General features: G+C 45.1%; 1 long non-coding RNA gene and 2 pseudogenes across 1 annotated transcript; all 3 read right to left on the reverse strand.

Annotated features, from left to right (window-relative positions):
• Nucleotides 1-24,964: 24,964 nt before the first annotated feature.
• LOC120703365 lies at nucleotides 24,965-28,450 on the reverse strand (annotated as a pseudogene).
• Nucleotides 28,451-46,058: 17,608 nt separating this feature from the next.
• Nucleotides 46,059-46,692, reverse strand: LOC120701986 (annotated as a pseudogene).
• A 2,462-nt stretch (nucleotides 46,693-49,154) lies between these two features.
• Nucleotides 49,155-50,776, reverse strand: LOC120705105. Its single transcript, XR_005687783.1, has 3 exons — nucleotides 50,628-50,776; nucleotides 49,289-49,443; nucleotides 49,155-49,207 (listed from the first exon to the last, which is right to left on the reverse strand). It is a non-coding gene; the product is annotated as an uncharacterized LOC120705105 (long non-coding RNA).
• Nucleotides 50,777-72,089: the final 21,313 nt, after the last annotated feature.

Consider the following 72,089-nt stretch of genomic DNA (forward strand, 5'->3'; position numbering starts at 1 on the left):
AATTTAAAATTTTATCATAGGTTTAAATTTTGGTGTTGCATTCATGCTGGTGCATTATTTTATTTATTTGAGTGTGGTTTGAATTCAAATTTGTATTTGAATTCAAACTTTGTTTGAATTAGAAATAGAGAGAGAGGAGTAGAAATAGAAAAGGAAATAAAGCCCAAACCTAGAAACCCAAACCAGCCCAAAGGAAAAACCCCAGCCCAACAGCCCCAAACCCGCGCGGCCCACTTCCTCACCCCGCTTCGGCCCAGCCCACTCCCTATCCTTCCCTCAGCCCGCGCTCTCTCTCTTTTCCCTGGACCCGCTTTCTCCGCGTTCGGCCCGTTCCGCTCGCGCGCGCGTGGCTCAGCCCACTTCACCGCCCTCTCAGCCCGCGCGCGCCGCAGCCCAGCTCGCCAGCTCTCCCCGCGCGCCGGCCTTCTCCCGCAAACTCACCCAGCACCGACGCCCGCTCCCACAGACCCCACACGTCAGCCTTAGCGCCCGCGCGCGATGCGCTCTCCCGCTGACCACCCGGGCCCGCCTGGCCAGGCCCGTCTTCCCCACCTCTCCCGGCCGCGCAACGGCCAGCCGTGATCCCCGCCCGAGAACCCCGCCGGTTTCCTTCTCGAGCGCACACGCCGAGATCCCGGCGCCCTCTTTAAACCACCCCGCGGACCTCCCTGCTCCCATCCACAGCGCCACGCCAAAACCCTAGCCGATCCGCCCTGCCTCTACTCGGAGCAGACTCCTCTGCGCCGCCGCGGGACAGCCCCGCCACAGCCTACCGGCCCTTGCCAACCAACCCAGGAGCCTCGCCTGAACACCAGGACCCACCTCGGATCCTCCACGCTCGGCCTAGGTCCGCTCCGCGGCGGAATCGCGCCGGACCTCAACACAGGTGAGGATGCCCCGCCGTCGAATTTCCTCGCTGCCGTTGAGCGCTGGCTTTTGCTTCTTACTCGACCAAGAAACTAGAGAACACAAAAGCAAGTGGCAACCCCCGGAGGTACTCTTGCGATCCACACGGCTTTCGGCAAAATCCGAATCCGAGTATCCCTAGAGATCTAAGCTAGCGCTTTGGGGTACCACAAGCCGATGCTTGGGGTGTGCTTGAGATACCGAAGGATCCTATTCATAGCTGAGAGGTGTTATTCCTTTGGGTTTGCTTGAAAGCGGGCACACAAGCACACACTAAACATTATATTGGGCCTAGATGCGGTAAGGTAATGCAAAGACCCTATCATAGAACGATAGAGAGATTGATCAACCAGTTTACCGTCCACATCCAAGTCGAGATGTCCATTGGTTGCCATGGGTGTCTTGATCGGCTTGCATTCATCCACCTTGAACTTCTTCAAGATATCTTTAGTGTATTTTTCTTGATGGATAAATGTCCCTTCCTTCAATTGTTTGACTTGAAAACCAAGGAAGAAGGTCAATTCGCCGATCATGGACATCTCGAATTCCCTAGACATCATGGTAGCAAACTCATGGCTTAGTGAATCATTAGTTGAGCCAAAGATAATATCGTCAACATAAATTTGACAAATAAAAAGATCCCCGTTGACGTCTTTTGTGAACAATGTGGTGTCCACCCTCCCGATCTTGAAGCCTTGCATGATTAGGAAGTCACGAAGCCTCTCATACCAAGCCCTTGGAGCTTGTTTGAGCCCATAGAGTGCCTTGTGCAACCTATAAACTTGGTTAGGATTCCTCGGATCTTCAAACCCGGGAGGTTGCTCAACATAAACAAGTTCGTTAATAACGCCATTTAAGAATGCACTTTTCACATCCATTTGATATAATTTGATATTATGATGTGAAGAGTAAGCAAGAAGGATGCGGATAGCTTCAAGTCTTGCGACCGGAGCAAAAGTTTTACCAAAATCCAAACCTTCGACTTGAGAGAAGCCTTTTGCCACAAGTCTTGCTTTATTGCGTACTACCACCCCATGTTCATCTTGCTTGTTTCGGAAGACCCACTTAGTGCCGATGATGTTCTTGTTTTTCGGAGGAGCTTCGAGGACCCAAACTTCATTGCGGGTGAAGTTGTTCAATTCTTCTTGCATGACCATCACCCAATCTGAGTCCTCAAGCGCTTCCTCTATGCTAGTGGGTTCAATACAAGAAACAAAGGAGTAATGTTCGCAAAATGAAGCATGCTTAGAGCGAGTTCTTACTCCCTTGGAAGGACTACCAATGATTTGACCAATTGGATGATCCTTGGAGATGCGACCATGCTTCACTAGCGGTTCATGCGTGGATGTTTGTTGAGGTGGATCATGGGTGACTTGTGCTTGTGGTGGAACATTTTGCTCTTCTTGTTCTTGGACTTGGGGTGTTGGCGTTGGCACATTTTCTTGAGATTGTGGATCATCTTTTTCTTGATCTTCATCCGCTTGGGGTGCCATGGAGGTGCTTGGTGTAGACGAGGAAGGTCCTCCCCCTTGATTATTGCCTTCATGCACCTCTTCCGGCTTGATATCCCCAATGGACATCTTCTTCAAAGCTTCTTCAATCTCCTCATCACCTACATTGTCATAGCCAACAACTTCCTTTTGGGAGCCATTAGATTCATCAAACTCCACATCACATGTTTCTTCAACTAACCCGGAGGTTTGATTGAATACTCTATATGCTTTGGAGTTTGATGCATAACCAAGAAAGATTCCTTCATCACATCTACTCTCAAACTTACCGAGCCTTTTCTTCTTATAAATGAAGCATTTGCAACCAAAGACTCGAAAGTAGGATATGTTTGGTTTCTTCCTGGTGATGAGTTCATATGGCGTTTTCTTGAGGAGTCGGTGGGGATACACTCGGTTGGATACATGGCAAGCCGTATTGATTGCTTCCGCCCAAAACTTCTCGGACGTGCCATAATCATCCAACATTGCTCTTGATAGAGTGATTAGTGTCTTGTTCTTTCTTTCCACCACTCCATTTTGTTGAGACTTGTAGGTGGCGGAGAACTCATGCTTGATGCCCTCTTCATCGCACCATTCTTCAATCTTCATATTTTTGAACTCGGTGCCGTTGTCACTCCGGATCTTCACAATTGGGGAGTTGTACTCCCTTTGAGCTCTTCTTGCAAATGTCTTGAAGACTTCCGGAGTTTCACTCTTATCGCCTAGAAACATGACCCAAGTATAACATGAAAAATCATCAATGATTACTAGGCAATAGAGGTTACCACCAATGCTCTTGTATTTAGTTGGAATAAAGAGATCCATGTGTAGTAGCTCAAGCGGCTTGGAGGTAGACAACATCGTCTTGATGGGATGATGTGTTGCAACTTGCTTTCCGGCTTGACATGCTTTACATAATTTGTTCTTGTCAAATGTGACGTCCTTCAAGCCGGTGATCATCCCTCTCTTGCGGGCTTTCTTGAGGTTGCTCATGCCAATATGAGCAATTCTTCTATGCCAAAGCCACCCAAGCGACAACTTGGTGAAGAGGCATGTCATGGAGCTTGTTTGCTTTGAAGAGAAATCCACTAAGTAAATATTGCCATGCCTAAACCCCTTGAATACCAATGACTTGTCTTCTTCAAGAGTTACTACAACACCATTCTTGTCAAAGGTACACGTTAGTCCAAGATCACATAATTGAGCAATAGAAATAAGATTAAAAATAGATAAATCTTTAGAAATTGCTATTCTACCCAAACCTAAGACTTTCCCCCTTGAGTTATCACCATAGGTGACATGTTCATGATCGCCGGGGTCTTCAAGAGAGGTGAACATGCTATCATTGCAGGTCATGTGTTGAGAGCAACTGCTATCAAGTACCCAATGTTTTCCACCGGCTTTGTAGTTCACCTACACACATGAGAATTTCACTTTTGAGTTTTTGGAACCCAAACAAGCTTAGGGCCTTGCACATGTGTGACAAGAGCTTTTGTAACCTAAAGTTGCTTGGGGAGCTTCTTCTTTGACTCCTTAGTGATTTTGCCAATGAATTTGGCCTTCACCTTGCCCTTCACTTTACTCAAAAGAAAATTGTTATTTTGAAACTGTAACACCCGGTTTATAAAAGGACATAAACCGAGCAATCATATACGTGCCAGGATCAAGTCACACGTATATACAACAGAATGAACAGTATATCACAGCACATATCACGTAAAAAGATATAATAAAGCGAGTACGAATGTTATTTATTACATTAATGACAAAAATGTCTGATACAGCGGAAGCGAAGTACAAATATGATAAAAACTCTCCGAAGCTGAGCAGGACGAACACCTAGAAGTCCTTGTAGTCCTGGTAGCGCTGAGCGAACTCACTCGTGTCGGCAGGAACTGAGCAGCACTAGAGTATCCCCAAGAGGAAAAAGAGTAGAGTAGGCAAGAGTGAGTACACAATTTGCACTCAACAAGTATAACACAAACTATGAGGCTCTAAGGTTGGCTGACTGACTGCATTAGCTTTTAAGTCTTGGCAAAATTTTATTAAAACTATTTACTACAAGTTGATGAATTACCATAAACCCAGTTACATAGTAATTAATCAAAATTAATTATGTTACTACTGAGAACCAAACCGAACCAAGCCACCCGGGGAAACCTGCCTCGTCAAAGGAAGATAACCCCACTAATCAAAAAGAGGATCTGGGCCGTTCATGGCCTTGAGCACGGCTAGTATACCAGTTTTACACTCTGCAGAGGTTGCACATCTTTACCCACAAGTCGTGAGCTACGCTAGTTGTTCATCACACTTCCTTAGGTGAGATGGCTAGCAAACTCACTACGAGGCCGTTACAAAGAATCTCGTTGGTAAGGCGTAACCGCAAAGAGTTAGATCGGCGACGATGGGGCCCACCTCCAGGGGTACAAGCACGTAGCACAGACCAAGCCGGAGGAGCAGGGACCATGGAAGCATACCACCCTTGCCCCGCAGGTAAGTTACTCCAAACCAAAAAGATCTAATTAGTAAGCCAAGACCGTCCCATTCCAGTCTTGTGGTAGCACTGTTGTCCCAGGTTGTCGCTCTATGAACCGATCCTTATGGAGAGTGGCCAACCCAGCAGTAAGCAGCGTGCTGGCCCCCTAAACCATGTTTCTAACAAAAACCAATTTTTACGAGACGTGAGCCACTCAAGCCACACAGAGGGCCACTCTCAGAATTAAGTTGCATATACCGTTAATCAAATTAATTAAAAAGGACAAAGTGTGTTATAGCGTGGCACCTAGCACAACTAACCAAAATGCAACCCCAAGGATACATATAAAGGATATAAAGTGGCTAGAAAATCCTTATAGGCATACAGTATTAAAATGCAGTATGAAATTGTATTTAAAAGGTGATAGGTTGTTCATGTTATACTTGCCTTCCTCAAACCGTTCCTGCTGCTCAAACTGCTCAGAAGACGGCTGCTCCGGGTACTGGTGCTGGGGCTCCTCAGATGGATCGATGTCTACTCACGAACACATGGCCAAAAACGATGCACAACAATAAGCATACAAGCAAAAACTAACAAAAGCTCAGAAACAGTACATCAATACATAAAAACAGCACACTAAACTAGTCTAAAGCTATTCTACGCATTACAACGATCGCGTGGACATAAAGAACGCCTAAAACGGAGCTAAAACGCAAAAGCTAGGCCAAAAACAAGTTCCAGGGACCTATTTGTAAGAAAACTGAAGTTCCAGGGGGGTTTCTGGGCTAAAACGAGGACTAAAACATAATTAAACCTTAGTTCTAGGGTCTAACTCGCAAAAAGTCAAGGACTGGACGGCGGGTTCAAAATCTAAAGAGCTCAGGGGGCTGGGTGTTAATTTCTGGACCAAACTGCAAATTCTTTTGAACACACCAGGACTGCGGGTTATTTTTAAGGAAGATCAGGGGGCTTCCGGCAAAACAGCCAGCGCTGACCGTTTTCTGACTTGTTTGACTTTGGGCCGACCGGATCTGTGCCGCAGGATCTTGATCCGACGGTGGAGAGGAGGGGGCGTGAGGAGCCGTGGCGGAGCGGGTCGCCGGCGAAGCTTCCCGCGGTGGCGCTCCTCGTTTCCTCGCCGGACTTCATCGAACTTGACGCTCCGATGGTCAAAACGGCTGGTATTTGGGTTAGGGAGGATCTACGCGGAGCGCGTGATCCACCTGTGCGCTCAAAACGGGGAACCGGAGTTCGGGATAGCGTGCGCGACGGCGGGGGGCGGACCTGCGCGGCAAAGTTCATCGGCGTGCACGTGTTAGGCTGCTACGGGGTTCGGGTCCGGGCGCAAGTGTGCCGGTGCGTGTGCGCGGCTCTAACTCAAGTGGAAACGAGGCCCGTGCGGGGCTGAGTCGTGCTGCAGCGGACGTGGCCGCGGCGGAGTGGGGGCGGCGGAACGCCGGGGTGGTGCTCTGGCCACCAGAGTGGCATACTCGCCACTACAGCACGCGCAAAAGGAAGAGGGGCATCTTGAAGTGCTCACCGAGGGCGCGGGGCGGCGTGATTCGGCGCGCAGGGTGGTCGTCGAGGAGGAATCGCGGCGGCGCAAGGGTGGGTTGGCGGCGCTCCTCCACGAAGAATTCCGTGCGCAGCGGGGCCTAGGGCGGGGGTGAAGGGCTCGGTGATGTTTCTGGTCCCACGGCGATGCTCCTGCGTGGCTTGTCCGGGCCTCCGGTGTGGTGGAGCGGTGTGGCCACGGTGGGGTGCTCTGCTCCGAGCCGCGGGTCGTGGCAAAGGCGGCGCTAGGGTTCTGGGCGGCTGCGGGGTGGGGATTAGGGTTCCAGGGGTGCGTCACGGGCCGGTTTAAGGGGCGCGTGGCGAGGATTGCGGCGTGGAGGAGCGGGAAGGGGATCCCGGCGATCTCGCCGGTCATCTCGGGCGCGGCCGTTGCGCGGAGGGGGAAAGGAAGGGGAGGATAGATCTGACCGGTGGGCCTGGCGTGTTAGCGGGACGCGGTTGCGGGATGAAAGGGCGCCGACATGTGGGGGCCACATGACAGCGGGGCTAACGCGTGCGCGAGTGTGTGCGTTGCGCAGGCGCGGGAGCAGGCCGGTGCGGGCAGACCGAGCGCGGGAGGCAATGGGCCGTTGCAGGACTGGTGGCACGCGGGTGGAGCGGCCCAGGAGAGAGGAAGCGCGGGAGCAGGCCCGGCTGGCCCGCGTGCTGGGGAGGGAAGTTGGGCCCGGGAAAAAGGTTTGGGCTGGGTTTCTTGGGCCGGGCTTTGGGTATTGGTGGGCTGACAGGGTTGGGCTGCCAACAGGGTTTGGGCTGCCAACAGGGTTTGGGTTTCTTTCTATTTCTCATTTTCTATTTCTAATTCAAACTAACACACAACTAGGTGAATTCAAATTCAAATTTGAATTCACAACTAGCACTCAAACAAATAAAATAATGCACTAGCATGAATGCAACACCAACAATTAAACCTATGATAAAATTTTAATTACTTGAGGAACAAATTTGGATTATATGCCATACTAAACACAATAAACCTTAGAAATTTAAATAAAGCCAATTAAATTTATTATTAAAGCTGAAAATTAAATTAGGGTGTTACAAATCCTACCCCCTTACAGGAATCTCGTCCCTAGATTCTGGGCTGGCTAGCAAGGGGATCAGGATAGGTCTTCATCAACTCCTCTTCCTTCTTCTGACAAGTCCTCCAGAAAGACATCCGGGAATCCAGCCACCACGCGGATACCATCCGTGGGTCTAGCCTCCATCTGATGAAGAAAACCAGAAGGCTCTGTAGCACTGACTGTCACCTCTTGGCCATCAGATGCTGACAAGTGAACTGTCTGCTGAGCAAAATCAATACGGACTCCCCATCTGGTAAGGGTCTCCATGCTCAAAATCACATCTATCCCCGAGGAATCAATGACAACCAAACCAGTGCGGAATTCTGCCCCCTTTATGACAATACTAACTCTGGAGCATATAGAGCATGTGTGTATCTGGCCCCCAGGTGAGGTAACTACCATAGCTGTCTTCATACAAGAAACTGGTATACGGTGCTGCTCGGCAAATGACTTGGAAATGAAGGAATGAGTAGCACCGGTATCGAAAAGCACCGTAGCTGGATAAGAGTTGACCATGAATGTACCAATAACCACGTTAGGAGCTTCGGCCGCTGACTCGGCCGTCAAGTGGTTCACCTTCCCCTGTCATGGCGCCCTGGGTTGGGCTGGGCGCCCCTACTGTCCTGCCTGCCGTGGAGCTTGAGGTGCTGGACAACTTTTGGCATAATGACCTTTTTGCCCGCATTTGTAGCACATGCGGTGGTGGTGAATGGCGCTACTTGGTTGACCTCCATGTGAACTTAGCATCACATCTTGCATCATTTCTACTGCTTGCTCTTTGGACTCCTTGCGACCGCGTGGCTAAATCACATTCATAGTGATAGTCAACCCATCAACATAATCATGGAGAGCTTGATTCTCGACCTGTGTATCTCCAGAGCACTTAGGATCCTTTCTCTTCTGGATGGTCTGTAGCTCATCGACCGATGGACTGTCAAGGAAAAGGGAATCCTCTGCTAGCTGCTCTTGATGAGACCTCTTCCTCTTTGTACTGGAGAACAACCTCTGGTTCCTCCTAGTTGTGGCTTCATCTTCAGTCGCACGAACTTGACGACAAGGAATGCCATAGAATTGGCAACACAGGCAAGCTTTCTCACCATCACCTATTGCACTATCTCCAAGGTCTTTTTGTTCTGCCGACATCTGAGCTGGGGCAAAGAGGAAACACAGATTGGTAAGGTCAAGGAAGAGAGAAAAACTCCAGATAGGTGTTACATAAATCCGGGAACAAGGGACTAGAGCATAACTCTTTCTGTTTCGTCTGAGAGATTCTCAACTTCTCTTGTACTATCTGTAGGCCGGGGTGTCACATCCCTACCCCCTTACAGAAACTGACGTCCTCGTCGGTGAATCTCTGGATATCACCTTCTCTTCGCGCTATACTTCTTCTCGACGAGCAAGACAGAAGAAACCCAAAGCATGATAAGGTAGAGAGGATAGAGTGGATGGTTTTACCCCCAACGATCTAACTCATTTTATTAATTAATTAACTTTAACTTAACACTGATTTTCATTAAACCAAATTTAACTACTAAGCTATGTAATCAACCAAAGATCCAAATCAAACATTTGCATAATCACAAGCATTTAAATTTCACAACTTAGCTGAGTTTAACACACGACTCGACTAGCACAACGTGTCGCAGAACGTGCTATCGTATTATTATAAAGGGATCATCTAGCTTATACTCATGGTGGTCAGATGACTGATTCAGGCCAAAATCTACGAAAACTATTCTTTAGAGAGAGAAATCAAGGCAAGACGGGTAAAAGTCATAGAATTCAAGGGGTATAATAGCAAAATAGTTTCAGCAGACAAGGATTGGAGAGAAGAAGTCCTAAAACTCGACCAGTTCTATCTAGGCTTCGTCCTACAGTCGATACGGCTCTGATACCACTCTGTAACACCCGGTTTATAAAAGGACATAAACCGAGCAATCATATACGTGCCAGGATCAAGTCACACGTATATACAACAGAATGAACAGTATATCACAGCACATATCACATAAAAAGATATAATAAAGCGAGTACGAATGTTATTTATTACATTAATGACAAAAATGTCTGATACAGCGGAAGCGAAGTACAAATACGATAAAAACTCTCCGAAGCTGAGCAGGGCGCCATAGGGACGTCGACTGGGAGACAAACGCCTAGAAGTCCTCGTAGTCCTGGTAGCGCTGAGCGAACTCCCTCGTGTCGGCAGGAACTGAGCAGCAGTAGAGTATCCCCAAGAGGAAAAAGAGTAGAGTAGGCAAAAGTGAGTACACAACTTGCACTCAACAAATATAACACAAACTATGAGGCTCTAAGGTTGGCTGACTGACTGCATTAGCTTTTAAGTCTTGGCAAAATTTTATTAAAACTATTTACTACAAGTTGATGAATTACCATAAACCCAGTTATATAGTAATTAATCAAAATTAATCATGTTACTACTGAGAACCAAACCGAACCAAGCCACCCGGGGAAACCTGCCTCGTCAAAGGAAGATAACCCCACTAATCAAGAGGAGGATCTGGGCCGCTCATGACCGTGAGCACGGCTAGTATACCTATTTTACACTCTGCAGAGGTTGCACATCTTTACCCATAAGTCGTGAGCTACGCTAGTTGTTCATCACAATTCCTTAGGTGAGATGGCTAGCAAACTCACTACGAGGCCGTTATAAAGAATCTCGTTGGTAAGGCGTAACCGCAAAGAGTTAGATCGGCGACGATGGGGCCCACCTCCAGGGGTACAAGCACGTAGCACAGACCAAGCCGGAGGAGCAGGGACCATTGAAGCTTACCACCCTTGCCCCGCAGGTAAGTTACTTCAAACCAAAAAGACCTAATTAGTAAGCCAAGACCGTCCCATTCCAGTCTTGTGGTAGCGCTGTTGTCCCAGGTTGTCGCTCTATGAACCGGTCCTTATGGAGAGTGGCCAACCCAGCAGTAAGCAGCGTGCTGGCCCCCTAAACCATGTTTCTAACAAAAACCAATTTTTACGAGACGTGAGCCACTCAAGCCACACAGAGGGCCACTCTCAGAATTAAGTTGCATATACCGTTAATCAAATTAATTAAAAAGGACAAAGTGTGTTATAGCGTGGCACCTAGCACAACTAACCAAAATGCAACCCCAAGGATACATATAAAGGATATAAAGTGGCTAGGAAATCCTTATAGGCATACAGTATTAAAATGCAGTATGAAATTGTATTTAAAAGGTGATAGGTTGTTCATGTTATACTTGCCTTCCTCAAACCGTTCCTGCTGCTCAAACTGCTCAGAAGACGGTTGCTCCGGGTACTGGTGCTGGGGCTCCTCAGATGGATCGACGTCTACTCACGAACACATGGCCAAAAACGATGCACAACAATAAGCATACAAGCAAACACTAACAAAAGCTCAGAAACAGTACATCAATACATAAAAACAGCACACTAAACTAGTCTAAAGCTATTCTACGCATTACAATGATCGCGTGGACATAAAGAACGCCTAAAACGGAGCTAAAACGCAGAAGCTAGGCCAAACACAAGTTCCAGGGACCTATTTGTAAGAAAACTGAAGTTCCAGGGGGGTTTCTGGGCTAAAACGAGGACTAAAATGTAATTAAACCTTAGTTCTAGGGTCTAACTCACAAAAAGTCAAGGGCTGGACGGCGGATTCAAAATCTAAAGAGCTCAGGGGGCTAGGTGTTAATTTCTGGACCAAACTGCAAATTCTTTTGAACACACCAGGACTGCGGGTTATTTTCAAGGAAGATCAGGGGGCTTCCTGCAAAATAGCCAGCGCTGACAGTTTTCTGACTTGTTTGACTTTGGGCCGACAGGATCTGTGCCGCAGGATCTCGATCCGATGGTGGAGAGGAAGGGGCGTGAGGAGCCGTGCGGAGCGGGTCGCCGGCGAAGCTTCCCGCGGTGGCGCTCCTCGTTTCCTCGTCGGACTTCATCGCACTCGGCGCTCCGATGGTCAAAACGGCTGGTATTTGGGTTAGGGAGGATCTACGCGGAGCGCGTGATCCACCTGTGCACTCAAAACGGGGAACCGGAGTTCGGGATGGCGTGCGCGACGGCGGGGGGGGGGGGGGGGCGGACCTGCGTGGCAAAGTTCACCGGCGTGCACGTGTTAGGCTGCTACGGGGTTCGGGTCCGGGCGCAAGTGTGCCGGTGCGTGTGCGCGGCTCTAACTCAAGTGGAAACGAGGCCCGTGCGGGGCTGAGTCGTGCTGCAGCGGACATGGCCGCGGCGGAGTGGCGGTGGCGGAACGCCGGGGTGGTGCTCTGGCCACCAGAGTGGCATACTCGCCACTACAGCACGCGCAAAAGGAAGAGGGGCATCTTGAAGTGCTCACCGAGGGCGCGGGGCGGCGTGATTCGGTGCGCAGGGTGGTCGTCGAGGAGGAATCGCGGCGGCGCAAGGGTGGGTCGGCGGCGCTCCTCCACGAAGAATTCCGTGCGCAGCGGGGCCGAGGGCGGGGATGAAGGGCTAGGTGATGTTTCTGGTCCCACGGTGATGCTCCTGCGCGGCTTGTCTGGGCCTCCGGTGCGGCGGAGCGGCGTGGCCGCGGCGGGGTGCCCTGCTCCGAGCCGCGGGTTGTGGCAAATGCGGCGCTAGGGTTCTGGGCGGCTGCGGGGTGGGGATTAGGGTTCCAGGGGTGCGTCACGGGCCGGTTTAAGGGGCGCGGGGCGAGGATTGCGGCGTGGAGCAGCGGGAAGGGGATCCCGGCGATCTCGCCGGTCATCTCGAGCGCGGCCGTTGCGCGGAGGGGGAAAGGAAGGGGAGGATAGATCTGACCGGTGGGCCTGGCGTGTCAGCGGGACGCGGTTGCGGGATGAAAGGGCGCCGACATGTGGGGGCCACATGACAGCGGGGCTAACGCGTGCGTGAGTGTGTGCGTTGTGCGGGCGCGGGAGCAGGCCGGTGCGGGCAGACCGAGCGCGGGAGGGAATGGGCCGTTGCGGGACTGGTGGCACGCGGGTGGAGCGGCCCAGGAGAGAGGAAGCGCGGGAGCAGGCCCGACTGGCCCGCGTGCTGGGGAGGGAAGTTGGGCCCGGGAAAAAGGTTTGGGCTGGGTTTCTTGGGCCGGGCTTTGGGTATTGGTGGGCTGACAAGGTTGGGCTGCCAACAGGGTTTAGGCTGCCAACAGGGTTTGTGTTTCTTTCTATTTCTCCTTTTCTATTTCTAATTCAAACTAACACACAACTAGGTGAATTCAAATTCAAATTTGAATTCACAACTAGCACTCAAACAAATAAAATAATGCTCCAGCATGAATGTAACACCAACAATTAAACCTATGATAAAATTTTAATTACTTGAGGAACAAATTTGGATTATATGCCATACTAAACACAATAAACCTTAGAAATTTAAATAAAGCCAATTAAATTTATTATTAAAGCTGAAAATTAAATTAGGGTGTTACATAAACATTGATGAGTAATTCTTTGGTAAAGTGGGAAGAGGGCGTGATGGTAAGGTGCACTCCCTAATGTGGTGCCCGGTGACTTGGCAATGTTGGCAATATGAACCAACTTCCTTGATGAAGCTAGTCTTGATATCCGAAGAAGGAGTAGTGCCTTGATTTGGCTCCGGAAATGAACCAAGACCTCTCTTGCCATAGTCACGAGCATTGTTGAAGAGAATTTCTTTTTGGATGTATTCTCCTCTTGAGAGTTTCTCCACACTACTCTTGAGGCTTGCCACTTGATCCATCAATTCCTTTTCCCTAGAAGGAGCTAGCTCGGGCACAACATTAGTAGCACTTGCATCAATGAGTAGGTCATCACATGAAGTAGAAGCATTGACCTTTTCAATATTTTCATTGAAAGAGTTCTCAAGACTCGGGTCAATTGCTTCATAGGCAAATTCAAGTTCTTGATATTTATGAGCCAACTCCCTATGCTCTTGTTTAAGCTTTTTGTGGTTCTCTTCAGCTTGCTTAGCAAGTACAAGTGACTCATTGTGCTTTTTGAGCAAGTCATTGTACTTGCCAAGCAAATCGGAGTGGGCAAGCTCTAACTTGGCATGAGTGCTCTCAAAAAGCTTGACTTTGCCCTTTTCCCTCTTGATAACGGATGTATACTCATTAATGAGGTTAGTAAACTCATAAGGGTCAAACTCATCATCACTATCATCTTCACTTTCACATACCTTAGAATTACCTTTGGCCATGAGGCACATGGGAGGTGGAGGTAGCGATGGTTCTTCATTGGTGAGAGCAATGGTGACAATGTCTTCTTCATCACTTGAATCTTCACTTGATGAGACATCGGTCACTCATTCTTGTTTTTCCACCAAGAAGCTTCTCTTGGTGTGGCCTTTCTTCTTTGGGAAGAGCTTGATTTTCTTTTCATGGCTCTTCTTCTTCCCAAGTTTCTTGTTCTTGTTCTTCTTTTCATCTTCATCATCATCGCTTGAATCATGGCGATGCTTGCTCTTGTTGTCCTTCTTTCTCTTGTCCGGCTTGGGGCAATCGGGAGAGATGTGACATTTTTCTCCACAATTGTAGCATGTTTTGTTCTTGACATCTTCCCTTGGCCGGAACATTATTCTTTTAGGGTCAAAGTTGTAACCCTTCTTGTTTATCTTGTCGCTCAAGTGTGTGAACTTCTCATCATGAGAGCAAGTTCTCCATCTTCTTCATCATCGAATGAGCTTTCATGATGATCTTCTTCTTCATTGCTTGAGCTTGATTCTTGCTTGATCATCTTGAGCTTGCGGTGCTTGTTGGCCTTGGTTTTGAGAGCGATTGTTTTGCTTGTAGTTGGCTCTTCGGACATACCAAGGATACCCATTTCATGAGCGCGAATTTCGCCCACAAGCTCCCCCACTTCCATCGTATCAAGATTCTCCTTTTGAAGAATAGCATTGATGATGTTGTATTTGGGCTTCGGAAGGAGCATTAGAATCTTGCGGTTGATGGAGCCACTGTCAATTTTAGATACTTCAAGAGCATTAATGTCCTTGACAATGATATTCAAGCGAGAATACATATCATTGCAATTTTCATGAGCTAGCATTTTAAAAGAATCATACTTAGCTCTAAACAAGTGATATTTTTGCTCACGAACTTTTGTGGAGCCTTCATGAATTTCAATGAGCTCTTTCCAAATATCACTTGCCAAGTCCATGCCATTAACTCTAGTAAAGACTTCCTCACTAATAGCTTCGAAAATTGCATTTCTAGCCTTAGCATTCCACTTTAATTGTTCGGAAGTGGGATTTCCGGTGAACCTGGTCTTAGTCGCTAACCACACTTCGGGGGCAATCGCATCAAGATATGCGGCCATCCGAACTTTCCAATAATCAAAGTTCTTGCCCTCGAAGTGAGGCGGCGAACCACCCATCTTGGCCATAGCTCTAGGTGGTGAAGCCTAATGATCCAAATGAGCAACGAGGCTCTGATACCAATTGTAAGGATCGATGGACCAAGAGGGGGGGTGAATTGGGCCTTTTTCAAATTTCTAAAACAAATTAAAGCAACCTTAACCTATGCAAAGCTAGTAAGGCTCAATTCACCAACCGGCTAACTAAGCAAACTACACAAGCTATAAAGAAAACAATAAGATAAGAAACTAAGCAAGGTAGAGCTAAGTTATGATCTCTAAGGTCAAGCACATGAATAATTGTATGAAAGTAAGTGCTTGAATGAAAAGAGTGGGCAAGAGACAACCGGATTTTTTTCCGTGGTGTCGATGTATTGGCACACACCCCTAATCCATGTTGTGACACTCACTAAGAGTCTTGTCACCTCCCATGTCACCGAGACGAGGGCGCTCACTAAGAGTCTCCGTTCACCATCCCGGCATGGTGGAGCTCAAGCCACGTACAAACTTCTTCGGGCTCCCACAATCCTTGGCAAGCTCCAGACGAAACACCTCAATCACCAAGATCGCCTAGGTGCTGCCAATCACCAAGAGTAACAAGCTAGGGTCTTCACTTGAGCAAGAACAGATCACCAAGAACGGATGCACACAAGCTTCTCTCTACTCAAGTCCTTAGTCTTGCTTCTTGAATGATTGAATGAACAAATGTGTGGAAGATGAAGCTCAAGGTGGCTCTCAACAATAGTATGAGTGTTTGAATGTTGCCTGGTGTCAAGAGAGAGCAAAATGACCCATTGGAGGGGTATATATAGGCTGCTCACACGAATAGAGCCGTTGGAGAAAAGCTGCCAGAAAAGTACGCAACGCCGGTTAATCCGACGGTCCTCCATAAGTCATCGTCAGTTTAACCGATGAATGTAAACTGCCCATTTGGAAAACTAGCCGTTACAACTCGGGCAGATTAACCGACGTATCATCGGTTTAACCGGTGAGTGTAGTTGTCCACTGATCAACTGAAAACCAACTCTCTGGACCACTGCACCGACGTTAACTCAAATCCATCGTCGGTTTAACCGGTGAGTATAACTTCTGAAATCACTGGAAAAACCAACTCTTTGGACTAATGCACCGACGTTAATTTCAAACGTCGTCGGTTTAACCGGTGTATATAACTTGAAAACACCCTAAAAAACCAACGTTCTGGACAACTGCACCGACGTTAATTTCAAATATCGTCGGTTTAACCTGTGTATGTACTTGTCCAGACTCTGCTAACTGCGTTTAACCGACGTATAGAAAAATGGAGTCGTCGGTTAAACCGGTGTATAGACTTTTTCTGATTTTGCCTTTTCTGATTTGAGTCTTGAATGAAATCCAAATATTCTTGAGATATAAGTTGAAAACCACTTATTTGAACTTTTAGGAACCTGAGTGACCAAAGTGTGCATCCATTTTGATTGACCATGTCCATGCTCAAGTTACTTTAGCCTTAACCCCTCTTAATAGGGCGACCTCTACAAAACTATAAAACCTATACTAACCTAAGTGTCCTTCACAACCTTACGACACTTAGGACTAGAAAGATCCTTAGTCTTGTTAAATATTTGAGTTGAATACCGAGATCGCCTTTTTGAATAATGAAATTTAGGGGCCTCTTTGACATATGACCAAATGAGCGATAATGTTTCATTAAGCTGTACAAACTCATTAGTCACAATAATGGTTGTCATTAATCACCGAAACATACCTAGAGGGCCTAGATGCTTACAATCGCCATGAGTGGTCGTCGAGCAGCAGTACAGGCAGGGGTAAAGACACAGCGAAGAGGGGGTTGGGGCGCCGCAGCGTTGATGGGACGGAGCGAGCTGCATGCTCATCATGGAAGGCCATGAGTAGGAGCGCAGCGAGGAGGAGAAGCGGCGTTGACGAGCGGTGGCAGGGCACGCTCCTCCGCTCCGGCTCTGGGTGAATGGCGTGCGGGTGCTGTGTCGTTGTGGCCGAGTGGCCGTCGGGACTTAGGCACGTGCGCGGCGGTGCAGAGGCACTCATGGCCGGGCTGGGGTCTCAGCATGGGGGCAGGTGGCAGCTGCTGGCGGTGGTGCCGCACGGCTGCTCTGCCGTGGCCGAAACAGAGGAAGAGAGTGAGTGGAGAGAGAAGGAGGAAGGAGAGAGAAGAGTCAACCGAGGTTTGACTCAACTTGCTTTAAATTTTTGTGTTGAAACTTGAAAAACGGTGAACATCAAAGTTGTAGGAAATTCAAAGAGCTAAAACCTTCATGTTGGGCAAAATTTAATTCGAGTCATGGTTCAAAAATTATTTTGAATTTCCAAAAACTGTGATTCGAATGACTTATCATTTCATGTGCAGAATTTTGTTTTCTCCCCTGGATTCCAACTAGTCATTTTGTTTATTAAGATAAGGGGAAGGTGCCTACTCAATTTCACATGCACAAGTGGATTAATTTGAAAATTACTGCGATTTATATATTACTGCACGCGTACACTTGCACATATTAACATATACATACACGTATATGAAAAGCCTGATTTAATTAACTTGGTCATGAAATGTTAATTGTGTGTTTAAAACAGTGCTAACTACCGGAGGTGTTACAGCCTACCCCTTAAAAAGAATCTCATCCTGAGATTCATATAAGCAAGCCAAGTGCAGAAAGGGGGCGTACCTTCAGTTGAATTTAGAAAACCGGGGAAATTTTGATTTAGATGGTTTTCTGTTTCCCAAGTAGCTTCTTCTTCGGTATGATGGCTCCATTGGATTTTATACATTTTAACCACTTTTCTTCTAGTACCCCTTTCTTTTTGATCGAGAATCTTGACAGGATACTCGACATAAGAGAGATCTTGTTCTACCAATATTTCTGTTTGTTCAATGATCTCGGTGGGAACTCGGACACATTTCTTGAGTTGAGAGACATGGAAAACATCATGTACCGCTACAAGTCGAGGAGGAAGTCGCACTCTATAGGCCACGGGTCCACAAATTTCAGTGATTTCATAAGGGCCAACATATCATGGAGCTAATTTGCCCTTTACTCCGAATCTCTGCACACCCTTGGTTGGCGAGACTCGAAGGTAGACATGATCACCCACCTCAAATTGCAAAGGCTTTCTCCTTTTATCAAAATGGCCCATCTGTCTAGACTGGACAGCTTTTAGATTCTCTTGTATTACTCTTACTTTTTCTTCTGCCTCTGCTACAAGATCGGGTCCGAATACCATTCGTTCTCCGATTTGCGACCAGCTTAAAGGGGTACGGCACCGTCGACCATATAAGGCCTCAAATGGTGCCATTTTCAAACTCTCTTGGTAACTATTGTTGTATGAGAACTCCGCTAGAGCTAGGCATTTGTCCCAACTCTTGTCATAATGAATGACACAAGCTCTCAACATGTCCTCCAGGATTTGGTTCACCCTCTCAGTTTGTCCATCAGTTTGGGGGTGATAAGTTGAGCTTCGAATCAATTTGGTCCCAAGAGATGCTTGCAACTGTTACAAAAAACGTGCAACGAACTGTGTATCACGATCAGAAATGATTGTCTTGGGTACACCATGCAGGTAAACCGGAGGTGTTACATTGCTCCCTCTCATTTAAGCTATTTGAGACATCATATAGTTAGCCCTTGTTCTTTATTATGGATCAGATAAGATCGGAGCAATTTTAATTTACAATGGCGGCGGCGGCGGCGATTGCCCAACATAGGAAAACAACAACACTGGGCTGGGAAACCTGTGGATCGAGGGGAATTCAATCTTCTTTGGTAATGGCTTCCGTCCGCCGGCTAGAATACACCAGCTCCTTCTTACAATACGTCGTTCACAAGCTTTGTTATTTATTAGCCTCCTTCACAAATACAATGTCTTTGAATTAGATATGTTACTTGATGTCCTAGGTGATCATAGCGACTCATTCAGTGTGCAACTATTTCACGCTAGAGTTTTCATTAGTAGCGGTGCCAATCAGGATTATGTGGATGCAAAAATCTATGTTTCTATACTTTTTTGAATAATATTGTTATTCAGAACTGAACTTTGATTGATGTAAAATGCTACTTATTGATGCTTTTATCAAATACTTATTGGAGCTTTAATTGTTAAGCAGAGGTTAAACCTGCTAATTTTGGTTGCCAAGGGACGCGGAGTGAACCACTTCATCTTCCAGCCACAGTTCCGATCCATATAATAAAGAACAGGGGCTAAGTATATGATGTCTGTTGGCACAAATTTAGGGCCAACACACACGAATGCGCGCGATTGCGCAGCGAGCGACGGCACAAATGAGGCGCCAATGCTCAGGGCGGTCAGACTGGTTCGCCGGCGAAGAACGGCGAAGTCCGACGAACGCTCATCCGGGAGGGACCCCGACAGGGCAGGCGCACGTATGGTTGTTCTAATATCGGCAGGCCACCTAGAACGCCTTCAGACATCGCGGAGATGAAGGAAGAACATCAAATTGGGGTTGGAAGATCTAGGGTTTGGAGATAAAAGTAAAGGCAATAAACATAAAGAAAAGTAATGTATTGATGTGTTTTTGATCGATTGGATGTCCTCAATTGGCCGTGACCCTTTATATTTATAGGGAGGGATGGTCTTATCCCATTAGGAGTCGAAAACCTAATTAATTCCGTGTTAAAATACAACTCCTAACTCGGACTGGGCTGCCTGGACCGGTCTGACCGCCCTGTCCAACCGGTCTGACCGGTCTAGGTCTGGGTCAGATCTTCCCGAAGTCATAACTCTCTCATCTGAACTCCAAATTGGATGTTCTATATATGAATTTTGATCTACTCAACGAGAGCTATCCAATGGTGAAGTCTATTTGCATTTTGAACAAGTTTTTCAGACCGGTCTGACCGGTTTAGGGGAGAGGTCTGACCGGTTCCACCAGTTGTGCCAATTTTGATCATCAACATATGCCCCCCTGTTCTTTGGCAAAGCTTGCGTGCTGAAGAACACTCTTTTGGACCAAAATTGTCTAAGGGCGATGATTAACACATCGGCCATATATTTGTTCTAAGGGTGATAAGATTATTGGCCATTACTTGTTTTTCTTCAAGTTGATGATGGAACAACTTGCTTCGGTCTCCAAACTTTCTTCATGGCTACTGGTTTTATAGGCTCGACCTCCATTGGTTGCTCCATTGATTCTCTCTTGCGCATGCGTTGCAGTCTTCGTTTCTGGGTATGAGACAAGCCTGAGGGAGACCACCTCGGCTGTAAGTATTTTGAATCTGGCTTCATGTCTTCTTTGCTGCAACCAATATCTCTTTTGACCAGATCATTGCTAGCAACAATCGGTCTTTGTGGTGAAGCATAATTTGGATATATAGGAGGATATGAATATAATATGATTGCATATACATCCTACTATAATCCATAGGCGTATAAAAATAAGGGTTCAACCAGGGAGTAAGCGGCCCATAATAATTACTTTGATGTGAACAACAAACCGATTGCTCTTGAAGTTTTGATGATGAACTCACATCCTTGGCTTCACCTGATTGCTTCTCCTTCTTCTGAGCAGTTCCTTGCTTCTCATATCTGACCAAGAGTTCCTTAAAACTCGGCCTTATCTTACTTTTGAAGGAACCCACAGATTCATTGGACGCACCGGTCAGACCGATCTTAACACCGGTCAGACCGGTCGACTTACTATCGGCCTTCCTTTTGTCTTGCCCCCCGAGCGTTGAAGCGTCTCGAGAGGTTTTGTTCTGCTGTATCTTTTTCTCAGGCCTCTCTTCTCCAATGATCACATTTTTTCCCATTATCAATTCGGCTTGATTCGGCCGAATTAAAATCTTAGGATTTTTCAATTCAAGCACATGCGTATGCATTGAAAAAGAATTTTTGATCAACTTGCATTCCCGAAATAACCAATCGTCCTTCATTTATGGCCGATTGTATTTGTCTACGAAGAACATTGCAATCAATTGTAGTATGAGAGAAGGTATTATGCAATTTACAATAGGCACGCCTCTTCAACTCATCTACCGATGGAATAGTGTGAGAGAACTTAATCTTTTCAAGCTTTGCTAACTCATCAAAAATCCTATCACACTTAGACACATCGAAAGTATATTTAATTTCATCATGCCGATTTTTGGAAACCGGCTTTAAAGAAGCACAAGTGCTAGGCTTATCGCTAGATGACCATACAAATTCAGCAGCATAAACCTCACTATTCTCATCGTCTGAAGATTCACCATGTAAGATATGCATGCCAAGACGATCAGATTTAAACATGGACTCTTTGCTTCGGCTTTCTTGAGCCAAAGCTATTTGCAGAACTTGATTAATGGTTAAGAACTCATATCCTTCTAATTTTTCTTTAATATGAGATCTCAAACCATTAAGAGCTAATTCGGCAAGATCCTTTTCAGAAATAACCAAGCTATAACATCGGTTTTTTGTATCTCTAAATCTTCTAATAAATTCAGCAACAGACTCATCATGCTTTTGCTTAACCGATGTTAAATGATATAGCCTCAACTCATTTTCACCATTATAAAAATGATCATAAAATTTAAGCTCTAATTGAGACCATATTTGCACAGAATTAGGAGCTAATGCCGAAAACCATGAAAAAGCAGTGCTAGATAAAGACAAAGAAAACATTCTAATTTTTAGATAATCAAGACTACCATAGATTCCCATTTGTACATTAAACTGACTAACATGCACCCATGTAGTTCTACTATCCTCCCCAGTGAATTTAATAAATTCTGGCACTCTAAAATTCTGAGGATATGAAATAGAATCAAAATTCTCAGGATAAGGCTTTTGACAAAGAAGAGTTTTGTCCTTAAATTCTACGCCGAAAGTTTCTTTAAACATAATAGCTAATTTTTTATTGTGCTTCTCAAGTATTTGATTAAAATAAGAGTCATTTGGCTTTTGCATATTAACACTAGAATTATTCGGCGCATGCGGTGCATGGTTCGGATGTGTATGTGGTAATCACTACATATGACCATTATTTGGCACCATACCGTATGAATTATTCATTCGGCTAAAATAAGCCAAAACAGGAGGTACACTAGTAATTGGTTCAGGAGAAGATGGATATGCAACTAAAGCTCCAGAACCAGTTGGACCGGTTGGAACCTGTCCTCCATGACCGGTCCGACCGCTCCATGCGCTCGGTAGTAATCTGGGCCTTTCTGACCATTATAAAAATTCATCGGCATGCCGTAATGAGCATATGCTACTGATGATTCAAGAGGCATGGTATTATACTGAAAAATATTGTCAACATTAAAACCAGGAGCACTACCATCATCAGTTAAAGGTTGTTTTCCTAATTATTTATCAATCATGCCTTGAACAGTAGCATGTATTTTTTCTTGACCACTAACCACCAATTGAGTAATTTGCTCCAAAGTAGGCGGTGTTGTAGCACATACAGTGGCACTTGATTTAGCTTGCTCTTCTTCATCTGAAAGAATGACCACCTCCTTGTCCTTCAAGACATCACCCTTCCGATTCTTGGAAAAGTGCAACACGAACCACCGACGCTTTTCTTCAATTTCATTTTCCTTGCGTCATTTGTTCTCCTCTTCACACTCCTTGATGAAGGCTTCATAAGCTTGACGATCTTCGGGTGGCAATTCATCAACAGATGGTCTGTTGATGTTATCAGGATCGATCTCGCCAGGATTTGACAGCTTCACCATGGTGGTAGATGGAGTAGATTAGATCGGCTTTACAACCAAATTGTGTTGGCGCAAATTTAGGGCCAACACACATGAATGCGCACGATTGCGCAGCGAGCGACGGCACAAACGCAGCGCCGATGCTCAGGGCGGTCAGACCAGTCAGGGGGACCGGTCAGACCGGTTCGCCGGCAAAGAACGGCAAATGTCGACGGACGCTTACCCGATAGGGGCCCTGACAGGGCAGGCGCACGTAGGGTTGTTCTAGGATCGGCAGGCCACCTAGAACACCTCCAGACGTCGTGGAGACGAAGGAAGAACAACAAATTGGGGTTGGAAGAGCCTGAGTTTGGAGATAAAAGTAAAGGCTATAAACATAAAGAAAAGTAATGTATTGATGTGTTTTTGATCGATTGGATGTCCTCAATCGGCCGTGACCCTTTATATTTATAGGGAGAGATGATCTTATCCCATTAGAAGTCGAAAACCTAATTAATTCCGTGTCAAAATACAACTCCTAACTCGGACTGGGCTGCCTGGACCGGTCTGACCGCCCTGTCCAACCGGTCTGACCGGTCTGGGTCTGTGTCAGATCTTCCCGAAATCATAACTCTCTCATCCGAACTCCAAATTGGACGTTCTATATATGAATTTTGATCTACTCGACGAGAGCTATCCAATGGTGAAGTCTATTTTGCATTTTGAACAAGTTTTCCAGACCGGTCTAACCGATTTATGGGAGAGGTCTGACCAGTTCCACTAGTTGTGCCAATTTTGGTCATCAACAATGTCTCAAATAGCTGAAATGAGAGGGAGCAGTTTGTAAAGAAAAAGCTCCACGCCGGGTGCTCTGGTGAACTAAATACGTATGGCTACAGAGGTAATGACCGTATAGTGGCCATGATTTGCACTTTTGAAAATAGGATGGTCAAATTGAATATGCTAACAAATATAATGCCTATTTATACATTTTACTCCTCGAATAAATTCTGTTTTTTAGACTGGTTGAGGCTAGTGTCCGCCGACCGCGATCTGCTGGATGCACTCGGCCGCGAGAACGCACTAGTCTGGCCACACAGCCTCGCGGACCAAGCCGTGCGTGCTGCTACTAACCAGCTGAGCCGTTAGCACGCTAACGGGCGGAATCAGATCCTCTATAGTCGGCAAAATCTGACTTGTCTCTGCAGTCAAGTATAGATACGTGATTGCATATATAATTCGATTTTGCTGATTGTAGAGGATCTGATTCCTAACGGGTTGCGGCTGCTTACTGCATGGGACTGCTGTGCGCTTAAGAAATGACTTTGCCAACTTAGTTGTGCTCACCGAAGGAGTTGACCAATTTCATTTTTGGGCCAAATTTTAAGTTCTGGGCTTGTGTTGAGTTTTAAGCATGTTTATGTTTACCTCCTATAAGTTTATTTAGTTTAGCATTAAGTTATTTCATTTTTTAGTTATATTGTTAATAATTAAGTTTATTGCTTAGTTTATTTATAGCAGATATTGCACAATTATAAATAGTGTTATTTCTCATAATTTTGATGATTATAACCCTAACTTAAGTATAATTTTTTGGGCTAATCACTACATAGTGAGTTAATTTTAGCTACAATTTAAGAGTCTTGTTATTTTCAATGTATCTAGGTTTAATAATGCTTATGCCCTGATTAAATGAGGCAAAGTTTTGAATTTCATAAATCTTATATTTACAATGAAATTTAATTTTTTATGGTTTATGTATTATTTTCACTCTTCGAGCTTAAATTAGTTTCCAGAATAAGCTTATTCCTTCAATGTTTCTGTTATGTTTAATTTATGAATATTCAAGTGCATTGTTTAAGCTAAAAAATTATATGTTTTTCATGAAGTACAATTAATAAGATGCTCTCTAATTAAATGGAATCAACCAGAAGTTTGGTTATAGAATGCTTGTAACTAATTCTAACGAGCGTTGAATGGTTGAACGTTGATTTAATTACGAGTTTAATGATAGGTTTTGTTTGTTTTCCAACCATGGCTCGTGCTAAAACTAGAACTTATTGCATGATTAATTACATGTGCGATCTACGAGAGCATCTCCAAGAGACTCCATTTTGGACTCTATTTGTCTCTGCATAAATATTCCACTCCATATTAAGCATCTCACTCCAACAAACTCTCAATTTCTCACACTCCAAACTCTAACGGTTACATTCAACTCTCCCTCTACGCATGGGGCCCATACTTGGCTGGCTAGCCGGACCGGCTAGCCAAGTTTGGCTAGCGAGTGGGCCAATTTGGAGAGCCAGATAGCTTGGCAGGAGAGCTATTTTGATGTTGAGTAGCCCAAATTTAGCTAGTTGAACTATTTGGCTAGTCTCTTGGAGATGCTCATGATCTACAGCAGAGCAATAAGCTCTCTCACATCAACTCATCCACGACTACAAAGGCGATTAATGCATCACAGGCTTCTCGTTTAATTCCATATTAAGATTAACTAATTGTGATAATTAGACCAAGCTAAGATCCTATTTATAATTAAATAGGTTCTAACAACTTGAGTGCACATTTCTTCATATTTACAATGCCACTCAGTTCATTCTAGGTTAGCCTAGTTTTTAAGAGAGCACAGGTTACCTTGAAACAAGAATCAGCATTATTGTACCGTTGACAATATTCAAATTTACTGAAAACTAATAGGACAGCAAACCTAAGGTCATCTCAGTTGATGATTACACAAACTTGTAGGCCTCTCGTTCGCAACATGATAACTTGAGAGTTGATAGGTGCATTGGCACATCGTCCATGAAAGCCAGGTCAGGATTAATTATGAACTGTCAACTTAATCATCAGGAAGGGATTCCGTTGCTTCAGCTGTTGCATTGGATCCTTCAATACTTCCCAAATCGTTTGTTGCCTTGGTTCTTTGACACTTGCAATAAAGGATGATTTGGGTGTGCATCCACTTCCACGCGAAGCAAATCAAAGTTAGCCACATCACCATCGTCTCGAACCGCAATGGTGTTAAGCCTTGGAAGAAGCTTCGTACCAACAATCCCTGATTTCAACTTGCAACCATAGATTTCAATACTTCTCATCTGGGGCGCAGCGCCCTCTTCAAATCTCAACTCTCTCAACTCCTTCAGAAAGTAAATATCAATTTCCTTGAGATTTGGGAATGCCTCCCTTCTGAATACTAATTTCTCCCCGACGTAAGCATTCCGATAAAGACGAAGGAGCATGAGATTGGGCAATGCCCCAAGAATCTCCATCGTTTTACCTTCCTTTAGCCTACTCCTCGATAAGTGCATCTTCACCAGCTGCTTACCAAACCAATTTGGCAGATCCGAAAGAGATCCATTCAACTTTAGACTCCTTAAGATCGGTGGAGGAGAGCAAACAGAGTCCAGCCAATCCAGTGTTCCAACATCTGAGGATCCCTCAGCATCCACACAGAGAGATTGGAGTGCAGAAAGCTTTTCAATAGCCGCACAAAATACCTTGTATTTGTTCTCAGTGGCACCTTTTGATGTCACACTTAATTTTCTTAGCTGACTGAGTTCTCCAAGCTCCTCAATCACTTTCTTACTAGTTCCATTGATGTCTACAACCTCTAATATCTGTAACTTTTTAAGGTAGTTGATCCCTCTTGGCACCTTTACACCTTTTGTGTCAGACCAACAGGTAGAACAAGCCATCCGTACCTCGGCAGTTAAGTTGGCTCGGTCACTGAAATTAACTAGAGTTGTGAATATCATGGGAAAGCACATCATAATAGTCAGGCATCCTTTTGGATTGTCTATTAAATTAAAGCAACCATAATCCATCCTTTTGCTGCAACGGAGACTTCGGAGATTTCTTAGTTCAGTAATCGCAGTTGTTAGTGCTGCAATATTTGACTCCCTCATGTCCAAGGTTTGTAGGCATCGCAGTTTCCCTATGGATCTCAGAAGTGCAAAATTATAGGAACCTCCTGCGATGTTCAGATACTTCATGTGGTGCAATAACCCTATGTTCTTCACATCGTTTTGTGTTAGTCTAAATTTTACGTCTTCCAGATCCAAGACCCTCAACATTCTCAACTGTGGTGAACAAAATGAATGTGCTGGATCCATGGGCCTGTCGCCAAATACAGATATTGAACGGACACTGCTCCAGTCCAAGCATATTTCTGAGAACTTGTTCCCAGGGAATGCAACATGACGGATGTGCTCCTCTTCTACAGTAGTGACATTATCCTTAGTCAAGAGTACAAAATTTTGCTCTCTAGAAACTGAAACCATGATATCACGCATGATATCGTGGATTCTACATTTTTTAACCAATCCTTCTATATTAACCCCTGATGGTTGAATCATACTTCGGTTGACAAGATCTTTGAAGTAACTATTTCCAATATCCTCAATGTTCATCACATCGCTGGCTTTAACAAACCCCTCTGCTATCCACCGATCTACCAGGTGGTTCCTTTGAATTTCAAAATCCTCAGGGAAGATGCCTAGGTATAGAAAGCATGGCTTAAGATGAGATGGCAAGTGGTTGTAGCTTAGGGTAACTATCCTCATTGCTTCAAGGCTTGGATTGCTCTCAAGTTCTGAAGGAAGTTCTTCATAAAATTTCCCCCACTCTGCTATCTTTTTAGTTGCAAGAATGCCTCCTACAGTGAGTATAGCAAGTGGTAAACAACCACACTTTTTTACTAGTTTTGCAACTGTGTTATTCGTGTTCTCACTGGTTTCCCTCACTTGTCCTTTGCTTATCTTTCTCAGTAGCAAATGTACAGCATCATCTATTTGAAGGGGTTCAAGGTGGTAAATAAGTGGTTCAGAAGTACACCTCTCAGCTAAGCCAGCATCTTGCGTTGTTACTAATATGCAACTACCTCTGTTGTTACCCTTTGGAAAAGCAATATCATTAATCCAATTCCATGCATCTATGCTCCATATGTCATCAAGTACAACAAAATACCTTTTATCCTTTAAACCATGTACCAAGCAATCAGCAAGATGCTGCACTTGAACCAGCAGTTTCCCCTGGAGCTCTTTTAAGAGTTTGTCCAATGAATCAGCACCCAAAAGTTGTCTGATCATATCTTTTAGAATCTCCTTCCTGTCAAATGACTGGGATACTGTGACCCAAGCACAGCAAGAGAAGTAGCTTGGGATATCTTCCTTGCTTTCGTAGGTCTTCCTTGCCAGAGTAGTCTTGCCTAAACCACCCATACCAACAACACAGATTACCTTAGTAGGACCATTGTCAGAGCCGACATCTATCAGCCTAAGCCACTCCTTTTTAGTAGTGGCAAAGCCCACGAGCTCTGACTCATCTATGTTGTTAGCTGATTGGTTGCGAATGTCTTCCATGTAGGAATCCCTCTCATCTGCACAGCTAGAGGAAATGGGATTTATTAGGCTGTACCGTGTGTTCCTGTTGCTCACTTCTTCAACTCTTGATTTGAGGTTGCGAATCCGGACAGCAATTCGATGGCGATCACCAAGCTTCAACAGTTGGCCAGACAAGCTTTGGCTCTTAACATGAACTTTAAACTCGTCTAGACAATCTTCAGTGTCATATGACATCTTGTACTTGCTCTGCCCATACCTTCAGTAACTCATCTTTCTTCTTCTCTACTTCGGCAGCTCTTAGGAATGCCTGAATTGTTTTTAACTCATCCTTGATGTACCTACCATACATTAGTTCATAGAAAGTTAGAGCAGCCTTTTAATGCAAGTCCAAAATCCATTCAGAACTGCCTTTTAGAAACCCACAATCAGTGGCACAAGAATTAGATTTCAATGCCATAAAGAATAAAGTAAATGAGTACATTTTATAACCAAAAAAGTTTTATAATAGCATTCATTTTATCTATTTATACATATATATTATAACAGTACTTAATTTTACACTGGTGTCAAATCAAAATACAACTCTTTTGTGTAGGATCACCAATACTTATTTTCAGGAACTAGTGCCAATGGTTCACACTTCACAATAGACAATACTGTAATAGGGCAGCCAAGCTCATCTAACAAGAAGCATCACTAACGGGCACAGATCCTCTGCCCTTGCTGTAGTTACGACATCAGTGTGTCTTAATGAACTTCAAGTGCTACTTTTCATGAATGGACATAATTAATTTGGACAATATCTCTTAACTCTTCTCCTTCCTAAATCTGCGTAAACATCCTTTCTATCCGTGTTTACTGCCTACAGATGCAGGAATATGAAATACACTATATTAGTTGATGTGTCCAAAGGATTGGTGCTTGGTCTCAGAAGGGCCCTCGCCCTTTAACTCAAAAAAAATTAATCGTAATTAATAACATAGCTATGTAGGAACCCTAGTTAATCTCTCAGAAACCGAACCAGTAAATGAACATTATGTGTCCTCAAGTTCATTGGTAAACTGTGTCAAGCATACGTCAGTTGGTCTCGCAACAACAATAACTGTGAAACAGCTGTGCTAGCTGTGCATCACACTGAGATAGCATAATCAACTTGGCCATGATAATCAAACAAACCAATGATAATTTTTAAGCGCCAAGGATCACGATCAATGAGATTGTGGAATTGTTAAGCAGAGCTGAATCCCTGGCAATTTTGTTGCCAAATGTTGCAAAATACGAGTCTGCCACAGGAATATCCTAAGAATCTAGTGGTTAGGGGGTATTACAGTGTAATTTGGTGTGCCGGAAGATGAACCACCGCCTATAAATACTCCTGTAACGGTCTATGATGGGACATTGAATACTAAGAGAGAATTTCCGGACGATTGTCCGAAGACCAATATTGTTCGCTCGAGTTCGAACCTCTTCGCACCGTGATAGTTCTCAGACTGTTGTAGTGTTCGTCTGCTCCGGAGACACTCTCCACCAACAGTTTGGCGCCCGCCCGTCGGTTCGTCACACCGCGCTACATGGCAGCGAAGAAGAAGGGATCCACCGGTGACGCTTCGGCCGTCGCCGCCGCCGACACCTGTAACATCCTGGATTTTTCTGGAATGTTGTAAAATCGAAAAATGTGAATTTCAAAAAAAAAATCGTGGCAATGCTGTAAATATCAACTTAAGTAGGATTTCTGCCTCCCCAAAATCCTAGTAATTAAAAATTCTATACAGAATTAAGGATAATATTTGCTAGTGTGAGAATATTTAGAGTTGTTTGAATTTATTTGGCTCTACCTTGTTTAATTCGAATTCGATTTGGATTTATTTTATTGTGTGAAATTGTGTGGAAATTAAATTGAGGTGTGCCCCTCAATTTAATTTCAAGAAGCTGACCCTTGTGTGTGCCCTAATTTGATTTGAGCCATTCAAATTAAAGCCAAACCTCTAAAGTCCTAATCTGTCCAAACTCTAATCCGCTACCCTAATCTGGGCTGTTAACCCAATCCAACTTGGACCGGCCCAGCTGGCCCTTTTCCCTCTACCCGCAGCCCAACCGGCCCAACCACCGTCCCTCAGCCCATCTCGCACGCGCCAGCCCAGCTCCACCCGCGCCCTTCTCTCTTGCTGCCGCTGACGCATGGGGCCGCCCTGTCGGTCGGCGCTGTTCCCCTTTCTCCCCCACATGGACGCCGCCCGTCTCTGCGCTGCTCTGCTTTTTGCTGCACCGCGCGGACGCCGTCTCCACTCCACGACAACGGAGCGAAACCGCCAGCCGCGAGCTGCGCTGCCCTGCCTGCCCTGCTCGTGTCACGCTTGACCACCAGCACCGCGCCCTTGCCTTGGCCGCCCCGCAAAGACCAGCGCCACACCCCCGGATGCGAGCCACGCGTCCCGGCGCGGATGCCGAAAATCACCGGCAGTCCGGCCTCGCCCAAGCCCGCACAACCCTAGAGCCCCTCTATAAATCCCCAATCGAGCCGCAGCCGAACCCTAGTGCCCTCGGGTGCTTTTCCTTTCCGCCGTCGGCACAGCAAGAAAGCAGAGAGGAGCCAAGAACAGAGGAGAGAGGGAGAGGAGAAGAAGAAAGAGCCAAGCCCCAGGAAGAGGGGGAGAAGGAGCGCGCCGAGCACCCGCCGCTGCGTCCGGAGCCGACGTCGCCAAGGAGGAGGAGGACGCACCGCCGCAGAGGACCTTCGCCAAGCCTGCGCCTAGTCGACCACATCGCCGTTGCGGTTCTCCCTGCATGGCCTCGCTACCTCGCTGCTCCGACACGCCACTGCGTCACCACCTATCGCCCTCGAGCCCACTGGTAGGCCGCCGCCGTTCCCGACGCACCTCACCCTCCTGTGCTTGATCTGCCCTGTTTTGCCCGTGAACCACGAACACCCGGCGCTCGTCGCCGCCGTCGAGCCTTGGCCACCGGCGTGCCTATCCGTCGCGCTGTCGTCCCGCGGGCCTGAACCCGAGGTCCTTGTGCGCACGCCCACGCGCCCCCATAGGGGCCCTCAACGCCATGAGACCTCACCGGCCAAGCCTTGGCTCGTGCTCGTCGCCGCCGCCATCACGCCGTGGCCGCGTCCACGCTGCGCCACGCCCACAATGTCGCGGCCACAACACACCCCTGAGCACGCACACGCACGCCTCAGCCTGGCCTGCTTCGCACGTGCTGCCCTCAAGGCCGCGCCGTTACCCGGCCTAGGCCTTGCCCTTGGCCGCCTTGACCGAACCACCCTAGGCCCCTGCTTGCTCGCGCCATACCTCGCCGACGAGCCACCACCGACACGCCGCCGGAGGAGCACCACCACCAAGTCAAGGAGAAGAAGGTGCTGGACCACATCGCAGCTGCCATAGCTGCTCACCGCCGCCGTCAAAGCCTCTTCGCCCTGCCGTCACTACCTCTGGAGTGCCCTATCCACGACGCACCGCTTCTGGAACCCCGGCAGCCCGTCGTCGCCGTGACCTTACCCTGCTCTACAACCCAGCGCCGCCGCGGGTCTGGAGTGCCAGCCGCCGCGCGCGCGCCCAAACCGGTTGCAAGGCCAAATCCTTCGCCTAGCCTCACAGCCCCGCCTAGCCGCCGCCCTGCTGGCCCTGGCCCCGCACCACGCCTTGCCATGGCCGCGCCGTGCTGGGTGCGCCCGCGCACGCCATGCCCCTTTTGGCCACCGCCTGAACCTCGTAGCTTCGCCCTTACTGTCTGTGTGCCTCGTCACCGTCCTTGCCCGGCCTCGCGTCGCCCAAGCCGCTGCGCCGACGAGCCTTGCCTTGTCCTGCTCCACCTCGCCGCCGAGCACGCCATCCACCTTGACCCCCTTGACTTCGCCGGCTAGCCGTGCTGCATCACCCCGTGCACGCGCCGTCGTGGCCGCCACCGCGACCCTAGCCCCGCCATGGCCGCGCCTTGCCTTCACCTCGCCACCGCACAGTCCCCGTCCTTGACCGCGCGACCCTGCCAAGCCCGTCGGAGGAGGCGAGAGAAGCAAGAAGAGGAGAAGGACGCACTGCCATGCGGGCCCGGCTCGCCAGTGAAAAGAAGAAGAAAGGGGAGGAGAAATGGGCCGCCTGTGCCCCGTCGGTCCAAGAACCACCCGCGAAGAGAAGAAGAGGAGGAGAAGTGGCGATGGGCCGCTTGTGCCCTGTCAGCCCAGCCCGCTGAGCCGAGTACCCGAGCCGGCCCTTCTGTTCTGAGCCACACTGAGCCAGCCTGTGAGCCATTTCCTGAGCCGGCCCACCTCCTTGAGCCGAGTCGAGTTGGGCCACCGAGCCGGCCCAACTGTGTTTAGAGCCCAGTAGCTCTCTAACCTTTTCCTTTTTCTAGTTTAGCCCTGAGACGCGGGCCCCACCTGTAAGCGTCTGATGTGAGGCTGATCGATGGGGCCCACTGACCTGCGGACCCCACTGACCCAGTTGACCAGTCAACGGTCAACGATGACTTGGTCAACGCTGACGTCAGCAGGGTCCACTGCTGCCGTCAGCAGAGCTGACCCCCAGGTGACGTCATGATGACATTGTGCTGACGCCATCATGCCACGTGGCACGCTCTGGTGCTGCCACGTGGCACGCTCTGGTGCTGCCATGTGTCACCTCTGTGTTTTTCCTTTTTCGATAATCATTTATTATTTCCAGAAATTGCTTCGATCTTAGAAAAACTGTAGTAATCCAACCGGAGCACTGAAAAATATGAAACCAGTTTCATAAATCTTCTAAAATCATGGTCTACGCATTTGAATAGGTTTTGTTGTGAGTTGGATCTTATTGGAACCTGTTTTGTTCATTCTTGCACTTTGGCCCCTGTATTTATATGTAATTACGATTAGGTCCTGACGAGAAGGAGCTGACCGACGTCCCGGGCGACCAGAAGATCCCGAAGGACGTACCCGAAGACCAGAAGCCCGGAGGATCAGGAAGACTACGAAGACCTATCAGGTTCACGCCCATTCTCGATTGAATACCTATTAGGCATTGCTTGCTAGATGCGCTACGCTCCCAAGAGTGATGAGATGAGCTTGCATGGCCATTTACTTTCCATATTCCTTGTTTCCCCTACTTAGCTTTGATTGTTACATGCTATTACTACTATGAGTGAGACTTGGGGTATGGGAATAAATATATGATAGTCCTTGCTTGCTAGAAGTTGCCTCCACATATATGGGAGTTGGTGATTAGGTTACAGCGGGGGAGAGCGGACCCTTTTCTCTTATCTTCGGATCGAGAGCCGGGGATTGTGTGTTGGGCACGATCCTGTGAGCACCTGTAATGGGTGACGGGCACCTGTGGCGGGTGCTAGACCGTTCCTGTGGGAACATAGTAGTGGTGTAGTTTTGGAGGAGATACTTGTAATGAGTATCGATTGCAGACCGTGTTGACGAGATGCTAACTTTGGACGAAGACGCTCGCCTCAGCTGGATGAAGGACTTGACTTTGTGGCCCTAGTGACGGAACTATGTCAAACGTGCACACCACTTATCCTTTATGAGAGGGGACCCAGCCCGAGCTAGCTACACGCGGCACCATTACTGCAGGAGGATAGTGATTTAGTGTCAGGGGGAGTGGGCAGGACCCTTTCGCCCCCGATCGCAGGATCCATGGAGATTCCATTCTAGATAGCTTCACAGCCCCGGGCGACCTACTGCGGGAGGACGCGCCCCAGACCGGGAGTAGGATGGTGTCGTAGCCGTTAGTTTCGTTGACTGGTGCCTCGGAGAAGGTCGGGTCGCTCCCGGCCGGATTCGTGGCGAGTGGGTACATGTGTACAACCCCTGCAGGGTGAAAACTATACGTATAGCCACGTACTCGGTCATGTACAACTCTGGATCTGGCACCACACTGTAGTTAGATCCACATATACGTTTCTACCTCCCTCTAGTCTACTTTTCCTGCTTGGATAGCAGCTGAGGTGCGGGGAGAGGGAGTTCCCGCACCGAAACAGGGTTGAGATACTTGGTAGAGAAAGATAGGAGACCGGGAGTCTGGGATGCCGAAGCTGCCCGAGTTGAAAGGTGATTTGGATGACTTATATACTGCTTGCATAGAAAAACATAGCCTATCCTTGGCATTACTTTTATACCGTCTGCATCCACATAAAGCTTGCATATGGATGGTGACGTGAACCTATCCCGTCCTTGGGGATAGCCTGGTAGATGCAGGATCCGAGAGAAGGAGTCAACAGGATGACAAACGTGGAAGGAGTTAAGGATGGCTCGAGCTACACTCTGAGCTGCCTGTGGAGAAGGATCGAGAAGATTCGTGAAGGCGAAGTTTGCCTAGAAGACTAGATATCGTTTCCGCTTTCTGTTTGTTTTCTTTTAGCCCAAGGGGCTTGTACTCTGAGATTCGTAATACAATCCTTTGGATTATGTAATAAATAAACCCATGTGATGTTGTAAACGTGAGATATGTCTGTGATATTCGATTGAAATGGGTTCTGTATGTGATAGCTACTGATCCAGGGACTATCACGACGATACAGAGAGCCGGGTTCACCTTTCGAGAACCTGGTCTGTTTCAACACCCCCACAAGATGAAGCTGCTGCGATGCAGAGCAGCAAAACCAACAGCGACAACATCTCTGTCGACACCATCTTGGATGGACAACACGAAGTCGACTTGCTCGACCTCGGCATCTCCGCCGAAGACATTGTGGCGGTGCGAAGAATCGACGCTCTCCTGGAAGAACTACGCAAGACCTAGCAATAGGACTTCGAGGCAGGGTGATGAGGACATCGCCATGATAGACATGCTCATGCCATGGTCTTCCCCAAGTTACAAGTCGTCACCAACTCGGTCATCGCGTTCGTCTCAGATTTAGCCGACACCCTTGCATGGTTTCGGTGATATCTCCCTCATACGGTGTCCAAATGAGGTGATCCTGGATGCGTTGGAATCATGAATACGAGATACTTCTTTTGATTCTAGTCCTAGTTCCAAAAACCTCGTGGATCATTCTATGTGACCATGGAAAGATGTTGTGTCACCTATTTTTGGCTTTTTTAGGCTTTGTATCTTGTTGGGCCTTAAGCCCATGTTGTGGGCTGGGCGCCCCCCTGGTCGCCCCCAACCCTATGACGCCCCTGGTTCTCCCATAAACTCAGTAGCTGCCACCGCTTAGACTCGGGTTTTGTTTAGTTCTTGTGTTTTCTTTCGAGAAATAGAGATTGCATCGTTGTATCTCTGGCGACAAGTCCTTATACATTGATTCAGGGCCCCTGTTCTTTCTCTCCTCGACTGTGCCGATTAGTCCTTTCGATTCGAGTACTTGAATGCTTCTTGTGATTCACTTGCTTGTGTTCAGATTGCGTGTTTACGTCTTCTTGCTTGTGTACTTTGATTTGCTTCTAGGAAAAGTCTTCTCGGCGAGGTCAATCAAGTTGTGCTTGGTTGATAACCAATGGAGCAGTGGTGTTGTGGTTGCAGGGTTTGAATCGTGCTGATTTGAAGCCGGATCTTCAACATCAAGTCCTCCACCAATCGAACGTACTTTTATCTCTCGGAAGATCGGGCCTAGTCCTCATCAGACTGATAGGTGATGGGTATTGTTGTGGCAGTCCCGCCCAAATTAATCCGGCTTATGTGCGCTAACCATCACTGAAACGGTAACTAGGGTTAACACGCACTTAAAACGGAATAATCCGGCAGTGCTGTCGGGTAAAATCCCGATTAAACCACTTGAAATAGGATCGACAAAGCAGTTCAGAGAGTACAACACTCCACAAATTTTACTATACAGAGTATAAAACTAAATTATTATTACAAACCGAGTTTGAATTCATAAAAGTACAACAGAGTTTAAGTTTGACGAAAAATGAACGATAGTCTAGCGACAAAACCCGACGTCATGATGAAGCCCGTACATGATGTAAACCGTAACCTCTGATGTACCACCTGAAAATCAAAGCCACAAGCAAGGCTTACCCGACTAAGGGTATACTTAGCCCTTTATTTAGACATGCAAGGCTTTTGGCTTGAGGGGTTTCTTTTGCCGAAAAACAGTAAAGAGTAGATCCTTAAATTCAAGTTTTAGCTTCCAGATTCTAGTTCAATTACCATTCTAAGTGAACATCTATCCAATAGCATACATGGTGGAAACAATTACCTTTCATCATCCAACCAGCCAAATTCATCATCATCTTCCACTTCTTACTCTATGTGGCAGAAGGGTTAAGCAGTCCCAAACCGTGAGAAGCGGACGATTCGAATCGAATTTGTTAACCTGGCCAGGCAAACCTAACACACACGCATGGGGATCGACATCTCGCTTCGCCCACGCGACTTTTCCCTTCAATTCCCGCTGCACGGAACAGGCCCACCGCCCTCGACTACAAGAATCCACGCCACGGAACGACGCCGGGTCGTGAGCCTTCTTGCACCCGCATGTGGCCGCATGAGAACAACGTTCAAAGATGGTGGGGAGTATGTTCCAGCCTCGGTGCAATCCAGTACTTAAGCTTACGGATTACTATATTTCTCGGCATATGGTTAGTACGTTCAAAAGCTTAACCACTACTACCACACACTGCGGCCTTATCCATTTTCACTAAACAGACGGGGTATCACAAGTACCAAAACCCCGCCCGTGAGCCTTATAGTTGCAGTATGTAGTAAACATTCAACTCCTATAATTCTCGCAAGTGACAGGAAATCACTCGACTTCTACCGAACCATTAGCCTAGCCATCTAGCGACTTACACATACTAGTGTTCAAGCATAGGTACCTAGGATTATGCAGCTAAGGTTCCAAGCAACTCCTGTAAACTTAAATGCGCAAGTAGATAGAAACAATAATAAGTTGCATAAATTTAAAATAGATAGGACATGCTCCGGGGCTTGCCTGGGATTAACACTAGGTCAGTGTTAGTTAGAGAATACTTGCTCGACGAACATCTTCCTTCGGTCGTGCACATCGGGATCCTTTTGTCCATCTTCTGGATGTGTCCACCATTCACCGTCTTCTGGCTCCACTCCAACGTCGCGTCATTCACGTGGTTCATCTATCGTACCTAAATGAAATGCAACAATGCATATGTATGAATGCACAGTTTCGAGTTGCTCAACAATGTAGATGTTATTATTTTTCCTTCACGATAAAGTTGTAGTCCACCTAAGTGAGGTTGGACATGATACTTCTTAATTAACATTTCCTGGGCAGTCATTTATAGAGTAGGAATTTTATCTATACTAACTCATAAAAGAGCTGGGTGTGTTGCTTTTCTTTTATATTAGAACAAACAAAACATTTCTACCCAACAATAATTCTCTGAGCTAGAGAATGCAAGTGCTGGTAACGAAATTTGACCAGTAGGTTAGATTCCTTAAGATGAGCTTGTGGTAAAGTTGTCATAATTTATTGAGCTATACAGCAAGCATTGTAATTTAGATTCCTTTCCTAGGCATTTATCTAACTAAAAAATCTACAGAGTAAACTACTTAGTTACAGTGGCTAAAATTTTACAAGCATGATCATGTTCTGAAAACCAAGCTCTAGTAAAAATATGAGATTTTTCTAATGAAGGAAACTAGGGTTTTTGATTTACAAAGTTTATTCATGAATAAATCAAAAGGACTAGTTATACATTACTAAAAGTTCCCAAAATTTTTCTATAGCATTTATAAACAAAGGTAAGGCTGCAGTAAAAATTTCAGCTCAGGAAAACTAAAATAGAACCCTGTGGATTTAATTCTATTTAACATAGGCATAAACTAAAATCTAATGAAATATATAGCTAGATTTGTCAAAATGTCCTCAATTTTTTACAGTAAGCTACCCATCTAGGCTTCAGAACACTATCCAAAAATTAGATAAATATAGTGAGTAGAACTTGAGATACATACAAAGGTGGATAAAACTAATATTTAATATAGAGATAAAACTATTGGTCAAATGCAAAAGTGGATGTAACAAAAGTTGTAGGTTTTGATCTAAGGATTTCAAAACATTTTAGTTTGCATTTTTCTATGATTTTATATGGAATTTACAAGTTTGCTGTTTTTGAAAACAAAAGAAAAGGAAAACGAACTCTTGCATCTAGGCCCCTGGAATGTTTTGGGGGCTTGCAAATATGCCCCTGGCCGGAGGAAACAGAGGAGGGCGGCGCCGCTGTTTCTCGGCGACCAGGCTCGCCGACGGCGAGGGATAGGGGGTGGAGGAGCTAGAGGGGGTCGGGAGCTACCTCGGGGTGGTTTCGATTGAGCGCGGGACGGCCGGAGGCGGGCTCGCCGCGGAAGGGGGCGGCGGCGGGAGCTCTGCTCCGCAGTGGAGGCACTCCGGCGACCATGAGCCGCGGTGAGTGGGCCGGGGAGCTTCCTGGAAACGAGGTGAAGCTTGTGAGAGGGTTTGCTCGGGTCGGGATGGGACGGGACGGAGAGGAGGGCTCCGCGTGAGCTAGGCGGCGGAGGCGGTGACGGCGCAGCGGTGGCACCGTTCCTGAGCAGGGGAGCGGCGGTGGGCGGCTATGGAGGTGCTGGGCGGCTAGGGAAACACGTTCCTGTGCTCAGCTTGGGTGGAGGAGGGCCGGAAGGGGTGCTCGGCGTGGAGGCTGTGGGCGGCGGCGCCATGGACGCGACGGCGAGCTCCCTGGCACAGGGAAAACCTCGGCTCGGCTCTGGAGAAAGGGAAAGGAGTGGAGAGGGGGTCGAGCACGTCTGCTGCACGGGCCAAAGGGGAGGAAATAGGCGAGGGAGGAGGCGAGGCACGGTCGGCCGTCGCTGCACGACGTCGCCGTGGCGCTTCGACGTCCATCCTCGGCGTGCGTGCAGGGGACGGCGACGCGTGGCGGTTCGAGAAGCTCCAGGAAGGCACCAGGGCGCGGAGAGGGCTGGGGCGCGGCGAGGGTGCGGCGCGTGGCCGGCGGCCTCGACGTCCGGCGGCGAACGGCGTCACGGGGGAAAACAGAGAAGGGAGAAGGAGTGAGGGCATTTTCGTAATTAAAACAAAGTTTCAAAACTCCAGCTCATAAACTCAATTTTTCTCCCTATTCTAAAGGTCAAATCAAAAACTTTTGAATATCAAACTTGCTTAAAATTTCGAGATCTACAACTTTTGTTTTAGGCACTTTTCATTTGAACACTGGTTTGAAAGATAAAAATTGAAACTTGAATGCATTTGAAAATATCGTATACGCTTCGGAAATTCAAAATTTTCTCCCATTTTTGTGTAGCGACTCGAAAAACTTTGAACACGAAAGTTGTTTGTCTTTTGAAAACCTATAACATTGATTTTGATTAAAAGTCCATTTAAGCATCGGTTTAAAATTTATTTTGAAAACCTGTTTGTTACAATTGGAAAGATAAATTAAATATTTAAAAACTGTGATTTGAAGAACTCGTCATTTCATGTGCAAAATTTTATTTTCTCCCCTTGACATAAACTAGACTTTGGTTTACCATGATGTTAGTGAGATGCCTAATCAATTTCATACATATACCTTTATTGGTTTGTGAGTTATTGATTGCCAAAGTGCATATACATGGGCACATACATACTCACATTCACCTGCATGCACACATAAATGTATTCGATTCTATATTTTTTTCCTTGGTTGATTATGCATGAAATCATATTTGATATTGCTTGATTAGCATTTTAAAACTCTGGGATGTCACAATTGCAGTTGCACTTACACTTGCAGAAAGCAATTCAAACTGATGTTGTACATTGCAGTTGCACTTATACTTTCAGAAAGCAATTCAGACTGATGTACATTGCAGACTTGCAGTTGCACTTACACTTCCAGAAAGCAATTCCTGACCAACACTTCCAACATATTATATCAAAATTCAGACAGCAAGTAATGTACACTACACTATACTTTGAGACATCAAAATTCAGACAACAAGTAATGTACATTACACTGTAATTATTTGGGACATCAAAATTGAGACTTTGACCATGTTACACTAGGTTTTTTTACGACCATGTCCACGTCCACATCCACGTCCACGCCCACGCCCATGCCTAAGTCCACGGCCTGACTTTGACCTCACACGAATTTTTTCATTATGGTCGGTCCGCAGGTACGGGGTCTTATTGTTGGCATTTGGGCGGGGGAGGTCACAAGTTGCAAAAGGAGAGATTTCATCAAATTGATTAAGCTCCTCGTCATCCACTGCATTTTGCACCCCAACGATCCATCTCTTGCCAGGAAGGACAATATGTCACGTCGTCCTAACTGTATTAGGCACATAAAACACTTGCAGCACATCTTTTGCCAAAACAAAAGATCTTGTTTTATACCCAACATTGAGAAGATCAACGCTGATAAACTCATTCTTGTCACTTGTCACTCCCTGTGACCCTTGAACCCATCGACATTTGAATAGGACAACTTTGAATCCAGGTAGTTGAGCTCCCATATCTCCTCTATTTGACCATAGTATGGTGCCTTTTGCATGTTGTTATCATAAGCATCAATGCGGACCCCACTGTTCTGGTAGATGCTTTTCTTGTCCTGTTGTACTGTTTAAAATGTGTATCCATTGATATCATAGGCCTGATATGTCATCACAGTGAATATGGGGCTTGCAGCTAGTTTCTTAATGTCATCATTCTCTACATTGCTTGTTGTCACATGGTATTTGAACCAATTGTTGAACTCTTTCATGTTTTTTGGCAACCCAACCTTTACCTCTCCCAGGATTTTGCTGCACAATAAGCTGTTTGTGCTCGAGTACATATGGCTCCACCACCTCCATATGTTCTAGGACAATAAAATGGGCTTGATCGTACTTTTTTTGTTCCGGATTCATATACTTCTTGCCCAGAGTCCCAACCCCATCCAAACTCCCTTCGTGTCTTGAATGAGGCACTACAATTGAGTTATCTTGATCCAAGTAAGTCATCAACCACTCAACAGCCTCCTCGGTCCCGTATCGGCTGATGATGTTTCCCTCCGGATATTTACGATTATATGTGAATAACTTCAGGATATCCATGTATCTCTCATGAGGAAACATCTGGTGGAGGTAAGAGGGGCCAAGGTAGTGTATCTCCTGTACAAGGTGAACTGTGAGGTGAACCATAATATCAAAAAATGTCAAAGGAAAGAAGATCTCCATCAGATAAAGTGTCTCATGTAACCATATGTCTAGAGCTGTCATCAACTCATCATCAATGACCTTTTGCTCTATGGCATTGAAGAAGAAGCAGAGGCTCATGACTGTCTCACGAACCTTCATAAGCAGATGTTTCCTCAATGACCTTTTGCTCTATGGCATTGAAGAAGAAGCAGAGGCTCATGACTGATTGCTACAGGCAGTATTGACGTCATAAGCACGTGACAATCATGAGACTTCATCATGGCGAAATTCAGCTTCAGTTCATTCATGCTGACTAGCCTGGCAAAGTTGGAATAGTATCCTGAGGGAAATTTGACACTATGCAAGAATTGGCATAATTCTTTCTTCTCCTTTCTGGACATTGTGGTGGCAGCTATAGGAAGGTCTTTTCCGTTTTCCGCTTCTTGGACATAAAGCTCAGGACGAATGCCCATCTCTTCCAGATCAGCTCTGGCGTTCTCATGGTCCTTTCTTTCACCCTCTGTATTCATGATTGTGCCGACAAGGCTCTCACAAATATTTTTTCTTTACATGCATGGTATCAATTGAATGTCAGACTGCTAAGATGTGCCAATACTCTAACTTCCATAGTATGGATTTCTTATTCCAGATCCCTTCATCATGACCATCATCATAACCTTTATGATCAACTCCACATTTCTGTTTGACGAGAACTATAGTGACATCCTTAATCTGTCTGTACACATCACTCCCTGAGAAATGTGGTGGAGGATTTCGTATCTCCCTTGTACCATCAAACTGTTTGTCCACGCTTCGGTGCAGGTGATTCTTCAGAAGCCATCGTTTATGGCCCATATATGCAAATTTGTTCGACTTCTTGAACCACAAGGAACATGTCTCTGACAAGCAGTGGGAGCAACCTTGACCCTTCCTTTTGCTCTGCCCGGATAAATTATGATGAGCCGGATTGTCACTGATGGTGGTCATCAGCATAGCATGCAAAGTGAAGTGCTGATTGATGACAACATCCCTAACCTCCACACCTTGCCAAAGTAGCTGAAGATCTTCTATGAGGGGCTGGAGGAAGACATCAATTCTATCACTGGGTTGTTTGGGTCCGAAGATCAATGTTGACAGCATGATATACTTGCGTTTATTGCAAAGCCATGGGGAGAGATTCATGATTAACAATAGAACAGGCCATGTGCTATGTGAGGTATTCATGTTTCCATAAGAGCAAGCCTGGTATTTCTAGGATCATCCCCGAACCAGCCATAGGTGTTATCAATATGTCGCCATTGAGCACAATCTGCAGGGTGACATAGCATTGTGTCTTTATTACGTCCCTCCTCATGCCAACGCAACAACTTCTCCTCAACTTGTTTGCAAACATCCGCTGTAGTCTGAAAACCAGAGGAAAGTACCATGCAATTTTCCTAGGAGTCTCCTTCTTCCTCTCATTGATGTTGTCCTCTCCCTCAGCACCACGATCCTTTCGACGCTTGTACCTCGATGTTCCACATTCAGGGCAATTGTCCAGATCTTCATTCTCTCCACGAAACATGACACAATTATGATAGCATGCATGAATTTTTTCAATTTTCAATCTCCCGGGACACACAATCTGCTTGGCCTCGTACACAGTATCCGGTAGCAAATTTCCCTCTGGCAGCATATCCTTCAGGAGAAGAAGCAATGCTTTGAAACTCTTGTCTGTCCAACCATGAGTAGCATTTAGTTGCAGAAGCTTTAGGTCCCCGGTTACCCTCAAGTACTTCTCACAATGGGGATAAAGAGTGTTTTTTGGAATCTTCAACAAATTTCTTATATTTACGCAGCTCAGCTTCGGTCTTCTCATCTTCTCTCCTGACATCATGGATCATCTCCTCAACATTATTGACCAAGGCATCAAACTGGTCGTCATTGCACTCCAAAATGCACTCCTCATTGATGTCATCATAAGCTTGACCGTCATCACAGTTGCCTTGTTGATCATCATTCCTGCACCCTTCTTGATTATCGGCGGCCCATTCCCCTCTTTCGTTAGGCCCTTTCTCTTCGTACTTATTTCAACAAGTGTAAATTGGTATAAATCCATGAACGATCAAATGCACACAAATCACTTCAAAGTTAGAGTATTTCTTATCATTTCTGCAATCGAGGCACGAACAGTACATTGTTGTTTCAAACCTCGCTTCCATGTCGGCCCTCGCAATCTGTATGAAAGACTTCAAACTCCTCAAGTACTGCGGACAACAATGGCTAGAAAGGCCCATCCAACTTCTATCCTCCATCTACATTCACAATACACAAGATTTTTTAACAATTAATTGAAGATCGAGGAGGGGAGGAGGAGGGAATGGGGAGATCAAGGGGAATAATTTTGAGCTCTAACCTTACACGACCCCCATATCGCCCAAAAGCGTCATCCCCTACTGCCTCTACCCAAGATCGAGGGCAGTTGACTGCCCGAGCGGCGGCTGCTAGAGGGGAAATACTAGGTCAAGATCAATTGTGATGAGCAAGGTTTATAGGTGATGGACGTCATAGTAGTCCATGACTTATACTAGAGAGCTCATGTCACTTGTGAAATGAGTACAAGTGACGGGCATCGTTTATGGGTGATAGACGTCGTAGTAGTCCGTCACTTATACTAAAGAGCTCACGTCACCTGTGACATGATTACAGGTGACGGGCTCCACATACCGCCCGTCACCTATATCTTTGTCACTCGGGAGTCGGAACCATCATTGTCCTCTCCGCAACTGCGCGCCGTTTCGAATTCCGGCCTCTCGCCATTATAAATACTGCCTCTCAGCTGCTCTTCTTCTCCACTCGCCACTGTTGTCATCCCCTCACATCACACAATTGCTCTCGCGCAGCCGCAGCCGCCGCAATGTCGGGTTCAGTCTCTCCCTCTAGCCGCGACAGCCGCCGCCGCCGCTGCTTCGTCCAAGCGGTGGACTCATCGTCGTCGTCGTCGTCTTCCTCTATCTAATCCCCTTGTCGCCCTCGCCTTCATCCTCCATCACCTCCTGCTCGGGTCCCTGCTCCAGCCCCTGCTCCGGCTCCGGCTCTGACACCAGCGGTGGAGGACTTCGATCCAGATCACCCCTTCGGCCACGGTGACGCCTGGGCAATCGGCGTCCTGAGTTGAACTAATCCCTCTTCCGCCTTGGGAGACCTTTGGTGAACGCGCCACTGGTGAAGAGCGTCGCCGGATATGTTTATGCCATCTTCAGGGTGGCGGAAGTTATCAGGGGGCTGCCACAACTATGTATATCGTAGTTTGTATGTAGCTCCCTTTATATATATATGATGAACTTCTGCCTTGTTATCTCGCAACAATATCATAATTTTCACCCTTTTGTTATCTCGCGCTATTCTCAGCATTGTTACATCGCAATTTTCATCCTTTTGTTAGAACCGCGGTGATGTTTTATTTGTCTGACAAAAATTGGCTAAGTTCGTGGATATTGGTAAGACAAGGCATACACATAGGTGACAAACTATACATGTAATGCGTCACCATTCAAGTACCATAGGTTAAGCGCATCACAAGACGCAGTGACGCGCTAAGTAAAGGCCGTCACCTTCGCTTCTTGGCCCGTCACCTTTGAATGTACTTTAGGTGACGGGCGAAGAATGTGGCCTGTCACCTCTAGTCTAGGCGACGGGCGTTGTTAAGACCCGTCACCTATCCTCTCTTAAAGGTGACGGGCCACATTTCTGGCAAAGCCTCGCGAGGCCCCAAACTGGTTCGAGGTGATGCGCGGAGATAAAGCTGTCACCTCTACTTGTAGGGTGACGGGCAACAACTGCAGGTCACCGACGTAGGTGCCGCTAGTATGGCCGCCCGCTGTTGCTGCCGTTGATGATGAGAGCTGTTGTCCTCGTTCATCATTCACCAACGAGTTTCGTTCTGATGCACCGGTGGCGCTCGGATCCACTTCGCCGTGAAATTTCTAGATGGTGTAATTGTCGACAAAACCATAGCGGGCGTCTCATTTTTTTGGAGCAGGTGGCCAAGGAATTTTTTGCCCGGGCACATGGGTGGCGGTCTAGTCTTAGGATTGACTGTCATTAGTTTGTCCGGTTTTGTAAGACTTTTGTAGGCTGTGTGTCTTTTTGGCAGAGGTCGGGAAAATTTCAAAACGATGTATCATCTTGATGTATCACTTTGAAATTAATAAAATTTCCCTTTTCCAAAAAAAACTAATTATGCTGGTATCCTATTGCAGGGCAGATGCATCTAATAATGATTGTGCTTCGATCATATGCCGGAATCTTGATGATGGGGATGATGATGCAAGCAAAACAAAATATTCAGAAAAGGGCAGAGAATAACCTTGCAGCAATCATGAGTTATGTATGTATTCGGATTAGAAACATAGCATGCCACCATGGAGAATATTAGTGGCTCAAAGTTCATTTGCACTAAATACATTGTGTACAAAGTTATGGACTTATGGCACAAGCATATCTTGAGTTGACCGTTCATATCCAATCAGAAAGAGTGAGATCCAGCTAACAACAATAAAAAGCCGTTCTAAAATATTACCCTCTAAATCTTCATTTAGAGAGTCGTTTAGCAAAGAAAAATCTATATCTTTGTACTCTCCAACAGATTTTCTATATCGTGCATAGTCTAGACTCTAGAGAGCAATTCTTGCTCTCCATCTTTGGCTAGCGAGAAATCCAGAATAGTGAAGGTCTATATTTAGATATCCATTTGAAGAGGCTGCTGAAGGGTAATTTTTAACCAAAATCTCTATTTCTGATGATACAAAGAGTCTCTTGGAGATGCTTAGGATAGTTTTAACTATCCATACAAGAATTAACCACTTTCTAACTCCCTAGCATTTATTTGTGGGCCTTAATTCTTTATTATTGAATAAATATAGGCCTACCCCAAATAGTCCAACACACATCCAACAAGTTAAACGTTTCATACAGAGAAAAAACAAAAACACACAGTAGTTGATCTGAACAAAAAGCAAATATTTCACTCAAGAAAGCCCTCGATCAATCTGCAGGCACAATATATATTTTTTAATACAACAGCAAATATTAATCAAGTAGATTCTGTCATACAAATCTGTAGAGCCATTGCACACCATCGGTCTCTGGTCGATTATTACATCATTATATATACTATATTTTCTTGGATCAAGGATAAAGCCCCTCACAGGCCATCCATGCACATGCGCTCTTCTATGGTGACGTACTTCATGTCCGGGTACAGCTCCGTAGCCTCCAGTCCCACAGTGTTGGCCACGCTGGCAGTGACCTTCTCACTCATCTTCGCCTCGCCCACGACGAGGGACGCATGCACAATCGCCAGCTGAAAGTTGAGAGGGAACGCGGACTCTGCGCCAAAGGCAGACCGCGAGTGAATCACATTAATTATCCGCGTGTAAAGGTTGTGTGAGAAAAATGAAATAGAGACCGGAAGGTCCTTCCGGAAGTTTGTGAATGTACCTTGTACTTTCTTGATGAGATCTTCCTCACACACATGGTATTTCGGGAACGTCTTGCCGATTTTATTCTCCCGAATAGAGAGGCGAGTCGGTTAAGAGAGCACAGGTTCATCGGAGGCCGGACGTGCAATATCCTGTTAAGTGTACGTGGGTCTTCCATCGTTCGTATAGCGAGTGCGCTAATATCCTTCTCATTTACGAGATAAGCTGCCTGCGGATGTCATCATATTATGATTATTAGTTGAAGAATTGCATTGGGACCTTGTTGTTGGGAACTCGTCATGAAATGCAAGTGATCGGTACGAGGATTATCTGTCCCGTTACCTTGAGCTTCTCCATCGCCTAAGATAGTAGTTAACCCAGTGTCGGAAGGGTTTCCAAATCTTGGCACCAAGAAGCCTTGAGTCAAGTTGCCACGGATGATGGTGTGAGGCACCCCTGCAGCTCTCAGAGCTTCACGGACTCGAAGTTTGGCCCCAAAAATGCTCCTCACGGGCTCCAGCATCTGCTCCGCTAGCTCCACAGCGATGCAGAATTCAGATGGCATAAACCGCTGCAAATATTTTTTTTTCTCGGTTATAATTCGGCATCTCCGATCCTAATTAACCGATCGACGAGCATTATAAGATTTAGCCTTATTTTTCACAATATACATATCATGACAAAGTAACTCATCATACCTCATTAAAAGTCCTAAATCCACAAGGAAATTAAAAGGCAAAATAGTCAAAGTCATCCCTGAACTACGGGGCTTGGCTCAATTTGATCCCTGAACTAAGAAAACATCCATTTACCCTCTGAACTATCCTAACCGGCCCAAAATTATCCTTGAGTCTGACTTGGCACATCACGTAGGCTCCTCCAATCACTGTCTAGTTAGCTTGGGTGAAATACTCTTTTTACCCTCCATCCATAGAGCAAATTTAACACGAGCAGCTTCCAGCCCACATCAAGCCGACCATTCCCTCCCCAGCCAGGTCGTCGCCCCTCCTAGGTAGCGCATGTCGGCAATGGAGAGAGCGGCCCGTTGTGTTATATGCTCTATGGATAGAGGGTAAAAAGGGTATTTCACACCCCAAGCTAACTGAGCGGTGACTGCTGTGGCGTGCCATGTCACATTCAATGATGAAGTTGGACCGGTTAGGATAGTTCAGAGACTAAATTGAATGTTTTCATAGTTCAGGGATCAAATTGAGCCGAGCCCAATAGTTTAAGAACAATTTTGGCTATTTTACCAAATTAAAACAAAGGAGATAGAGCATAGGTCCTAGCTAAATATGTGCATAAATGTGTGTGTGTATATGTATATATATATATATATATATATATATATATATATATATGAAAATTCATTTCTACACTCGCTTGTGTATCTCATCATATATTACATATCTGACCCAACGAAAAGTATGTACACGGAGTATGTGATCATACTTGAACATCTGTGATGGTATATACATTAGATATGTAACTATATATTAAAGTATGTGGACATACTTATTTATTTACTAATAATAAGGTATAACCATATATATTTAAAAAAGTAGGACTGCTTTTGAAATTTTTTATGTATATAACTTTGAAATATGTTAGAATAAGTATATGAACATACTTAAATTGATAAATGAGTATGAGAACATACACACAGTCTTATACTGATGATGATAGTAGCTACACGCAAGTATAAAAAAAACTCATCATATATATATATGACTTCTTGTATCACCGCGACAATCTTGAGCTGGCTTTCTACCTCCTCTACCAAAGTGTGGCCGACGGCGCAGATCACCACATCCGCCTGCCCGATGGCCGCCACCAATGCCTCACGATCGTTGATGTCCCCCTATGGCGTATGGCGGTCACAACAAATAAGCTATATAGGTTAATTAACTTAGAAGTAATCATGCAATGCAAGCGGACAAAGGCAAATCCCCATCGATATATCGATCACTAATCATACGTACATGGACAAGGCTGGCGCCACAGGTCACGAAATCCTCTAACAGCCTGGCCCTATCGCACTGTTGGAGAAAGGCTTATTAGTGCCGGTCACAGGACGTGTTAGTGCCGGTCCCTGTGACCGGCACTAAATGGCCGGCATTAACGTGACAACACGTTAGTGCCGGCTACTTTGACCGGCACTAACGTGCGCGGTCACGAGCGGTCTCAGGCATCCACTTTAGTGCCGGCTGGTATTACTGGCCGGCACTAAATGTTTTTTTCTTTTTTTTCTTTTCTTTTTTTATACATATTGCTATGCGTATTTGTATCATATTAGGACCGTATTGCAGACTAATACTAGGACCGTATTAGTACCGTATTGCACAATAATATTAGAACCGTATTATTAACTTATTGCACACTAATATTAGGATCGCATCACACTAATATAATATTACATATATATAATATATGTACATACATATATAGTTCATATATGGAACACTTAGGAGTTCAAAAGTACTTGAAATATTACAAATTATTAAGCATCAACTGTAGTAACGTATCAGCTTCCTCGTCGTCGGATCTTCTTTGGCGACGCTTGTACGGAGATCGCCATGAAATTCCCCTTTAGGATTTATGACTTCATCGAGCACGAATCCGCACATAGCTTCTTGAATTGCCTTGACCCGAGCCATTTCAATGAGTTCTTCTTTCATCCTCCAATGCTGTCATATTTTCAGATAAAAACATTAGAATAAAAAATAATGAATTAAAATAATGAGCAGATATGATTGTGCTCACATACATTGAATGCCTCCTGTGTCATTTGCCCTTTTTCACTTGCATAGGTGTCGATCCACTCGCATACGTAGTATCCACATAAGTTGTTTCCTAGCTCCTGTCTCCAACACTATGGGCAAATGTGGGTTACAATATAAAATTTTCCTGATGTTTATTACGAATGACACTAGTAGCGAGAATATATTCATACCGGAAAATCGGTCAGCCAACGAAGAGGCTCGATTTCACCTTTCAAGCCTATGTGTTTGCGGAGGTAGCGACTCCATACAGTATTTATCACCTCGATGAGATCTTGGTACTTTGATTTATCTTGCCTTAATGAGTCGTACACCTAGATCTTGGTACCTGTGAGAAGAATGCATCTATTTTTTACACTTTCATTTGCCTATCGACTTATTTTAGGAGCTTAAGCTATCACCAGTATATACTTCAGCAATCCTTGTCTTCAAAATGCAAGCTTTAGGTAGTGTTTAATCTTTAGATAAAATATATCCAGAAAATGTCATAAAGTATAGCAAATATTTATTTAAAAAGAAATAAATTTGGTGAGAGATATTAACATCCTATATTGCACTTCTATCATAAAGTATAACTCAAAACCTTAAGAAGGGTTAAGTGTGAGTGTACTCAAAACAGGATATTAACATCCTATATTGCACTTCTATCAAGTTAATACATAAATGGGAATGTCTGCATAAGTAGCTATATTGGTATGGCAGTGGTAATACTAATTCGATGGAAGTGCCAAGTGTTAGCCTGATAAAAAATAACTGGTCAAACTGGCCTTGCAAATATAAGGAACCTAAGAATTTCTTAGCAGCAACTTTGCCTTGGCACACACTAAGGCATTTTCCTTAGCAGCTAGAAACCAACATGACTATCTGCAGTCTAGCACATGAACTGGCATGTTATAAACTGCAGTGATGGAAGCCAGTACTAAAGGTCTAAAATTACAGTAGCTGTATGGTACAATAAGGTAATATAAATCAATTGATAAAATTCAGAAGCAGATGGCACACTGCTGAACACATCAAAGTAAATTCAGGTTATCTTGCATCTAGAAATTTGATTGCAAGCTCAGTTAAAGCTCGAAGGCTACATCTGCCACAGATAGAAAGATAAGGAACCACCTGAATGTAATCGCAATGGAACACTTCATCAATATTTACTTGCTTCTATTTCCTCTACACTGAAAAAGAAAACTAAAAACTGCATAAACACGAATATGGGGGAAAAATAGGAATCTGAATCCTAGAGCAAAGGAATTGGTTTGACAAGAACACAGCAAAAGAATTTGTCTCGCGAGTGTTCTAAGGGTTGTGATGGCTTCCTCGGTGTCCTCCCTCTAATGGGAGATGATCGAACAGTAAGATCAGCTTCTCGGCTACCCGTACCGGTGCTAATTGCTAAGGGTTAAGCATGGCGTGCTGCCGACAGTGGGCAGCAAAAGCTTGGGCGAGGAAGCAGGGGTAGACAACGGCGCAGTGAGAGGAAGTGAAGCAAGCAAAGGACCGGAAGATCGGCCTTACCAAGAGTGCACCCATGGTGGTCGTGGCCGGTGCAGGGCGACGTCGGGGCGCGGCGCCGGGGACGAGGTCGTGGTGGCGGCGCACGGGGCCGGCGTAGGGCGGCGTCGGGGTGCCGAGGATGACAAGGTCGGGGCGCGGACTTCGATGATGAGGTTGGTGCGGCGGCGTCGGGGCGGCGTCGGCGCGGCGGCCGGGGGACGCGTAGGGCTGCGCGGCCGGCACGGCGTGCCGGGCCGAGGAGGTCGATGGCGACCCATAGCGGTGCACGTGGGCGACGGCCGGCTGGGGATCCACGCGCGGCCGGGAGCTGGGGCGGCGGCGCACGCGCACGGGCGTGCGAGCAGGACGTGCGGCCGGGGCGACGATGTCGATCTGAAAATTGTGATTTGTGGGAGAGAAGGGAAGGTGATTTGTTGGGGAGTGTTTGGTTAGTGCCGGCTGGTATTATCAGCCGGCACTAACGTCCCCCCTGTGACATCATCGGGACAAGTTAGTGCCGGCTGGTAATCCTAGCCGGCACTAACATACGAACGCTAGTGCCGGCTAGTATTACCAACCGGCACTAATCTGTCTAAACTGGCGGGAAAGAAAATTTGGCCGCGCCAAATCTCTTTTCCACAAAATTTTTAATACTAGTAAATTTATTCATAATAGGCTTAATAATTAGATTAATATAACAAAAATTGATATATTTATTTTTAAGCATATTATTAATTATATCTATACAATAATAATAGTAATTGAATAAATTAACAAATATGCTTCCATTATCAATTATGTGTAGCTTATAGGATTTATAGTATATTTGAGGAGTACCAGACGAGACCTTGAATTTCTTTTTTCCGGAGGTGATTCCATAGAGTATCTCTTTTTCGGAGGTGATTCCATAGAGTATCTCTTTTCCGGAATTTTTTTTATTTTCGCAAACACTACATGGACAACACATTAAACTCTTTGGCGACCTATTTGTCATTGCCGTCTTGAGAAAAGGATCTAAACCTTGAACCCACGACGAGGTGCTCCAACTGTCGTGTATTCATTGCCGGTCCATCTGTAATTAATTACCGTATAAAAACAAAAATCAATTCTACATATCTCAAATTGGCATAATTGTCGCTAAAAGAACATACACAAATAAATGTCTCAACATCCAACACAAACTATCCAAAGGCATTAGAATATGCAAACTATCGGCGAAACTTATTTCTTATGGAACTTATGTACAAATTAAAAAAATCATGCTCATTATCTCTAAAAACAAGTTACTATTAAGTAATTCGAAAAAAATTTGTAAATGTGTCATAGGCCACCTATCTAGTAAACCTAAAGTAAATAGCAAAATAAATTGGCACAATAACATATACACATGTCACCATGAAATAATTCGAAAAAATCGTTCTAAATGTGTGATAGTCTAGTAAACCTTCTCTAAAAACAACAAATAATTCTACCTTGCTCAAATTAATGAGCAAATTGATAAATCATGTTCATTTTCCCTCATCCTTAAAATCCTTAAAATTTTGCATAATAACATATACACATGTCCCTGTGAAATAATTCAAAAAAATTACTCTAAATGTGTCATAGTCAAACTATCTAGTAAACTTTCTCTAAAAATTAACTAATCAATCCTACTTTGCTCAAATTAATGAATAAATTGAAAAATTATGCTCATTTTTCCTCAACCTTAAAATCACTATTTTCTTTATCTAGAAAGCATGAAACAAAGAATAAACACCGTGAAAGAAGAGTGAAAGAAGCTACTAAACTTTGGTGCACTTGGATGGATGAAATCCTCACAAATTTTAGAGAAAATGGATAGCACCGTGAAAGAAGAGTGAAAGGAGGGGATGGTTTATACGGGGCAAGTTAGTGCCGGCTAGTGGATTTAGCCGGCACTAAACATCGACGTTTAGTGCCGGCTAGAACTACCAGCCGGCACTAACTTGCCCGTGCCAAGTTAGTGCCGGCCAGGCTCCGCAGCCGGCACTAAGATGACTTCTGACTGTTGTGGCTGCGCTGCTGACCGTTGGGGGATGGCACGTTAGTGCCGGCTGGGGTTGCTAGCCGGCACTAACATACCTGCCGGGTACTGTTCAGGCACGTTAGTGCCGGCTCCTAGTTGACCGACACTAACGTGATGGTACCAATATCCACTTCTCCAGTAGTGTCGTCGTCGGTGTCGGCACCGGCGGCCACTGGTCGGATGAGCACGGCCGTCGAGTGGCCGGCGTTAAGGCTCGCCATCACGAGGTGACGCCCTATCTTTCCCGTCCCACCAATTACCAGTACCCGACTCGACATCTTCGTTGTACGTACAAATAGGTTTTTTCTGTATAAGTTCACTCGGCTTAAGTTCGATCAAGTCTAGTCTACTTTCAGCTCAACTTTGTGTCAGCCGATTATGTATATATGCATTCATCAGCGCTACTTAACGACTGCGTCCATGGCCTATATATATATATATATTCACAGCTCAATTTTATATTGGTCAATAACAAGTTATATAGTATATATTTGCATTAATGAGCTAGCTAAGGGCAATCCCGCCCATAGTATCTATGAGTAGTGTCTCTGTAGTCAAATAATCAAGATACCACCTTTAGGATTCATGATGTTTTGGTACGGATTCTTATTAAGCTCACTTTCTTTTCTCTACCTATCATATCTATTCTCCATTTATTATGGAGACATCACCTCACTCCAAATGCACAACTTGTAGTGTCTAATGTATTGGGCTATGTTTTGATTTTGGGTCTTGCATGAGACCCAGTTTCTTCCCCTCTCTCTCTCCACTCTCTCTCATTTATTATGGTGTCATATAAGCTAAAAATCCTATGTAGCAATGTAGTTAATACCATGGATACCATCCTGCATGAAGAGATAAGAATGCTCTAATGACTCGGCGTGCATATGGTATATATTCATGGCTCGACTTTTTATTGCCCAATACACATCTGCATTGATGAGTTGCCTAATGACTGACGTTCGTTCATGTGTCCGTGATGTTTCCATGTTTTTTCCAATCTCCGTACCCAACAGCCCAAACATAGACAACGGCGCCAGATCCAATATTCTCCGCTATGTCTTTAATCTTGTCCCCATTCCCTGACTACCCATAGTATACTAGCAGGTACAATGTCTAGTGGGGCTGATTGATGGTCAAAAAATACTTATTTTCATTAAATTCCATTATCTGCATGGGGCAACTGTTGTTAACGTGATTAGGTGTTACAACAACTGCATTAGGTACGTAAACAACAGCTAAGATATAGCAATCACCTCAACAAGTTGATCAAAAACTCCAAGTGGGGCTGCTTAATGATCAAAAACATTTCTTTTCAGTGGACCTAATGCCAATAGTTCCAAATATGTAATGAGGCTGCTCAGCTCAACTAACAAGAAGCATCCCTAAAACTAGGGCACATATCCTCTGCCCTTGCAATAGTTACGATGGCATCAGTGTCTCTTACTGGAATTTAATTAACTAATACTCTCTCCGTTTCAAATCAACGATTGTTTTTGCTTTTCTACAAACATAATTTTTTACAATGTATAAATACATAGTTATATCTAAGTAGATAGCAAAAACAATGTGCCTGACTCATATCCCCCCTCATCTGTGCCCAGAAATGTGGAAAACGCAACAACCGCCGCCGCCACCAGGCCCACTCGTTGCTGCCCGCTCAGTCCCCCTCCTCTGTCCCTTCGGTGGCCTCGCCGGTAGGTGGAGGAGTAGGGACCAATCCATCCTCGTTGTAGATCTAGTCTTTTAGTTTTCTTCTAGATTTGGTTCTCCAGCGACATCGGCGATGTGGTGGTGACGATGGCGCTGTTGAATATGGTCTCTCTGGCCTATCCCTACCTCGACCACATTCAATCCGGCGCCGTCGACGAAGGGCTAGTGAGAGTTGGTTTTGTCAGATCTAAAGGTTCCCTTCATATCTTTGTAGTTGATGTGTCAATCAGAAGATGTAGTTAGTCATCTTATGTTGTGGCGATTTTGAACTCATCTTTCGATTTGTTCTGCGATAAGATCCGATTTCATCAATCCTCTGTTTTGGTGGTGAAGGATTGCAAGCCTGGGTTGCATGGGGTGTTCCCCCATCCGATGTTTTTTCAACGGTTGCTAGACCTCGTTGTAAGTAGCAAGTGGTTTCACAGTCTTCAAAGCTTTGTGTTAACTACAAGAAACAATTTCATCTGTGACAAAACAAATTCATCACAGATTGATGACAAAAACATTGTAAAATATTGTCTATGACTGTTTTGTGATGATTTCAAAAAATGTCATGGATTGAGGGTCGCAGATTAAATCGATCGACATTTTTCCATAATAGTCATACACGATCTATGACGTTTCTAAACCATCACAAAATGACCTGAAGCCTACTTAGCACTCACTTAGCCTAACCCAATCCCAATATCCGTGACGACCACAAATGGTGCTACGTAGTCACCCATTAATGACGTGGCATTTTTTGACTGTTGATGTGGCAATTTTTTTAGCTACTGACATCGCAAATTCTTTTTTAGTTGCTGACGTGGACAATGATGTCACTATTATAGCCCATTTTATTATTGAGCCAGTATTTCCAGCCTAATGAATTCAACCAAAATTAGCCTATTTCAGACCATTTTCAAAATTACCATTGCAACCCAAAACAATATATAAATCTTAATTTTAAAGAATATACAGTACCAATCATCCAATATTCAATCCCATTGTATCGATCGTAACAATTTAAAAGCTATTTCAACAAAAATAGACAAATACAAACATGAGTTCATCTTATGATCAGAACAAGTAGACAAATTATATCTGAACAAGTGGACAAATTATATCGTTGTCCTGACACATGCAATGGTCCTCCTTTTCACATGTCCACATGCATCCAATGAATCTTCTCGTCTATAAGCTGTAACAACCAAAATATATGCATAAGAACCAATATAGTAGGCAGTAGCTGCAGTGAAATCTTAAATCCATTCAAGGGGTACATACAGGTATATGGGCCATACAATGTGCCACACAGCAACATAACAAGACCAAAAAAACTCACAGGTTGAATATTCAGGTTAATATGTATATTTCAATGTCTGCTTTGGTCATTCTCAATATTAGTGTCATGGGTTCACACTTTAGAGCATTATAAGTTTAAATTTTGGAGCACCATTTCAAAAAATCCATTTCATGTATTAGGACAGATTTTACTAGATATAGGTTAAACTGCATAAAAAATTCAAAGGCTACAATATATTGAGGCTATTCATCTGTACAGACAAGAAAGCAATCAAGAGGTGGCACAATATATTATGCAGGGATGGGGCAATATATTATAGTTTCTACAAATAGAAGAAAAGATATATACTCCCTTCGTCTACAAAAGAATACAATTCTCACTTTTCAATGAGTCAAACAGTTTGAACTTTGACTAAAATTATATAAGAAAGTAATAACGTTTATGATATAAAATAAGTACCATTAGATTATTTATTGATTTATAATAAATTTATTTGAAGATAAGAGTGATAATACTATTTACTATAAATTTGGTCAAACTTGAAATGGTTTGACCGGCACGGATCCTATAGTTGCATTCTTTTGTGGATAGAGGGAGTATGTGTTTGAACTAGCCAACAGAATTAGAAAGTTGCAATCCTTTCACACACTGTTTGACAGCCAATTTTTGCACAAGCCGAGGCCGACCAGACCAGTATGACCGGTCGGGCCGACCGGTTGGACCAGTCCGGCCGACCGGTTGGACCGGTCTGAGTCTGTAGAATCTGAGTAGATTTAGAATTGTATTAGGAAATCTTTTGTAAATCAACTCGTGAAGGGGTATGTCTTCCCTGACCTATATAAATGAAGGCTAAGGCCGATTGAGGTTATTTCCAATCGAATCAATACAAATCGCATTATCTTTTACTTCTCAAACCCTAGTCTTTTCCAAACCCTAATTTGCTATTCTTCTTGAGTCTCGACGGAGTTTAAAGGCGTTCTAAGTGGCCTGCCGATCTCAAAGCAACCATAGTTCCACGAGCTCCAACGGGGTCCCTCCCGAGCTAGCTGTTGTAGGTCTACGTGGCGCTCTGCACACATCGGTCAAACCGGTCGGCGCAATCGGTCAGACCGGTCCGCCTAGGGCTTCGTCGATGTTGATCGTTTTGAGGATCATTCACGCATTCTAGCGCATCCTAGTGTGTTTGGCGCGATTCTGTGTCAATACACTTTTTGGCGACTCCACTGGGGCCTAGATTGATCTGGTTGCACAAAAATTGATATAATCTAAATCTCCAAGAAGATGGGCTCTACCACTGAGATCGACCAGAACAACATCATCACGGCAACAATGGAGCACCTCACCAAGTAGGAGCACAAGACCTACTTGATCGCTGAGGAGCACTTGAAGATGCAGTTCTTGAAAGGCTTCAAAAGGATCATGGTGGCTTCATCAAGAGGGTCGAAGTGTTCGTTATACCTTCCTTCAAGCTGGCTAATCATCAGGTTGAAGAGATACCCACTGAAAGCATTGAACCCTCTGATTTACTTAAGCAAATGTCGCTTTTAATCGATAAAAGGATTCTGATGCGCAAGTAGCTGCAAGTGAGACATTTGCGGCTATAAACGATGAGATTGCTGCGTTAAAAAAGGGTAAAGGTGTTGTAGATGGCACTTATTCACCAGAGATTAGTTCAGCTACTGCACCCCCTGCACCAGATCAATTTTACGGGATGCTACCAAACACATTCGTAGGGCAAACTCCGCCATCATCATTAATTTATACACCACAGGTTGGACCGGTCCAGGCGACCGGTAGACCGGTCCGAGCGGTCAAACCAGTCAGATGACCGGTCAAACCGGAGCGATGGTGCAGAATTCACCGTTCCCCATGCCACTTGCAACCATCCCTAGTTCAGCTGCCCCAGGCCGAACCGGCGAGATGGTACCTTATACGCCACCTGTTAGTGCAGCTTCAGGTGGAGCACAGCAGGGATCCGGGCCTTAGTGCTGACCGATCCCTAATGCTACAATGTCATACACTACTCCTAGTGCTCTTCGAATGGCATCCTCACTACATACCTCGACCTGCAGTAGTTACCGGGCCGATTTCTCTAGGTTCAAAGAGGATCTGGCCGGAGTTCTTAAAACTAAGCTTGGGATTGATATGGGTAGCTCGCGTCTTTATCAAAAACCGTATCCTCCTGAGTTTGATTTTGTTTCATATCATGCTGGTTGTTGTATTCCCGAGTTCATTAAATTTAATGGTGATGATTCTCGTACTACATGGGAACATGTTAGTCAATATATTTTATAGTTGGGAGAGGCGAGTTTCAATGATGCTTTGTGTGTTCATTTATTTTCTTTATCATTAACTAGAACCGCTTTCTCTTGGTTTTCTTCGCTTGCTTCGAGCTCTATTTTGTTTCATATCATGCTGGTTGGCGTGTTCCCGAGTTTATTAAATTTAATGGTGATGATTCTCATACTACATGGGAACATGTTAGTTAATATATTTTATAGTTGGGAGAGGCAAATTTCAATGATGCTTTGTGTGTTCGTTTATTTTCTTTATCATTGACTGGAACCACTTTCTCTTGGTTTTCTTCGCTTGCTCCGAGCTCTATTTTAAATTGGAATCAATTAGAGCATAAATTTCATGATCACTTCTCTAGCGGAGAAAATGAGGCTAAATTGTCAAATTTGAAATCGGTTAGGCAAGACCGAGATGAATCGGTCTTAGATTATTTCCAAAGGTCTAAAACTATTAAAAACCAATGTTTTAAATTAACAATTTTAGAAAAAGATTTGGCAGATTTGGCGTTTGTGTTCTTACTTGAAAGAGAAACTTGAAGGTTTTGATTTTATTACTGTTAATCATTTCAAAATGAGAGCCATTTGTTTGTAATTTAAGTTTAAGAATGCAAAGGATACTTTCAAACTACATCGGTCCAACATACATGTAGTTGATCATGATTCTGATTGTTCGGACGATGAGGGGAAAGAAGTGTATGCTGCTGAATTTGTTTGGCCATCAAAGGCCAAAGCATCTACGTGTCCTTCATTAAAGCCGATTCAAAAGAATCGGCAAAGTGAAATGAAGTTCACTTTTGATGTTTCTAAATGTGATAGAATTTGTTATGAATTAGTTAAAAATGGAAACATCCATCTATCTCATGCTATACCATCGGCGGAAGAACTGAAATGGCATGCATATTGTAAGTGGTATAATTCTTTCTCGCATGCTACTAATGATTGTATTGTGTTTTGCCGACAGGTACAATCGGCCGTTGATGATGGACGATTGGTACTTTCTGAGATGCAAGTTGACAAGTCTCCCTTCCTTGTTCACACACTGGAGTTGAACAATCCTAAGGTACTACTTCAGCCAAAAAAAGCCGAAGGGGCTAAAGGGAAGAATGTCGTTATTGGTGATCTAAGCCCAATGAATGTTGATGACAAGATTTTGGCCAGAAAGGTTGCTTTGTAGAAGAGTCCTGATGGGAAATAATCTCTGAGAATCACTTTTAACGCCCGAGCCTTGGGGGCAAGAAGACTCTACATCCAGCACCAGTTGGCCTGATGTTCAAGCGTGACCGGTCAGACCGGATTAATCAATCGGCCAGACTGGTCTGTTGACCAACCCCGGACCTTCAAGCCAAAGCGCTCGAAAGTGGGTACTTGGAAGGGTAATGACCCAAAGGTGCGAGGGAGATTTACTGGTAAAAAACCTACCTTTAACCAACTCTTGAACAAGTACACAAAGGTCATTCAAAAAGATCGGCCATTAAAAAAGAGACAGTTGACAGTCACTAACGACTCATTTCGACCATCAATTCCTACACAAAATTGAACCATAATGTGGAATAAATGCTAGGATATATTTATTTACTAACGAATTCCACAGATGATGTTTGACAATGTGTGTAGGTGATTTTAAGCTAATTTTGTAGCATAACGGTGTGGCATGATCTAAGACACGATGTTCTGATAAATTAGAGTGTGACACGTGTCATAAAATGGATTAGAGGGCCCACTAGAGTAAGAAAGTGACATGACAAAAGTCAAATCACAGGCCAATGACAAGTGGGCCCAGAGCTCAGCCCACCAGAAGAAGGAGCAAAGGTCGGTGGCCCCATTGGGTGGCCGGCCGACCACCCTGGTCGGCCGACGGCCCAATGGGCCCCACCACCTTCAGGCTCCATGTGGCACTCCCTGGTTGGCTCCTTAGGTCGGTTCAGCAAGGAATAGTTGCAGATGAAGCTCCCCTCGGTCGTGGCTCCCTCCTATAAATACAAAGGGGTGGTGAAGAAATGAAACACACCACACACCTCACCTTCTTCCTCTCTTTCTTTGGAGTTTGAAGATCTTCATCCTAAATGCTTTAGGCAGCCTAGGGGTGTAGAAGATTAGGAGAGTGAGGAGGAGTCGGGGGAAGTTCCGGGTTTATCGGCACTCTTCTTCGCTTGTACCTCGGCGGATGCTTATTCGGTTGTAAGTGTTTGAGACTTTCTTATTTAGAATTAGAGTTTAGTTGCAAGTTATTTCTTCTACCTTTTATTGAATTGAGTGTATGCTTAGAGTAGCATTTGATCCTACATTAAGACTCCAGATAGAGAAGGATAATCTTAGCCAGGGTTAGGATTAGTACGGAATAGCGTAGACGTGGTGTCTAGGCTAGACTTTACCACTTAGTTGTCTTATATTCCCACGGTTTGTAGAGATAGCAGGTAGGTGGTGACAGCCCTGTTCGAGCCCTAGTAACCCTCCACATTCGGGTATTGGATAGAGCATTATTAGCGGAGCAACTGGATTGTTTAAGTCAGGGGAAACCAGTAGCTCGAAGTACAAGGCGAAGTTATCTCTTCTTCTGAACATAGATTCTAAATCTTAAGAAGTGTTCTCTATCCTATCCCTCCTACACCAGTGTGTGTCCTTGGATGAGCTTGAACCTATAGATAGTGTACTCACATTGCTCAGTGGATACTAAAATACTCCTTGGTGAAAGCTACAACGGCATCCATGCGCTTGCAGATTTTATTCGTGACGTTACAATGTACCAACAGAGACCACGATCACCACCTCATCAAGGCAATGCTCCATCTTCAAGGAGGGAATCCGACAGGCACAGGGGTGATGTTACACTGTTTCCACCACAGAAGGTGTATGCTACCATGCCATGGGTGCTGCCAGGATCAAACGCTACAAATCCGGCATGGGAGCATGAGGGGATCTGGATGCAATGTTTCCCTATGCCATATCCTTCATATTATCAAGACGAGATCTCCAGAACACCGGTGCACGATCGATTGGGACCACGCCAATAAGTTCCAAAGTAGCATGCCGCACTGGTCAGATTGGTCCTACATGACCGGTCAGACCGGTCCCATTAGGGGCCGGCCAAAAATGCTTCTCCATGGTTACTGTGTCAAGGGGAAGGAGGAAAAGGTACAACCTGCTACTGGCTCAGAGAAGACTAGAGCTGGTGTTGTTGTTCAGATCGGTGATATCAAAGTGGTTGTGAAAGATAATGGTAAAGGGCCGATGGTGCTTGGTAAGTCGGCCAGTTCTCCTATTCAAACACCTATCATGGCCAATGATCTTGAGGCCGGCAGTAGCAAGGCAGCAGATAAATATCATCAGCCTAGATAGTGTCCCGAGGGTTTGACACATACACAAAAAAAAAACCGCAACACCTTCGCAACAAGGAAAAGATTGAACAAGAGGCAGAGAAGATGAGGGACGAGCATTTCAACAAGTACAGACCCATTGTCCCTCAAGGGAAAGTGTGGCAGGTCAAGGCGACTGACCAGCCAGCAGCAGGACTAGTCGAACTGACCCCAATGACCGGTCAGACCGGTGCTACTGGCCAGTCAGACCGCCCTGGGTCACCGGTTAGACCGGTTGAGCCCAGTGCAGAGCAGACAGTTGAAGTAGAACCTGTTTTGGTTTCTTATGTTGATGAAGCGCCACTGGCTCCTCCAGCAAAGGAGGATGAGGAGTTAGTGGACTATGAAGTGTCTTCAGAGCATAGCAACATGGAGATCAATGTTGTACATATGTCTTCGGATTACTTTGTGGTCCCGAAAGATGAGGCGGCTCAGCTTCAGTGTGGGCCTCGTGATGCTATGTTCCAGAAGCCCAAAGAATCGGACAACCATTTAAAAGCTCTCACATGAGGGGCCATTGTAAATCTTATGCCCTACTTGTTGTACAAGAAGCATGGTGGAAAAGATGATGTAACACCCCAGGTATCATGCAACCTTGAGATGCTACACTCTACACTACCAAATGCTGGAAATTAAAATTTTAGCAGCAAAAACTTAAATACAAGCACAAAATAGAAGCAACAATAGATAGATATATATGAAAAGTGTGATGCTCCATCAAGACAACTCCACATCATGTACAAATATATATGATTTAAGTTACTACAAGATCAAACAAACTTAGACTTATGCACCAAATCATTATGAGGTCATGTAGAAGTGTATGGCGTGCAACTAACCCACTTCCCTTCATGCTAGCTTCAAAGGATAACCTGTGGAGGGATAAACAAGGGTGAGATTGAATAATCTCAGCAAGTGAAGTACTTTAACAAGCTATTTAAACTGCAATAGATTAATTAATGATTTGACAAGGTAGCGAGGATCAGAAGATAGCTCCACTAATCGCCAGATGTACCAAGTGTATAGCAAAGATAAAATAATATTATTTTGATACCGAGCTACTAATAAAGAATAATATAAGATCCATATACGGTGATGGTAAGCAACCCTTAACACAACCATAGCATACAAGTCTCCGTAGCAACTAGAAATAAAAGAAGCAATGTGTTGACCATATAATAATAATAAAATGGGATGATATTTGTACTCCAATTAAGGTGCAAAGGAATGCAAGGGAACAACACGTGCAATATATCAATAATCCCTGAAGTCATACAAGACACCCATCACCATGGAGAATTATTATTATCAAATTATTTCCATGGCAACCATATCCACCAATATCTAAACATTCATTTCATAAAACAGTGAATGTAAGAGGCACACATATGGTATATCCAACTCTCACAAGCCACATCGCAGTGCGTGTCACCATAGGCTACAGTATATGTATGTGATACTATATCTCCATCATATCCAACATTAAGCCAAAAATGTATATCAATGCACATGAACTCCTGTCTTCATACCCGTCAAGGTATGAAGCTGCACCGTTATACCAAACCAATAATTGATGCATATGGATGCATTTGAACTCCTTTCTTCATACCCAACAAGGTATGAAGCTGCATCGTTATGCCTAATAAACGATGGTTGCGACATAACTCCAAATGCCATGTAATGCAGTGCAATGCAATGCAATGCAACAGGATCTCCAAAGTCAGATATCATATACTCCAAATTCAAATACCGTGTACTCCATAATGGAAGGAGAAAATAATTCATAATAGTTAATACCAAAAATGCAAACAATACTCCCGCAACATAAATAACACCAACTATGATGGAATAGTTATATGTTCCAAGCACCAACCAACCGTGACTCTGTAATCATATATTCCAAATATCAACCAACCATGACTCAATAATCATATGTTTCAAACACCAACCAACCACGCTGGAATATTCATATGGTGCAAATATCAACCAACAATGACTGAATAATCATGTGTTGCAAACATCAACCAAACAGTTATTCATACGATTATATCTATAGTCTCCCTAGTCTTAACAGAATTAGGATAGTGTGTAGCCATTATCAATTTAAACATACAAAAGAATAATTCCATATTCGAAGCCCCAAGCATATCTATCATATGAAAACATTTCTAAGTAGAGCCGGTCAGCCCAAGATTCAATCCATATATTTGAACACATATACCGAATAATAGTAAGATACTACTTCGAAGCTTGCTTGTAATCCAAACTCCAATTTAACCACACATGATAGCACTAGGAGACATAAATGCCACAAAGATTTTCATACACCGAGATTAGCATAACCTCTACTATAACAAGCCCACTCATTAGTAAACCTTCAAGGATTCCAAAGATTTTACTCACAGGAAAACATACCATAGGATTGTTGACATTTCTTAGCGCAATCATGAGGAATGGTTAATCCTTAGCAACAGCGCCAGAAATGCCTGTTGGCAGTCCTTAGTGCAATCACTAGAAATGAGGGCGCCGAACCCATCCTAGCAACTGCACCCAAGGGGTGCCACTCTCGTGGTATAATCAATACGACTACAGATGGATCCGCAAGCGCACAGATATACCGTTGTAGCATTTCACCCGGAGAGTAAGGATACCGTTATTTATTTGTGTCCCAAAGGACACCAGTGGCAAAGGTATTGTACTCAACATTAACCATGACATTGTGCCTCAAGCAATAGGCAATACTCTAACAGGGGTAAGTACATATAAAGAATAAGCAAGGGTAATGTGACACAGCACACATCCACACTCCAAGAGGAAGGAATAAAGGAGAGAAACTATAAAACAAAGAACTACTCTATCCTACGTCAAGTCAGCTGGAGCTTAGGCTAGGTTAGGTGTCCTAGTGCTTCTATCCAAAGCTGGGGTCATGTTAGATCATGGTTAGGACTGCAGGTGCTAGGAAAATGGAATAGCGGGGAGAAGGTCCCGCACCGGAGTACATCCAGTCCCGTTACCTCTTTGTATGAACTCCTACACCGAACTCGAACGTCGGGGAGTATGCTAAATGCAACACCACTGTTACGCTGGACGGACAGGGCTGTCACCACCTGCCGTCTACCCCAGTCACACCATGGAGCACGGTCATATCCGAAGGATCTCGCATACCCGAGCACCACGCTCGTGTATGAAGTCACTACTCTAGTGCCCCCAGGTCTCCCATCCTTCGGATGGACGAGTAAAACACTAGAGCAAGCCCGAAAGCACAACGAACCTCTATCCGTACCCGGATCATCTGGCCTAACCAAGACCATAGCATAACTTATGAATGAACTAAGCATGGATTGATAAACTATCAAGATAGCAAAGCAATCATGGCAATAACTCTATATTATGAATAGAAGTCTGACAAGTCGGATACAAAGCCATACCAGGAGCCGAGGATTGCTCAACGACCTCGAGGACAACTTGCTCGCTAAAGAGAACTAGCCTAGCTCCACTACCTAGCTAAGAGAGCAAGAGAGAGGATAGCCTTCTTGGAGAGAATGGAATGAAGTGTGTGTGTGTGTGTGTGTGTGTGTGTTGAGGGGGGTGGAGGAGAGGCCTATTTATAGCTCTGGAGGTCGGTTTCCCGTCAACGCACATATGGAAGGTGATCAGGTGCCTTGGCAGCCACTCCTCAAAGTGCACCTGGACGGGAACCAGGCCAGGTTCGGCCGACCCAGGGGGTCGGCCGACCCCACGTGGCAGCTCTCGGCCTGATCTCCTGCTGGATGGTATATTCTTTGATCCTTATCCTTATCCTCTGGTGCATCTTGCGTGGAGGCCCCGTTTCCTCTGGTGCATCTCCGGATGCGATATTCTGCGTAGTTGTATGGCGTCTGCTGCGTGTTTTTGTCTTATTCCTCTCCTGCTCATCTGAAATGTACAAAACTCGAAAACAACTGTGGAGCGAGGTTAGTGATACAAATATGTGAGTAAGGTATGTAGTTTTCCTTTATTATTGAGTATAGTTAACGGGTGAAAATGGCACTTAAGCACCGTCAACAACTCCCCCAAGCTAGCCCTTTGCTTGTCCCGAGCAAAGTTTTAGACTTAGGTTGTTGATCAGGAGTTGCTACAATGTCGCATTCCTGACTTATGCCCAAGGCACAACCGAGTGTTCTTACCTTTATTCTGAATAAGTTGGCCTTGTTCGCACCTTTTACCTTACTCCTGTGGGGCTTATAGCATCATCCTCATCTTTGGCGGTTGAGGGTCAGAACGGCTTGTAGAGTACCACTTACCACTCCTTTGTTCAACCGTCAATCCGGAAGTTTTATATAGTTTTTGAAAAGAAATATTGTAGTTCCTCGGGTGATCTCTCGGATCGCTCAATGTGTTTCATTCCTCACCAAGGCCTTTTTATGTGCCTTTCTTTTTCCATCCTACTTCTAATGGCTTCTTTTTTGTGGATCTGTATGTATGGAGGATATAACGGCAAACTTGCTTCTCATATTTCGCTAAGTCAAAGACCAGATCCACAGGAGAAACAAGTCATAAGCCTTGATCAAGATGTGCAAGTGTGTGGATATTTTTGGTGGATGGTGGATGAAACTCCTTCATATGAATTCTTTCCCTTATAAATTTTTTTTGGTATGGGCTATATTTTCTCTTTCTTTTTTTTTCTTTTTTTTTTCTTTTTTTTTGACACGCCTTGTGGGCATGTGGCATACCTTCTTTGGGTATGCATCTTTTATCTCTCTCTTTTTTTTGACATGCCTTGTGTGCATGTGGCATACCTTCTTTGGGTATGCATCTTTTATTTCTTTTTGTATAGCCCATACATCATGATGATAACTTTGGAGAGAGATAAACATGGTACAACACGGAGTTTTATTTGTGGATGGATGGATGTACTTGCTATCTTCCAGGTGTTAGAAGTATAGCATGTGAGTAGTCGTGTACGTAATCTTGATCATGGGCGTATGAAGTGATTCTCATAAAGGGTCACAACAATTTGACAAAGCTCAATGAGAAGACAAGTTGCATACGTGGAAAGACTGTTCAAACTTGTAACTCATATGGCTCTGGATGGGAATTGCATATCACCGAGAAACTTTTATTTTTATTTTTGTATTTTAGAAAAGAAATACTCCGGATATCAACCATCACGTAGGAGAAGATCATAGCAACTCTTTTCATCCATATCATAACCCACAACAACCTAGATTCGAATTCTGCTTTTTCGCTACCCACAAGTTTCAAGTTTAAGGTTTGAACATCTTGCCACCAAACTCAGAACTTAGGAAGAGCACAAGGTTGTAACTAGGCATATAAAAGGAACTAACAGAGCAACTATTCATCATCTCAATAAGGAAAAACTACACATGCTTACTACACATACTGGAAAGCAAGTAAATATTTTTTGGGTTTCTAAAGGTTTTGCCAATTTTTATTTGATTTTAGTTATGCAAATTTTTATGGATTTTCAGAATTTTGTAAATTTTTGTTTGGTTTCATGCAAGATTTTGAAAGCAGTAAAGATAGAGTTTGATACAAGGTACCTCTCATGGGGGTCCTCCCCCAAGCTAGCTTCAGGCTCACTGCTGCTGGTTGGGATTAAACCCAGCCCAACAGTAGTAGGCCCTCCACTCCTCCTGGGATTGCTGCTATTGCTGCTCCAGGTTGCGGATCCTCTCGCCTGTGTATCACTGCCAGTTTTGAGTTGACTCGATGTGCTGGCCCAGCGACTCGTCGATGTTGGTGGTGCGCACATTCAGCTCGCCCATCTGCCGAGTCAGAGTGGCGAAACCTCTAGACGAAGCTTTACGTCGCGGGGGACCACTGGAGCTGGAACTGGTGGACTAGTGCCCTGAGGCCTACCGTGCCCACTTGGTGGAGCTGGCACTCTGCCATGACGAACCTCCAGCCTCATATTGCTGTGGTTGAGGCTGAGGTTGCTGCTGCATGAACTCCTTTCTGGCCCTGCTTCTTGTAACCCTGCCAGGAAGACCAGAAACACTATGCCTACGGCTCTCCTCTTGTGAAACAAGTGGGATGGTTAGTGAACGGCAGTTATACAGATGATACCCCGCATTTGGCAACGGGATTTCATTTGCATAACTAAGCAAAAACAAAATCAAGGAGTCATCCGGGCCTTTCTTGAGTGTGTGGCCTTGAACCAAGTATGCCTCATCGATCATAACACGAGGCTCCTCAATGAAGGGAACGGGGTTCCCATCTAAGATTCCCATGTATGATGCGATGCGGGTGATCAAAGAAGTGCATTCAATAGGACCCGTCATCCAAAAATTTTGTGAGCCATTGCTTAACCATTATTTGTGCGTGGGAGATTCGGATTTTGTTGACCATGGCATATAATATCATCAACTCATCGTTCCGCACTGGTCATGGATCATCTCTTGGAAAGAGAGTGATAGCCACCCACTTGTGCATCAAACGAAGAGTCGGATTTTAAATGTCATTGCACCGAGGTGCAAACTTGCCATGAACAACTTGACCCGAAATCAAACCCCAAAACTCATGTCGATCAAAACCGCGGCAAGCTTTTGCAAGGAAAACTGGCAAGCGCGCGCTAAAACCAAGGAGGTGACTGAAATTTCTCCAATTAAAATAGCATTCAACTCCAAAAAGTCGGGAAAGAAACACCATCGTCCACCTCCCGAAGAGTGCAAAGAAACTAGATGGTGAGGGGACGAGAACCATTCTCCTCAACAGGCACAAAACCATCCCATCCAACCACATGCCAAACACGAGCGAAGTCAACATCCATACCTATTTTTTCGAGAAGTGTAGCGAAAATGGCCTCTCATGCCATATTTCAATATAATATTTTGGTGATTGATATAGACAACACAACACTTGGACTAATATGATTGTTAAGATGACCATTCTCAGGCTTTTAGGTTCAAGTGATGACAAAGAGAAGATAGGCGTAGCTAGGCCCGAAGGGCCGCCCCTACGGTGGTTCCGCCCCTCGCAGGTCTCAGGGCAGTGCCCTGAAACCTCTTCGGTCCAAAGGACAAAGAATTGAAGAGACCGTGAAGAAATCAAGTCAAAACAAACAAGACAGAGACATTTTGCTATCACCGGTTAAACCGATTATGAGCAAATTGTACTCACCGGTGCAATGATCCCAGAAGCTGAGGCTAGGGTTTTGCGTCGGTTGAACCGACAATGAAGATATTGAATACGTCGGTGCAACGGCAGAAGAAGACCAAGGGAAATGCATACATCGGTTGAACCGATGATACACCGGTCAATTACATCGGTGTAGTTGTCCAGAGAGTTGGTTTTCGGGAACTCTGGGACAGTTACATGCACCGGTTAAACCGGCAATAAAGATACATTCACCGGTTGATTACGTCGGTTGATTAAGGTAGCCGTTGAAATATAACGGCTAGTTGGAAAAAGGTGCTCACCGGTTAAACCGGTGATGACACAAAGTGGATCATCGGTTTAACCGGTGATAGCGCTTTTTGTCAGCCACTTTTCCAACGGCTCTTTTGGGGTGTGTGGGCTATATATACCCCCCGAGGCCGGTTGCTGCATATGGTTGGACGCCAGAAAAGTTGAAGGAAGTGTTGCCCATGCAAACTAACATCTCCAACCATCCTAGCAAAGCTTAGTGTCATATCTAGCTTGTGAGAAGCTTTGAGAGAGTGCTTTGTGCACTTGTATAGGGATAAGTTCTTGCGAGAGCTCCCTTGAGCAAAGTCTTGCTGCGGCAAGCAATCGTGTACTCGTCGTGTGACCCTCCGACTTGGTGTAGAGAGGCAACGACACTTTGTGCGGGGAAGGAGACCCTTCTTGGTGAGAAGCTCCAATAGTGAAGATGGTGCCATTGGTGACGCTTTGAGAGAGACGGTGGCAGTGGCCTTGTCTTGGTGACTTGGCGCCACTTAGCCTTTGTTTGCCGGAAGCCTTGGTGGCAAACGCAAGACGGTGATCAAGCGAAGAGACTTGGCATCACACTTGTTCTTGTTGGACAAGTGGCCGTGGACGTAGGGAGGGACTTGGTGTCCTAACCGAACCACGTTAAATCGTGTGTCTTGGTGTCTTCACGGGAGTTTGCATATTCTCTCCCTTACCTCTTTACTTACTGTATTACATTTCCGCCTTTGCTCTATCTTGCGTGCCTCTACTTTCCTAGTTAGTTTGATTAGGTTTGGCTATAGGTTGCAAGTCTTTTAGGGGTAAGTAGAGAGTAGCATAGATAAACCTTAGTCATAACTAGCATGTGTAGGACGTGTTAGGTTTATCTTATGCAAATAGATTGAGCCCTAGGATAGAAAGCGATTAGCGACCCTATTCACCCCCTCCCCCTCTAGGGTCGGACACCCCGGTGATCCCTACAAGAAGGTCCGGATCGAAGGCTCTGGTATGACCAAAGCTTCAATTCTTGATCATGGCGTAGGCTTGACGCTCGTGGTCATCTTGCAAGTCGAGGTATGGTGCATCATCTTCATCTATCTCCATGTCCTCGGCTTGCGATTCTGCAGCTTGCTCCTCGAACTATTCTTCTTGTTCGTCTTGCTCATAATCCATTGTAGTCGGTGTTGGTGCAGGTTTGGGGGAATGATGAGAGCTCGACTCGCCCTGCGAATAGGATGAGCCCAACCTCGTCATCCTTTTGAGAGCTCCGGAAATTTTCTGCCCTGCAACTCTCATGCTTGCAACAAGAACGAACAAGAACGAACGAGAACAACTCGATTCGGGCTACGTTAGTGAAATGAAAATGAAACTCTTACCCAAAAGTTGTTCCTCCAAATATGAGATCAATCTTGCAGCAAAGAAATGAGAGAGAGAGTGTGTTCTTGCAATCAAACTTGAGTCAAAATCCAAAGGAAACCCGAGCCAGAATGTGTGAGAGGGAGTGAGAGTGGAGAGAGTGAGCATGAGAGCTCATCACCCCTCTCCCGGCCTCTATTTAAAGGAATTTGGGCGAGTGCACCCGAGGAAGAGCCAGGCACAATGGTCAGGTAGCCGTTGGAGAAGGTGGGGCCTAGGAGCCGTTGGTCCTGGGTCGGCCCCAGGGTGGGCCCCCTGGTACCCCCTTTGGCCAGTTGCTTCCTCAACGGTTATGGACTTTGGAAATATGGTGCATGGCCAAAAGTTTGCTCAAAAAGATGTTCAAATTATTTTTCCCAAAGGATTGTAAAACTCAAAAAATATTTTTGGTCTTTTTGTAAAAAGGGAAAAGTGCTAGAAAATTTCCAGCATGTAGAAAACAATTTTGAAAATTTCAAACATGCAGTGGAAAAACACAAATAAGGTGCAAAGAAAATGTTGAAAAGCGGAGAAAGCAAATATGAGATAAATACCAATTTACCTTTGGCAAGAGCACGTTGTTTAAAGTCCGATGTGCACGACTTTTCTCCATCGTTCTTACCATTCGTCAGCTCGTCCTGGAGAACTGGACGAGGTCGAACTCTCGACCTTCCGCCACACCTTCTTTTCCTTCTTTCTTTTAGGTACGGAGGGTCGTTGTTCTGGCTGGGGTTCTGGTGCACCCCAGAGTGTTTGCCCTTCACTATCTTGTTGGATCATGAAGCGCTGCTCTTCCTTCTTCTTGAACCTGAAAACATATCCTCCCTTCCGACACGAAAACAGATTTCTCCCTTTCCGACATCGATCCTTGCCTTGGCAGACCTCAGAAAAGGTCGCCCATGTACGAGGTCGACTCCGAGGTTGCCCTCCATATCCATTACCACAAAGTCGGCAAGGACGAAGGAGTCTCGTACTCGTACGAAAACGTGTTCGGCTATCCCTTCGGGATACCGAATGGTTGAATCTGCAAGCTGTACGAGCATAGTTGTTGGGGAAAGAGCAGGATATTCAAGTTCTTCATATATTACCTTGGGCATTATATTCACGCTTGCCCCCAGATCACATAGGCATCGCTCGAAGTGTTTGATGTAGATCAAGTAGCTGATCATGGGGACCCCTGGATCCTCTTGCACCGCTGCCACCATGCCATCCCAAACATCGTTCTTTGGGGGATAGTACCTACCTGCATGGTTATTATGTGGTGGCCTCCGGGACGAGTTACCCCGTCCGGTAGACACCATGCTGACATTTTCAACGGGAGACTCGGGTTGCCCCGGGATCTTCCCGCTCTCAACAGCAGGTAACGAAGCAGCAATTTGTGCAAGCTGGGTTTCGATCATTTTGTTGAAACTTAACTGGTTTTTAAGAGTAGAAGACAAAGCTTCAAGCTTAACATTTAAACTTTCTAGGGATTTATCATTGGCCAAAAGCTTTTTATTTATATTTTTTGTTGATTTTAACTTGGCCAAGAACAAGTTCTCTCAAGGGAGGTTGGTTTGAATTGAAATTCGAATTATAAGAAGGATTGTAGTTATTACCTCCCTGAAAAGGTGGACATGGCTGGTTCCACCCCTGGCCTCCTTGTTGTGGACGGTACCCATTGTTGTTGTTGTTGAGGTAGGCGCAGTCTTCACGGGTTTCGGGGAAGTCGTTCCCCGAGTGTCCTTCATTACCGTAGACTTCGCACGTGAAGTGCGAACCCATGGCGTAAACGGGAGCATGGATCGGTTGTTTGCTCCCTTCCTCCATCTTCTTGATTAGGAGGTCCAGCTTCACGGCAATCATATCCATCTCTTTGACGGTATGCATGCCATTTGTACGGGGTTGGAGTCGTTATCGCTCCACCCCTGATTGGAGACCATCTTCTCGACCAATTCTTTTGCTTTGGCGATAGTCAGGTCGAGGAAGGCTCCTCCAGCAGCAGCATCAATGTTGGCTCGAGATGTCATTGTGAGCCCGTTG

Source organism: Panicum virgatum, chromosome 4K (genome assembly GCF_016808335.1).
Source record: "Panicum virgatum strain AP13 chromosome 4K, P.virgatum_v5, whole genome shotgun sequence".
NCBI classification, from domain to species: Eukaryota; Viridiplantae; Streptophyta; class Magnoliopsida; order Poales; family Poaceae; genus Panicum; species Panicum virgatum.